The sequence below is a fragment of the Oryza glaberrima genome, chromosome 1, assembly GCF_000147395.1.
Source record: "Oryza glaberrima chromosome 1, OglaRS2, whole genome shotgun sequence".
Classification (NCBI taxonomy): Eukaryota; Viridiplantae; Streptophyta; class Magnoliopsida; order Poales; family Poaceae; genus Oryza; species Oryza glaberrima.
Window position 1 is genome coordinate 18,757,414 of NC_068326.1, and position 71,678 is coordinate 18,829,091.

The window sequence follows — 71,678 nt, forward strand, 5'->3', positions numbered from 1 at the left end:
TAACATTTCGTTGGTCGATCGATCGATGTGCCCTTGGATTGGGAATGCCATGCTTTGTTTCCGCTCAAGAGGACCATCAGCAGCGTGTTAGGTCATTTATGTTTAGATTCTGTGCCCGCACAGAACCATCCGCGTTACATTGCGTTACATTGCGATAGCTGCCCTATAATGCTCGCTCAAAGATAATGTACTTAGCTGATTAAAAAACTTCTTGTTTTATGACTGAATTACATGGGCATATCGATATGATTAATAAATAACATGCATCAGAAGCCTTTGTGCCATGCTCAAACAACATAGGTGTTGGGTCATTTCTGAATTAATCAAGCAAATCTAGACAATTTATTTCCCTAAATGGGCGGCAATGCAACTCTGGTTGCCATATGATATGACAGAAAGGCATATAAACTGTTTTTCTCTCCAAATTTTCCTGCCTGTTTTGCAGTCCAGCCACACGGTTGACCTATGCAATGCACAAAAGTTACTCTTTTTAAATACCACAGAATATGTTTCATATTATAATGTGCCAGGCTTCCAGCTTATAAGATGATAAGCTGGAATGGTCCTTGGATTTGCAAACTTTATATAACAATTTTATAGTAATATAATCTATGAAGTTACAGAATTTATATTCCCCTTGTTTCTCGCTTCAACTATGTCAATTTATAAATACGGATAACAGCTTTTGTGGTTTTTATATATTAAAAGGACCTTTTACATTTTGTGAATTGGTTTCACAATATAAATTGACTCTTCATTTCCTTGTAGGATTTTACAGTGGAGCAGCACAACATAACACCACCAAACGGATGGAAGGCATATTATGCAGCTACAAAAGCCATCATGAACGTGAATACTGAGTTCTATAATATCATCAGGGAAGGGTCTTTGCCAGCAATGAGTCACTTCTGGCTTAACGCAGACTATGTCAAATGCATTCATGCTACCGGAGAACTTTTCACAGGGTATGTGATTAATCTTTAATGTGATTGAGCTAGATCTGTAGCATTTCTCTTCTGAGGAATGTATCTTCTGCTTGTTGCCCATATTGTTTTGGACCAATTCACATGTTTTACAATATGGTGTTAACTTTTTTTGCTGAAAATTTTGAAATGATTGATACACAGTAATCTGAAAAGTTAATTCAATTGCTGTTTTAAGAGATAAAAATATGTCTTGCATGTTTGGAACAATATTTTTTTTAAAAAAATCAGGACTTAAATTAGTTATACAGCTGCAGGTAAAATATTTTTAATAAGCTATCACACGATTATTTTGTTTCTGTGCGAATTCATATCCTAGAAATACTTTCTAAAAGCAAAATAAAGAGAGTAAAATATCACATGACCATGTTATATTGATTGCTATTTTGTATAAAATATCAAAACACATTTTGCATATTTATGAAGCTTGTCACTTTACTCACATACAACATTCATTTCTTTGCATCGTCACTATCCTGTTGTTGTGTTGCCTCATTTGTGTATGCTTTCAATATGTAGCAAATTGTATTAACAACTACAATTGGAAACAAGATCTAACATGGCGGACAACTTATTCCAGATTTCCTTCACTCTGTTTTTATTATCTTCCTGGCAGAAACTTTTCATTTATTCACATCTTCCTTTTAATATCTGTTAAGAATTCAACCTTTTCAGCCTAGTTATGTAAGCTGACAGGCCTATTGAATGTTAACAAGAAATGTGTGTGTGATTTTCATCTGTAGAAGGATTCTTTTTTGTCATGAATGCATGTGTGTTCACATGTTGTCACTGTTCCCCTGCTTATTTTTGGCATGCGATTTTTGAACGTCGCATACAAGTAAATGTTAGTTAGGAAGAATATTCAAAGCAATTATTTTCTTCTATATTTTTTAAAAAGTTGTTGTTGGTCTTTTACTCATGCTTTTACCAGCATTTCTTGTTACCTTTATTTACCATATTGTATTGGGCTGTTCATGACCATTCATTGGTTGCTGTAGAACAGGACCATTGACCGCTTTATTGTCAGAGTATAGAAGTAAATCCATTTTTTGACTTCGATTTAGTGTTATCACCAGAAGGACATCTTCTGTTACGTGCTTTTCTGTTGTTGCTCAACAGCTTAAGTTTCTGGAGGCATCCCCAGTCTTTTCTGTTGTTGTTTAATGCAATTTCTTTTCTTTGGTCTTCATTTTGCCCATCTTTTGGGATGAACATGTCATTTGCACAGGTTTTCTTTCCGACCGTCCTGTAAATTTCTGAAGTTGGTCATATCTAACTAGTCTGTTTTTGACAGATACAACGCAGTGATGGACAGCTGGGGCCTGTTATTCAACTGGGGCCAGGATGGAGGGCAGGGCATTGCTTTCCAGCTACGGGATGTCCGAGCTCGTGTTCTCGGTGAGGTGGCATGGGTTAACATGAAGGCGCATGTTGATGTTGACCCTGGGCCTTTCCATGTTACCAACGTATATGAGTTCCGTAATGGCAGGTGGTATATGGTTCATCACCATAGCTCGCTCATGGCTGACCCTGCTCCACATAATCTGTTTGCTTGAAGTTGAGCACAGAATCATTCGCAGCAAAACTTCATGACAGATTTTTATGTTGCATGCTTCTTTTGCGGTTTAGACTGGTGATAGATTATGAACATATTTGGGGAGAGCTTTATTTCGCAGTTTTCTCCGTTTATTCCTTTATCCTGAATCTCCTGGTTGTTGATATCCCTTCAGTTTTTGTATAAATGTGTCCTAGGAGTGAACTAAATTGGTTAATGAAAAATTATGGTGCTCCATGCGGCTGTGACTGACATCTGGGCAATCCTGAATGTTTGTGTTACCGCTGTTTAACCGCTTGTTCTGTACCTGCTGTTACACTTGCAAATTTATCATTTCCAGCATCTTGATTTGAAGTTTTAACTTTAGTTTTCGTGAAGGATTTGAAGTAAAACATTATGAGACGCCAGTAGGTGATGCCTAAAATTCTGTGGAGAAGCAATAATTTCTGTTGTAGCAGGTCAGTTTGTGTGCGGTTATTTTCACTTCAGAAAGTTGGGCCAGACTGTTGATACCTATAAGCTGCCAGTATATTTCAGTTTCATGGAGTTAGAATAATTCATCAAGCCTGTGAAAGAAGAGCCTTTCCATGGAAAGTGCCAACATTTTGATGATACTCTTATGGGCGGTTGCCCCCGCGCGCGCGAGGAGCAGGGCAGGAGTTAGCAGCGACGTATAAAACAACGAGATAGCCAAAAATAATTAAAAAAATGAGAAAAAGGGTAGGGTTAGGGTTAGGGGAGTTATTGATTGATGATACCAAGACAAATTCCGTTCAAGACAGGCTCATATGTAAAAGTGAAGTACTCGCCTCTGGAGAGACTATGGCTGTTTATTCTGTCAAAAGATTTTACAACAGGAGAAACAGAAAGAGGTCTCAAGAGATTTATACATGGCTGGCCGTCCAGAAGCAAATAACGTGTGTATAAATATTACAACAACAAAGGGGCTAATCCTCTGCAGACTTAAGTCATCATCATCGCACATGTTTCAGAAAAAAAAATACAATGGGACGCATCATCTCTTAGCCCGCGAGATGGGAAACCCCCTCAGAAAATGTTCTAATCGTTCCAAATTCATCAGCACACACCGTTAATTACTTACTACTTGTATTTATGTATTTATGTATGTATATCTCACAACGGATACACGTCGAATCTTTATTACTTGTGTCCTTCACCGGCAGTCCCCTGATATTCTTCAGCAAGCAGCAGCAGGGAAGCAGTAGCCTCAGGCGTCATCCTTGTCTGCAAAGATGTCAAGAAGGGAGAGCGCCTGCAAGAACACACGGCAGCGAAAATCTCAGCTTGCTGGCATCATTCATACTTCATGGTGTCTCATGATCTCACTGTATGTTAATTTGCAGTGAATTCTTCAAGGAGATGTTGTCTGTTGTTATGTTTGGATGAACAAAAGTTACCTCGGCGACGCTGAGCTCCAGCCTGAACTTGGGGCCGTCGTAGTGGTGGAGGATCGGCCGGAAGGCGTCCTCCTCCAGGGGGTCATAGATCTTCCTCGTCGCAACCTTCACCTGATGGCATCAAACAAGAAAAAGAAGCAGATTAAGGACATAGGGTCATCCATCCAAATCAAGTTTATGAGGTTGGTAACCAGCTTCAGAGAGGTAGGTTTGATGATTCAGTCTAAACTAAAGTTCCCAAGGATGGTCGGATCCTTGTGAGATCACTCTCCATTTTCACTTTGGGTTTAGCCTTTGGTGTGAATTGATTGCGACAGTGGTGGAAATTTGCATCCATCCCATGATCCATCGCACTATGAGACGACACGGAAGCAACCAACCGAGAAGATTTTTAGTGTTTGTGATTACTCTGTTGTCTGATGTGGTCGTGTTGTCGGTCTCTTACTGTCCATCCCAACCTTTCTTAGGTGCGGTGGTTAGGCAGTCGCTAGCAATCTTTGCCGACGATCTAGACCGGCATTTATTTGTTTATTTATTTTATTATTGATTAACCATTTCTACTTCGCAAGGACCAATTCTTCTTCCCCCATCAAACCTTGCAACTGATGCATATCACGTCCCCATCTTCATAACTCATATTGATTGATTCTAGACTATGGTGGTAGCACAACTTAATTAAGTTGGGTAAGGATTTTCTTTAAGCATAGATAAATAAATCTAGTAGTACTAATTCCTAAATACACTTAATTACATATTAAAACATGTGGAAGTGCAGAAATTTGAGCGATAACAATCTGATTCATGGGAAGTTGAAGATCAATGGTACCTGTGCAGGGAAGCGCGACTCGCCGGGGCACTTCTTGTCCTCCCACGCCGTCGGATCGATGTTTGTTCCGCCGAAGCTCGCAGCCTGAATGAAAAAGAAATAAGCATGTAATTAGGCAACAATTCACAAAATAAACTCGTAATTAATTAGCGAGTAGGTTAAAAATTATTACCTCGAAGATGCCGTGGAGCTGGTGGGTGGAGTAGTTGTAGAGGAAGAGGGGCAGCCCTGGCCTGATTGCCCTCACTGAATCCCTGTATCTCGATGGAAGCCCTGCATCAAGCACGAGTTGTTCATGAGAAACTTAATTAGTTAATTTTATGGAACATAATTTCTTGGTTCAAGAATAATTAGGGTTCAAGAACCGATTCTTGGATGGTTTTATCATCGAATTATTGTAGGTTGGTTATGCTTACCGAAGAGCTGCCTCTTGAGGTTCTCCTCCATGGTGTCGTTGTTGCAGACGAAGATGTAGCCGCCGATGGCCTCGTCCCGGGGGAGCGCCTCCGACGCCGGCAGCGTCTTGAACCTCTTGTCCGACGCCTGCGCGCCGCTGTCGCTGTTCTTGGCGTGCTTCTTCTTCCCGCCGGCGCCGTCGCCGCCCTTCTTGCCGTAGTACCCGCCACCGCCGTTACTATTGTTGTTGTTGTTGTTGCTCGCCGGCCTCCCGACCGACTTGTTGAAGTAGCTCTTCACGTCGCCGCCGTTGCCGCCGTAGTTGCCGCCGCCGTTGCTGCTGTTGTTGTAACCCCCCATCTTGTTGAACCCGAAGGCGTTGACGTTGTTGTTGTTGATCTTGGCGGCGCCGCCGTAGGACTTGTTGTTGTTGTTGTTGTCGACGGGGAGGTTGACGCTGTTGTAGCGGTCGGCCTTGGTGGCGCCGAAGGCGAGCTTGCCGGAGCCGATGAGGCCCGGGCCATCCAGGTTTCCGGCGACGCCGTTGATGTTGGCGATGGCGTTCTTGGCGGGGGAGGGGGAGGAGAAGTGGTGGTACTCGCCGTCGAAGGCCGGCTCGTTGCGGCGGTCGGAGGGGGAGGACCAGATGGAGTCGCCGAGGGAGAGGCCGGAGAAGCTCGCCGTCTGCAGCCGCAGCTGGTCGCTGAACTGGTAGAACTCGCGGTCGTATCCCTCCATGGCCGCTGCTGCTTTTTTTCTCTTGTTTTCTCGTGTGCTCGTGCTGCTTGGCTAGGGGGCGCGGAATGGGAAAGGAGACGGGGCGGGAGGCGAGTGGTTTTATCGGGGCAGGAGGAGACGGTGCGACGCGGCTCGGCTCGGTTGGTTGGTTGGTGAGTGGTGGTGGTCTCGGGTGGATACGAGTTTTGGTCGTAATTTCGACCGGGACAAGGGCGAAATCACCGTGCGCAAAGCAAAGCGCGACGAGGGAAGCTTCGGCGAAGGTGGCGAAAACGCGTCCGTGCTGCTGCTGATTGTTCACTTCAGTTCAACGGCGTCTTCTTCTGGAAGATGGGATAGGATTACTTACACTAGTCTAGTCTAATGAGAGATTGTGTTAGTGAATACAAGTGACGTGTTCATTGTTGGGCCGCTTTGGAACACGACCGATCAGCAAGAGCCAGCCAGCTGTGATGCATCGAGTCGTGGACGTCACTGCCGTACAGATAACTAAAGGATGCGGGGTACGAGTAGAGAGTACACTATGCTTGGTGTTACCGTCTGAAAAGAAAAGGCTAGGTAGCTGAAACTAATATCCTTTTTTTCGATCTAAAGAAAAAGATAGAGAATAAAATCATGCTCCTTTCTTTTTTACATGGGTGTGACGGGGTTGGCAATTTTTTTCCCCGGCATATTGAATGTTTGAACACATGTACAGATTATTAAATATTGAAAAAAAAACTAACTACACAGTTTGCGTATAAATTGCGAGACGAATTTTTTAAGCCTAATTGCGCCATGATCTGACAATATAGTGCTACAGTAAACATTTACTAACGATGGATTAATTAGGCTTAATAAATCCGTCTCGCAGTTTACCTATTATGTAATTTGTTTTGTTATTAGTCTATGTTTAATACTTTAAATATTTACACGTATATCTGATGTGACCCAATAAACTTTTTTACCGGTGGAACTAAACACAGCCGTAACTCTCAAGCTCCTACACCCGAGCTAAGCTTGCACACATGTACTAAGGACATGTTTGGAGAGCTTCTAGCAAATAGAGAATCTTTTAGAAGTGCAGCTGTCAAACAAACAATCCTAATTTTTAAGTGATCTAAACTTCAGTCCTTTTCCATCACATCAACCTGTCATACACACACAACTTTTCAGTCACATCATCTTTAATTTCAACCAAAATCTAAACTTTGCGTTGAATTAAACACAGCCTTGAATTATGAAAAGTTGTAGCCGTATAATCCAGAAAATAAACTAGAAACCGGAAATCAAGGTTCATATATTTTCATCAGCTATTTCTTAAACTGTCCAAAGAAAACCCTAGTATTATTCTAAGCTCCTTTTTCGTAGTGTCAAAAAATAAGTGGTCGAGTCCCCCGCGTGGTCTAGCACACATGCTGCGATCCAACTCGACGGGCCGTACATGCACGATTGATCCGGAATTCCGGATACACTGCAAACCACCTTGTTTTTTGCAACGAACGCCAGAGTGATTGACACGTACGATGGTCACTCAGATGGAGCAGCACAAGTGGCCAGCGGGCACGTCTCTCGCTGTCTCGCAACGGAGCGCACCATCGGCTGCGCTGCGTGCGTAGTGCGTGTGCGGCGCGTCATCCGTGCCGTGGAGGCGAAAGCGAGTGAGAGCCGAGGGCCCGAGGCACATCAGAGTGCGCGGGGCGGGGTGGGGACTCCGCTCTCTCTATCGGAGGGACGTGCGGGCGGGGACGGACGGACGGAGGGAGGCAAGTGCGATCGCGACGTACGTCGCGCTGCGCCCTGTCCTGTATCTCCCTCATTTTCTACACGCACGTTTTTCAAACTACTAAACGATGTATTTTTTATAAAAAGTTTTTATACGAAAGTTGTTTAAAAAAATCATATTGATCTATTTTTAAATTTTTTTTTACAAATACTTAATTAATCACGTGCTAATGAACTGCTCCGTTTTCCGTACGAGGAGTTTTGTCTCTTCGTTGGATGTTTCATTCCTGTGGCTGATTCATATCCCTTCCGGTTGGGACGATCCAACACAACTGCATTCGAACGACCCGAATCATATGTTGAACTCCTGCTGGGTGGATTTTTATTGACTTGGGGAAATTCGCGCTCTCCACACAAACAACCTGTTATCGTCGTCACGACGATTTTTGTCCGCGAATTCCATTTTCAAAATACAGTAGTAGTAGTAATACACAGATCGATTATAGCCCCCGTAATTACTCTTCGAGGGAACGCGCGTGGCTAGTAACCGGGGAAGGCATCTCCTCCATGACTCGCATTTACTCCAGTGCTAGCTAGCTCTCGAGTGTGAAATCGCCGGATCCGCGTGACCCCGTCCGTCCGTTGGCTGTTTCCTCGCGGCAAAGCCCCGCGTGCGCACGCGTACGTGTCGCGCGCCGCACACGGCCACAACCCCACCCCGCGTCGCGATCGCTCACCCGGCAGCGCGCCGCGCGCGCCCGCCTGCCTTGCCTCTGATCCGCTGATCCGGTGGATCCCTCGTCCTGGGCGCCAGCAGCGGCTGATCCGGTGGACCTCACCGATCGGTCGACCGAACCGCCAAGCCGCGAAGAAGCCGCTGCCCGCGCGTACTGCCCCGCGTACTACGCGGGGGGTGGTGGGTGCAAGCGCAAAAAACGGTGGTGCATCGCATATTCACTTGTCGTGGTGGGGTGGGGGGGAGGGGGGTCACACACACTGGCGGGACTTGTGGCCTTGGCATGGCGTGACACTGTGCTCTCGTATGGGAAGGGAGTCGGCGGAGTGGTGGGCGCACGGGCTATAGGAGGATTTTAGCGTACTCGCTCGCGTGGACGGGGGTCATATGGTATGGCCCGTGGAAACGGAGAGCGAAAGGGAGAGAGTTGCCAGTGGTCGGGTGGGGATGCGTTGATTTGGTTTGCTTTTCTGTTTCTTGCGCGATGATCTGGTTTGCAATTTTCTTTTGGTTGGTTCCCCGTGGAGTACGACAAGTCCAAATACAAAGTCGTTCTGGAAAAATAATCTTGGGAGTAAATTGAAAAGAGTTTTATAAGCGATGTGTTGAGCCATACCCGGACAAAAAGAACGGAACGGAGGAAGCTCCACTAAAATACAGAAAAAAAGACCCGCATGAGAACATATTAGTAGTGTCTTATTCACAAGGAATTCCTATATTTCTAAAGTGGCCCAAACTCTGAATTCTGACCTGTGTGTCACAAGACTCACAAATTAGCTGATAAAAGAATCGGAGCAGCCGAACTTGCTGGTATCTCAAGCCAAACTTCACCGTGCAATTTAGTCAATCAATTAGCCTATCACGGTTGTTCAAAAGGGACAAAATCAATTAGCTACCAGTAAAGCTATTGATAGGAGTAATTTATTAGACTCGCTTCCTCTGCTCATCACCCACACACGACTGTTGAGCACCAACGTTTGGTGACCTTTTCCTATCCTTCACGCTAGATTTTTCTTTTGGCGTTTCTAGAAGCCCCGTCGCTATTGACCGGGTGACACGCGGCGGCAAAGCACGGGCGGTAGTCGGTGGCCGAAGCACCCCAACCTCCAACTAACCGTGCTCACGATCATGTCCACGATATCACTTTGCCTGTGTGGGCTAACCGGCTAAACAAAAAGACCCTTGTCAAAATCAAACAGGAGAAGAATAAAGTGCGAACGAAAAGAATATCGCTAGAAGATCGTCACAAACAGAGACGATCGGGTCGCTGCCGTGATGTTTTCACCCCTGCGAGTGTGATGTAGAGTTTATTGATACTACTTCCATTTTAGTTTAGTTGTCACTTTGACTTTCTCTTTCGAACGTTTAATTATTTGTTTTATTTAAAAAATTAGTATAAATATAAAAAGATAGGTTATACTTAAAGTACTATTGATAACAAAGCAAATCATAAATAAAATAAATAATAATTTCATATTTTTTTAATAAGACGAATGATCAAAAGTTAAAAAAAAACTCAAAGCGATAATTATTTTAGGACGGAGGTAGTATGATCTTACCAAACAGAATAGCATCGATAAAAAGGAGATGGTTAACGATACAACTAATTTGCATGCATATGTTGTGTAGGACCAAATGAAGTAGAGACCTGTTGCAGCCCTTGTAGTTTACGTTTGGTTTCATCTTAGTATAACATAACTATATATCCACGTTGGTGGCAAAACCTGGGTCGTTTGATCTAGCCGCTCGAAGTTATGTCATCTGCGCAAAATACCATATCGTTCCAATCGAGAAACATCTATTGCAGAAAGATCTATCTATGTCCCTATAAAAAAAAAGACATAGACGCATAGTACTTTTGAATAAAAAAACCTCCTCCTCTTTACCATCCGGTCCTCCGACTTCACCTAGCCGTTGGCTGAGTTAGAGAACAATAGCAAGACATAGTACATTTGAATAACAAAAACTTTCAATTTCCTACTTCATTGGCATAGCAATTTACTCTAACAACGTGGATATAGTAAATTTGCTAAGATTTATATGTGGCATGGACATAGTAAATTTTGTAAATCTGCTTTAACATTGACATACATGGCCATCCTTAAGAATTTGAGGCCCCTATAAAAAAACAAATTGATGTCCTATATTTATAAGATGCCAAGAAACAAAATAATAAATTAGTGGTGGTACTCTATGTAAGTTGGAAGAATAATTTTTTAAATTATGGTGTAAAAAATAATTATGCCATTTATTTGTTGATAAGCGGAAAAACAAAATCTTTAATACTTGAAACACATGTCCATATTATCGTCATGAGCCGTAGCTCTTTGAGATGGCCATTAAAATTATCGAACACTTATATGTGTGAAAAAGAAAAAGAAAGTAGAAGAAACACGCTCCAGCCAAATCAATAAATGAGCGAGTATTTTTTTTTAAAAAAATGGAGCTAGAGGCCTTTAAATACATTGGTACATATTGGCATGGATTAAAATGTAAAAAATTATGGGCATGTCTGGTTGTTCACACTGCGTACTACCTCGTCAATAGCACTATCGAACATATGAGATTCATGGTAAATTGTAAAGTGTGACAATGACCATGATTCTCATCATAATATGTTCATGGTCCATATAGTTTGACATGTACCACATATAACATTTGTGACGGCTCATATAAATTTGACATAGAGGTCCTTTAACATTTAACATTTGTGACGGGTTTAACTTTCTCCTTTTCCGTTAGCACAATTTTCAAAATGTTATGGAAGTTTCTACATATAAGTTGTTTTATAAAAATCAAATAAATCCGTTTTTTGAATTTATAATAGTTAATACTTATTTAATCACGTGCTTATGTGGTTTTCCGTTTTATGTATGCGAAAAGCTTTACCTTCTTTTCGAAGCATCGAACGGGGCCTTAATAGGATGATGAGATATGTGAGGAATAAGTTCACTAGAGGTCCCTCAACTTAACATCGAGATTTTTTGAGGTCCCTTAACCACAAAATCAAAAATGTGTACCCCTAAACTCCCTCAAACCGTTCACCGGAGGTCCCTCGACAGCATTATTGCCCGGTTTTGTCGACGTGGCATCCTAGTCAGCAAAAAAAATTTAAAAAATATGTGGGGCCCACATGTCAGCTGCACATTCTCTTTTCTCATGTCTTCTTCAGTGAGGCGGCCGGGCAGATGAGGGCGTGCGACAGGCGGCGGTGCGGGCACAACGGCGCGCAGGGAAGAAGCGGGAGAGGGGAGAGGAGGCGAGCGCGGCGGCGGGCGGCGTGGAGCGAGCGCGCCAGCGGTGGCGGGAGAGGGGGAGAGAGGCGGCTGGGACGGCGGGAGCGGCGGGCAAGACAGCGGGCGAGAGTGGCAGCGGAGCGACGGTGCTCGTCATGCTCTAGCTCTTCACCACCGGCATCTTCGTCGTGTTGGTTGACCTCCATGAGCGCAGTAGGCGGAGCAGCGGTGGGCGGAGGGCGGCGGGCGCTTACGACGGAGCGGGGGGCCTGGTCGACGAGCAGCGGGGGTGGGGGTGGGGGGGGGGGGTGGGGGGCAAGTGTGGCTGCGGAGCGGCGGCAGACGGTCGGCGGCGACCTCTTCGCCGATGCGGCGCGCCACCCCCTCTCCCGCCGGCCTCATCTCCACCCTTGAATACGAGGTTGATGGGCTCCTCGTCGTCGTCGCCGTCCCCGGGTGGGAGTGGCGGCGCGAGGGGCTTGTAATCATCGTCGTCGGGCAGGGCGGCCTTGGCGCCCTTCTTGCCAGAGAGGAGAGAGAGCCGGCCGAGCTTCACTCGTGAGCTTGTCGGCGGCAATGGCGTCCCTCCGCGCGTGAGAGAAGAAAGGCCAAAAGCCCGTGAACGCATGCATGCTAGCTATGGGTTCTCAAGTGAGGGATACATGCATGCAGTAGAGAGAAAAAGACCAAAGCAAAAGCAGCTTGTGATTGATTTGCAGGTTGCACGGGTTGAAAGTGACCAGATCGATCGATCGAATATATATGTATATATTCATGAATGAATGCATATATGCATGTAACTCTAGGCCTCGCCCACGGCGACGATGACGGTGGAGAGCCGACGACGACGGCGGCCACGGCGCGTGGCTGCTCTGCCCGCAGCCTCCGCTCCGCCGCCGGACGGCCGCGCCGCGTAGCCTCGCTCATGGCGACGACGACGGTGGAGAGCCGATGACGAGGGTGGCCACGGCGCGCGGCTGCTCCGCCCGCAGCCTCCACTCCGCCGCCGTGCTCCGCTGCCTCCGCTCCGAGGGACCTCCGGTGAATGGTTTGAGTGAGTTTAGGGTTAAGGGTAAAGATTCTTGGTTTTGTGGTTAAGGGACCTCAGAAAATCTCGCTGTTAAGTTGAGGGACCTCCGGTGAACTTATTCTGATATGTGATGATAGTTGAGCCCGTACATTATTTGAGTTCACTGTATTTTGGTCCAGGAGTAAGGGAGCGCTATCGAGTTGGGGGAATGGGCCAGGCATCAAGAATCCGCCGTGGCCCTCTCCTTGGTGGGACGTCGTGCGTTGTGCAGGCTGGAGCGAGTTACGCACGCGCGCATGGGCTGAACCTTCAGCTGGTTCGCCCGTGAATTAAAAACGGGCCACGCACTTGGGTGAGTTAATTAGCGGATTAGCTGGCCATGAACAATTAGCAGGCCGCGCTTATTAGCTGGGCTTTTTCTGTGAGAATTACTGGCTTGGGTGGCCAGTTCGGTCAGGGCATTTCGGCTGGAGCTGCTGGTGTCTTAAAAAAAAAAAAAGGGAGGGGGGGGGGGGGGGGGGGGGATGGATTATTAGCATCTAATTAATTAAACAATAATTATTATAAATTTTAAAAATATATTCTATTTCATTTAGAAAACACTTTTATATAATTTTTTTGAAAAGAATATAAGTTTGGCATTTTGGTTAGGAAGCGTGTTCACGATAAACGAGAGATAAGCAAAATTCAAACCTAGCCTAGTCTAGTTGAATGTCATATTTAACTGCTAAATTTATATTTATGCGGTTATTATTATCATTTGATTAATTTGATGTAAATTAAAAATGGAACCAACTAGAAATCTTAATTACTGACTAGATTTATCTTAGGAAGAAGTCCAAATACCCCTCCAAACATCAAATGAAAGTGTATCTAGCACCCTGAATTTTGAAACCCAACATTGATCACTCTAAACTTTATAATATCGTTTATATAGCCCAAAAAGGTGGTTTTGTATAGTGGCTTTTTTTTATCTAATTTGTATATAAATTGGACAAGTTTGATCTCATGACATACGCATTGGACATATATATTAAAATCTCCACTTAAATCTTTCTTTTTACCACTTGTGTTAGCTCTCACTTATAAATAAATACCAATATAATAATACTACCATACAAAACCAATTTAGGCTGTGTTCGCATATGCCGGTTCCCATCCAAACAGTCTACACGGAAAACGGAGCGGTCCATTAGCACGTGATTAATTAAGTATTTGCTATTCTTTTTTTAAAAATGGATCAATATGATTTTTTAAGCAACTTTCGTATAGAAACTTTTTATAAAAAAACACACCGTTTAACAGTTTGAAAAGTGTGCGTGCGGAAAACGAAGCAAGGGAGTTGGGAACTTGGAGTTCCGAACACACCCTTAGGAGTAGTATGAATGGTTTTGCAAGATTAGGGGGTTCGATGCTTGGTTTTAAATTTTAGGGTGCTAGATGGACTTTTGTTCAAACTTTTGCTTGGGGTTGGGGGGGGGGGGGGAATATATGAAATTTTTTATTTATCTTAATGGATTATTAAGATTGTTCTTTTTAATGATTCATGGTTGTAAACTTGTTTGTAATCATTTTCCACCACAAGCAATTATGTTCGAGAAAACATTAATTTTCTATTATCCCGTTTTATGTTATAAGACGTTTTGATTTTTTTTTAAAATTAGTTTATAGAAAGACATAAATATTTTCAACACCAAACAATTATATTTTTAAAATATATTCAACTTTAGGTTTAGTGGGTTAATTTGGTGTTAAGTTGCTATATTTCTCTTTAAACTTACTTAAACCTATAAAAGTTTAACTTTGGAAAACATAAAAAAGATTTATAATACGAAACGAAAAATATACTTAATTTTTTCAGATATACTCATGTACTAATTAACTTGCACATTTCCCCCTTTTTGGCCGGCAAAAGCTGGTGATGAGCAAGTAAGAATAACGCGGATGGTGCTGTTCAAAAGCTGAACATATGCGATCATTTCGAATAATTATATCATCCCAAGCAAGCTGGGACCATTTATTTTCCATATAAAATAAAACAACGAAATCTAATTAACACTACTTTGACAGTTGACACTGTCTAGTAGCTAGGCCGGCCAGCTAGTTGTCTCGCTAGTTGCAACAGCTAGCTCGGATGCAGAACAAGCTGAGTTGCCCCGCAAATCTTTCGAAACTTGTAAACTCTATTATCTAATCGCAGTTGCTTCTTAGAATGTGCCATTATGCTTGCTCTGAAAGCTTCTACAACGCACAAATCCTCTCGTATAATACGCTGATCGAGCGGCTTAATTATATTTGTCTCTGGTTTGCTGTGCATTCGAATGATGAAGCTAGGCCGGCCGGGTCAATATGGCAAGCAGGAAGCATGCACCTAGCCTCCCAGTGTATGGGTTAGGAAACAACCAATATGGACGGTTACATGGCTCTTTGAAAAAACTATACATCACTCGACCTATTTCGGGAGGAAAATTAAACAAATTTCTAACTTTATTATGATTTACTCCGTGATTTATATTTTGGCTTTGCATAAATTATTTGACTTATCATTTATGGGTAGAAAGATGAAAGGTGTTTCCTAGCTTAGAAGGATGGTCGGAATGGTGGTGGCCTGGCAGTGGGCTAGTGGCCATGGAGCCTCCTTGGCCGCAGGAGAATAGGAAGGCCGCAGTGGGCTGGTGTTGGCAGTAGGACATGTTGTTGAAATGGGTAGGAGCCGGTGCATCCAAACGGCTAGAACTCCCAAAGACGAAAGATGATAGTGATGTGGTGGCACCGGAGCCAAAGATGGAGGGGTGTGAGGGTTTCCAAACCGCCGGGGCCGGGGTTACCGCGCCCTGGTGGTAAGCACGGATACTGTGCGGTAACCACGATAACCGTGAAAAACCGTACGAAACCGTATAAATTTATTTGACTTTAAGGAGGTTACCGCGGTTTTTCTATTACCGTATCCCCACGGTACGGGCGGTAAATGCGGTAACCGCACGGTTACCGACGGTAATGTAAACCCTGGGTGCGACAACATGGCCTAGCGGGCCTTGTAAGCGTAAGGGCAACGGCCACCAAGTGGAGGGCGATGCAAGAATCGCTTGACAAGGTTAAGGAGGGGGGAGGGGAGGGAGGGGGATACTGGTGGAGAAACCCTTTGTACTCCCGGTTCATAACCCCCCTTTAGTCCCGGTTATCCAACCGGGACTACGAATCCGGGACTAAAGATCGCTATCTTTAGTCCCGGGTGAAATAACCGGGACTAAAGATCGATCTTTACTAAAGATACCTATCTTTAGTCCTAGTTGGACTAAAGAGAGGGTAGCGGCAGTCCCATTAGGTCTCCTTTTCTTTTTTTTCATTATTTTTTAGCCAGAGTTTAATCTATGTATTTTCTCCCAAATCGAGTGGGATGCATATTCCCAAATCAAACCCCAAATCAAAGTAACATCCCAAAACATTCACATCACAAATCTTAAGTTACTTGTACACAAAAAATAAATACATCACAAATCTTAAAAAAATTACACACAAACCAAATACATCACATATTATACATCTCAGATCCATGCAACAAATCACAAAATTATATATCTCAGTGAATCACAAATTGTAAAAAAAAAAGAAAAAAAGAATGAATGCCGGTAGCGCCGCCTGCCGCCGCTCGCTACTCGCCGGGCGTGGCCCCGCCGGCCGCCTACCGCGTGCGGCCCTGCCGGGCGCGGCCCCGCCTAATGCGTGCGGGAAGGGAGGAGGGGGAGGAGGCGACGCTCGCTGGGCATCGGATGGGAAGGGAGGAGGGGGAGGAAAGGGCCGGGATGGGAGGAGGAAGGGGAGGAGGAGAGGGAGATGGATCCGAGGAGAGGAGAGGCCGGTTGTGGGGGTGAGGATAGGGAATAGGGATTATATACTACGCGTGATTTTAGTCCCGGTTGGTAATACCAACCGGGAGTAAAGATCTAGGAGATCTTTAGTCCCGGTTAGTAATACTAACCGGGACTAAAGTGGTGATCTTTAGTCCCGGTTGGTGTCACAAACCGGGACTAAAGATCGTAAAATGACTATGGGGTTTTAAACTGGGACTAAAGGTTCTTTTTATAACCGGGACTACTGTGGTTTTGGGGCGACTGAGCAAAGATCAGTTTTCCAGTAGTGGGAGGAGAGGAGAGAAATCACACAAGTGACGTACAGATATACCAATCTATGTTCCTACCAGGCTACCACGACGTACTCCCTCCGTACTCGTAAAGGAAATCGTTTTGGACAGCGACACGGTCTCCAAAAACACAACTTTGATTTCTTGTTTGTGTAAAAATATTTATTGAAAAGTGATATATGCATACATTTATGAAAATATTTTTCAAGACCAATATATTCATATAATTTTTACATTTTCAAACTCAACAACTTGAGAGTTATTCATAATTTATATTCGAATATATTTTTTACATTTTCAAACTCAACAACTTGAGAGTTATTCATAATTTATATTCCCAAGGTTTGACTTAAACATTGTCCTAACTGACTTCCTTTACTACGGAGGGAGTATGTGTTAACGGTAAGATTTGGATATAAGCATTGGTCAAAACGGACCAACAAGAGGAATTGACGCCGTAAGAAGAATTGGTTCAGTTGGGAAGTGAATCGGGCTGATTAGACTTGTTTTAGATTTAATTTTGGAAATAATTGCTGTAATTAGGCAGGTGTGTAATTTTCGTTTATTTGGAGATAAGTCCACTGCCGATCAAATCGTATTTGAGTCGGGCTTAGTTAGACCAATGGTATAAATATATATGCCCACAAACCTAGCTAGGGAAAAAAAATCAACATATCAATATACAACTTTTGATGCCGTCCAGTAGCACGTAAATATATATAGGGATTTCATATCACGAAATGCCCATACGTACTAGATTGCCAACAAACTACTGTCGATATACCTACTTTTATTTTGGTAGGTTGATACATTGTCATTTTATCACTAGAGTAATACATTATTTTTTTATCATCTCTCTTCAACTTAAATATTTGGGTTTGAATTGGTTGGTGTATTGCGCTGAATACCTATGAAATCTTTGCTGATATATAGCACTTACATATCCATGTCTTTCGGTGTAGCTTATTTCGTTCTAAAATATAAGCACTTCTAACATTATTTTAAGATATTAAAAATCAAAACAAATACTATGATGTTACTCGGAAAATGAGTGGTCGTTGAGAAGTGTAAAGTGATTCGATATAATATTAGGTAAAAGTTTAAATGTGGGTTGGTTGGTGGGGGAAACTAGTATCTAGAAAAAAAATATATTTTGAAACACATTTTAAACGTCGAAAGTATAACACTACTACAAAAATCGTTTTCCCATGCAGCCAAAAATTGTTTTCTTAGACAGGGGAAGGCCCGCCTGTATGCAAAGACTTGTGAAAATAAATTAGTTTCGCGGGCGGTATAGCCACCCGCTTGCGAAAATATTTTGTGCGAACAAAAAAAATCGCCACCACCCCACCCGCACGGCCGCGCCAGCCCTACCCACCTCCGGCCGCGCCGCCACCTCAGCCCTCCCACCTCCAGCCGGATCTAGGGTTACGGTTTTGGGAGGGAGAGGGAGAGGGAGGGGAGGTGAGGGGAGCCCCGTGCCCGCTGTAGGGGTGCTGCTGCCACCCTCTCCCCTCCCCTTTCAAATGGATCTAGGAGGGAGGGAGGGGAGCCGCCGCTGTCACCGCCCTCCCTCTCCCTCTGGCCGAATCTGGGAGGAGGAAAGGGAGCCGTCGCCGTCGCCGCCACCGTCCTCCCCCTCTCCCTTCGACCCGATCTGGGAGGGAGGGAGGGAGGGGAGCCGCCACCGCCGCCGTCCTCCCCCTCCCCCCTTTGGCCAGATCTAGGAGGGAGGGAGGGGAGGGGAGCCGCGTCGAGGTAGATGCTACCGCTGCCACCGCCAGTAGCTGCCGCCACCAATGCCCTCTCCCCTCTCCTCTCCAGCCGGATTTGAGAGTCAAGCGGATCTCTTAAGATACCAGGCGGATCTTTTAAGGGGTCCGCCTACAAAAATACTTTTATTTTTCTAGACGGACCTTTAAAAGGTCCACCTGGAAAATCAATTTACGCATGCGGGATTATATTTATGGTATCTTTAATTATTTTTACAAACGATGATTTTATAGTTTGCTTGAAAAAAATCATAAAAATATGAAAAATCATTTTTCTAGTAGTATAGGCTTGAATCCTGTATGGGCCGAAAAAGTTGCAACGCAAAACGCTAAATTTTAAGTAGAAATATCAATAACATCTTAAGCCTAGCTACATGGTTCAATTCAGTACTACTCTTGCTAAATCACTGTCTCCGCCTTAGTAGCATAGGTGCCTCCTTGAAAAGATTGAAGCACCCACTACTAGAAAAAGCATTTTCGCCGATGTTGGGTATTTATTTTCGCAAGCGGACATAACCCTCGGAGCCAAATAGCCGCCTACAAAAATACAAACCGGGGTAAAGCTGGATGTCCAGCTGCGGAAATCTATTTTCGCAGGCGGACCTCTTAAGTGGTCCGCCTGTGAAAATAAACTTGGAATATAAATAGAGCCAACCTAGGAGCGATTTTTTCTAAGTCCCTTCTCCCTCACTCCCTCACTCCCTCTCTCCCGCGTCCCTCCCCTTCCCCCTCACCTCCACACCTCTCCTCTCCCCTCCCCTCCCCTCTCCTCTCCTCGGCCAGAGGCGGCGGTAGCTCCCGGCTCCCGGCGGCAGCGGATCCCGTCGACCGGCAGCGGGGCGGCGCGGGGCGTCCGGTGGCGGGTCCCCTCCCTCCCTCCCTCCTAGATCTAGCCGGAGGGGGGAGGGGGGAGGCTGGCGGTCGGCCGCGAAGGGCGGACTTGCATCGCGCGCGGGGCGGCCAGCGGCGGCTCCCCTCCCTTCCTCCCTCGCAGATCTGGCCAGAGGAGGGAGGGGGAGGCCGGCGGCCGGTGGCGAAGGGCGGACTGGCGGCGGCGCGGCGCGGGGCATCCGGCGGCGGCTCCCCTCCCCCCTCCCTCCCAGATCTGGGCGGATGAGTGAGGGGGGAGGCCGGCGGCCAGCGGCGAAGGGCGGACCGGCGGTGGGGCGTGGCGTCGCGCGCGGGGCGGACCGGCCGGCGGCGGCTCCTCTCCCTCCCTCCCTCCCAGATCTGGCCGGAGGGGATGGGGGGAGGCCGGTGGCCGGTGGGGCGGACGGCGCTCGGGGTGCATCCGTGCGACGGCGACGTCCATGCGAAAATTTGTAATGCGTTTGATTTGGTTGTGAATGATTTGGTTTGATCTCTGATGCTTTTGTGTATTTGATTTGGTTTGATGGTGAATCTGGATTGGGGAATGGGAGGAGAATGGGTAGCTGCTGCTACCGGCCGAAACGGCGGTGGGCGGTGGCTGCCTATTTTTTTAATGCTGGGAGCTATTTTCGTGGGTGGACCAGTTGTCCGTCTATGAAAATCAACCATTTTCACAGTTGTTCATTTGCAGGTGGACCAGTTCTCCGCCTGTAAAAACCTGTTTAGTCCGTCTGAAAAAAATACGTTTTCTAGTAGTGACCTGTATATATAAATTTTAGAGCTCCAGGAGAAAAGATTGATCAATCGTCAAAACTAAACTACATATTGGCAATGCTGGAGCAATCAACAACTGACAAATGCAGCCGATGATGAGCTCTAAAACTAAAAGCTTGTTCGTCCTGGCAACGCTGTAAAGTTGATGCAGCTGGGGACGATCGATGTATGCATGTGCCCCTCACCTTTTTCCAACGAACTACAGCTGCTTCAAGAACTCGAGAGTGCTGTAAGAGAGGGAAAAAAAACAATTAATGGCCGTGGCCCATATCAGGGTACGTACCGGCCGGTTTGTGCTCCTCAATCAATGAAAACGTATTGCTAATTGTTTAATTTTATGCAAGAGAGATGTGACAGATACGTCCAATGTGTTGGGATCTCAATTTGCGTCGTTCGCACTCGAGCAAACACGCACTTTTTCACAGTAGGAATGCAGTTTTGTAGTTAGACAAAGTAATTATATTCACGAAAAATTATAACCCACTAATTCTAAAGCTCAACATACAAACATGTCACCTCATCATCTACTAGCAATAATTACATACAAAACTTATGCAAGCATGTAACATCATCTATAATTCATTGAATTCTACGAATCAACATCCAATCATCTTCTTTCACATTATTTTTTACAATATTTTTAACATATATATCCATCATTTTTATGATCCTTAACATATATTCATCCATATAATCAAAGTGAGGGATATCTCATCTACAATCTTAATTATTCAAAGTCTACTAAATGTATTTATCTTTGAACATAGTTTATCAAACCAGTTTTATTTGTTGTTAATAACTAATATATTTTTTTACTTTAGCTCGATTATTAAAAAATATTAAAAGTTAAATAGGAATTTCTATAGTAAAGCGCGGAAAATCACCTAATAAATGTATATATGCATGTCTGGTTGATTAATGAAAGCATTATTGTTTCGAGGCCTCGGTCTGCATGCATAACGGTGATTGAGTTTGCAATGCATTAATTTAAACGGAGGATATATTTTTTATTGGAGCATGTCCAATAGCTAATTTGTTTTTACTAACTTGCTTTGTGTCTCACGTACGAATTAATGTGTGTTTTGGAGTTGATAATTAAGAGGAGAGAAATATTTTTTTTAAAAAAGGGTAAGAGTGAACATATTTAGTACTTTTACTATATCTTCTGCTACCTCCGTTTTACAATGTAAGTCATTCTACTTTTCAGATGTTAATGAATCTAAACAGCTAGAATGACTTAATTACATTGTGAAACGAAGGGAGTAGTATTCTATACAGTTTTTCTAGAAACTAGGAAGGTAGCCCGCGCATTCGCGCGGATGTGTCGTATGCTAAGTTTAAGATAGAGTAAAATACACCAGCGGTCCTTAAACTTGTCAGGAGGTTTCACTTAGATCTACGAACTTTCAAAGTGCACATTAAGGTCCCTAAACTTGGTTTATTGTATCATTCCGGTCTAAAGCCGCATTTGACTATGGTCTTGCCTACGTGGCACGCCACGTGGACAATGACATGGAATTTTTTTTATTTTTTTCTCTTTCTCCTTCTTTTTTCTCTTTCTTCCTTCTTTTTTCTCGGTGGTGAGAGGCGGCACAAGGGGAAGAGTTGTCACAGTGGTGAAAAAAGAAGGAAGAAGGGAGAAAAAAAATAAAAAAATTACATGTCATCGTTCACGTGGCGTGCCACGTAGGCAAGACCACGATCAAACGCGGCTTTGGACTGGGATGATACAATAAACCAAGTTTAGAGATCTCGATGTGCTCTTTGCAAGTTCGTGGATCTAAGTGAAACCTCCCGACAAGTTTAAGAACCGCCGGTGCATTTTACTCTTTAAGATATTTATAAGAGTGAAATATTAAACAGAGAACATCTACCATGATTTCTCCATAAATTGTTTTCATCGGCATTAATTGCTTTTATAATTTTCTAACCTATTAGTTTTATATTGTATCATATTTAAATAATATCTCTCAGCAATTATTTATAATCTTCTTTATCATTTGAAATTAAGGTAGACTTATTTTTTTTAGAAAACATGTCAACTAAAGTAAAAATAAGGTGTTTTTGAAATTGCATATCTATTATCATAGTTCATTAAAGGATTAATTAGGTGGAAGATGAAACTCCACTAAATGTTTGGGTTTATATAGTCTAATATGATTGATGTAGTTTGAGAGGCGATCATATATGAACATTTTATGTAGAGCGGGTGATAGGCTTTATGCAGCCTACCATGAATACGATAACAACAACATATAATTGTGCAGTAATATTTTGAAAATATCATGTGCCATGAATACATTCTTATTTTTTTATGTAAGATAGATCTAACGATTATAACTAATAGTTTACTGGTTTAAAAGGCATAGGAGTATTGCAGAAATGTAGTTTAAAAATTATGGTTGTTTTAACATCCAACATTATTGTGAAGTGAGCGCACCTCATCTGGTTAGGTTTCTTGTGGTGGAACTTGCCCACCCAGGTTCATGTCCTAGATTTGACATGGGTATTGGCATTTACGACTAATTATTCTTTCAGTGGTAGGTGACGTACCCATCAACAGCGAGACGTCGTGGTAACTTCTTCAATCTCAAAATATGCCGGCTCATTCTTTTAGAGGTACTAAAGGGGTAGGGTGCGTGCAGGTTGTGTTTCTAAAAGATTTCCAATATTATTGATTGTGGTAACTTCTTTAATCTCAAAATGTGCCGGCTCATTCTTTTAGAGGTACTAAAGGGGTAGAGTGCGTGCAGGCTGTGTTTCTAAAAGATTTCCAATATTATTGATTGTTTCTGTTTTAGTTTTGTAGCTAAGAGAGAGGGAAGGGACGCTAAAATCAATTTGATTTTTTTCTTAAAAATGTATGGATTAGTGAACAGCTAGTCCATAGACTATATATAATCCGAAGTAATGAAGTTTTTTAATAATATAGTTAACTTGGTTCTTTAATTTTAAATTTTATAGTAAATAATCTAATTTATCTCTACTTAGGCTACATTCGATCTCATTGGTTGAGCTTACGTAGGGCACACAAAACAATATAGGTCATTAACGCATGATTAATTAAGTATTGAATATTACAAAAATGAAAATAGTTTTTTTATAAAAAAATGTATAGAATGTATTTGCACAACATGCACAATTTAGTAGTTTGGAGAACATGCTCAAGATAAATGAGGGAGCCAATCTGATAAGCACTTTACAACTCAACCTAAATTTGTTACTTATGTACTTAAAAAATAAAAATATGTACAAAACAAAAGCGTATATTGAGTCATTAACGGCTAAAATTCTGACCGTGTTTAGCGAGAAAAACATGCGACATATTTTTAGAAAATACATTTTTTATTGTGTTTTTAACAATGCCCTGAGTAATATTTTAATTACTCATTATTTCATCTTGAACTATCAATATAGGCCCATTGATGAAAATAAATTCTATCTATACTCAACAATAATAGTGTGAAACGATACATTTATTTGATATTTATATTATATTATAGATCTACTTTTGGATGTGTATGTTTGTGAAATAATATATTTTTCTTAAACTACCACATTCACCAAATATATGACGTTGGTCATCAATATATAAAAAATAATAAAACAAAGGAAGCATAACAGAAAATCCAGATTAAAGAGCGTTGTTTTCTTTCGGTAGTTTCACTAAATATTTAACGTTGGCCGTCATAAAAAAATACAGCGGAAGTGAAAATCCAAGTTTAAAGAAAGCGATATATATTTTTTTAATTTCCAGAAGTACGTACGTATACAGTATTTTTTTTTTGCCGTATATCGTTTCTTCTTTTCTCGGTCATGGTTGTTAATTTGTACGTACGTATGCCTTCTCAGCCTTTTCTGGTCAATTTTTTATGGAAAGTATTACTCGGTAAATTAGGAGGGATAGATTACTATTTATAAATAGATCTAATCTAATGGTGTAAACTAATGGGCCACCAACTTAAAATGAAAATCGAGGGCTAGATTTTCTTTCTTTTTTTTCAGAATTTTTAAGTTTTTTTTCTATTTTATTATAGCGCTATGTGGCAGCTTGAGAGCGTTTTTAGAGCACCATGTGGCAGCATGAGAGCGTTTGTAGGAAGTTTAATGGAATTTTAGTATATAATAGATATAGTGTCATAGTTATGGATACCACATACCTAATAGTAGTTGACTAAACTCGGCAAGGTCCACCACATACCAAGTCTTGTACGGAATCATACCTCGTATATAGAAGGAGTTCTGGATAACGAAGGACAAATAAAGTTCTATATGGAAACGACAAGTACTACTCGGATTGTATCCATATTAGTTTCCCTAGTTTTACTTGAACAAGAGCCACAAGATCAACATAGATCAATACAAGCCAAGACATGCCGCCGGATATCAACATCAGAGATTAGCCTAGACATACTCCATCCGATTTTTTATCTTGCCGAGTGCGGATTCGAGGAGGAAGACTACCCTGTCGTCGACTACGAGTTGGTCATCCATACCGCCAAGTCGACCACAGCTAGATAGGTTGTTCCAATTATTGTATTATGTGGTTTTCTATATCAATCCCATATAAATAGGATGTAGGGCTATTACCTGTCGGATAAGTGGCCCGAACCTGTATAAAAATCCCTGTCTCCAACTCTTTTACCTCAATCTCGCATATACCCTGGTACCAACGATCCCCATACCATCCAAATACCATAGTCGCGATCTCAAACTTCAACATATAGCACCGTCTTTTTTTACTTAATACTAGTCTTTTTTTTTCTTATATGATTGCTACCTCTTCTTTATATATAAATATACTCCTATCTCTTATATCCCCTCTTTCAAATGGGTAATCAGTTGATTTTTTTATACTAGTTCTTTTATATAGTGTATTAGAAAAAGAATATAGCTTAACTATTCAAATTTACAGCATAAGTTTTGAATGTTACAATATAATTGTAGTGTAAATGTATATCATTTTCAATGAAATATTGAATTTTTTTTAGAAAATATAGTGCCATAAATATAGCTAAGTACTTTAGTTCTACTACTGCCAACGTAATTAACAGTAGAAATAATATAATCCATTCATTTACAAACTGAAAAAAAGGTGTTTATCAAGGGCAATGCTTATTTTTAACTCTTGAACTATTTTTTAAATCCATTTTTATCATAATCCTTTCTAACTCTAATTTTTGTCCTGAACCCAAAAAAAACCACTTTCTTTTCATCCTCGGCTTTCAAAACCGGATGAACACCACTCTTAAAACTACCAGATTCTACGGTGGTTTTAATTTATTCCAATGATGGTAGATAATGGCTGGTCGTATTGATCAATTTGGTTTAGTTACTCTATCAAGTTGATTATTAGTTGCATATCCATTTGTTATATAGATTATTATAATCGAAATCAATCAATCCGGCCAACATCTACAACCAACATGTATACACCATTCTTTCGTTGTACCCATTTCTAACTATTCTAATACCTTTTTACCCAAAAATAAAAGGATATACCTCCCTCACTCCTACTTCCTCCATCCCTAAATATTTAACGCTGTTGACTTTTTTAAACATATTTAACCGTTCATCTTATCCAACAAATTTAAGTAATTATTAATTCTTTTCCTATCATATGATTCATTGTTAAATATACTATTACCACTCAAGTTTTTTTAATAATATTCACAAAAGTTTTTGAATAATATGAGTGGTCAAACATGTTTAAAAAAGTCAACAGCATCAAATATTTAGAGACAGAGGGAGTATTTTCTAAAAAAGATCCCTAGCAATAATAATCACATTACATGTTGCATATTCATATACTCCCTCTGTTGACAAATATATAAGCGTATTTTGTGTCGTTATGATAAGCCAACCATGGCTTTACTAATAATCACTAATGTGATAGTACAAAAGTATTACATAAGTGAAGTACTTTTGGATATGAATCTAACACCAAATCTTGTGTCAGAAAAATTATGTCCCACTCTACTAATTGTTGGTCAAAACCTTATTCTAAACAAACAACAAAATATGTCCTACATTTTTCAATAGAGAATATAAGAGGGAGAGTTTATATGTATATATATACTACTGAAATTGCATAGGAGACAAATATCTGAGAATCGCCAATACAGAAGTATGATTTTGGGAGCAAGCTGAACGTGGATGGTACATGCTACCGGTGCTCTTGAGAAAGTAGCACTACCAGTCATGGAGAGGATATCGGACTTGTTCGGATCCTTCGAGCTATTAAATACCCCTCCGAAATCTTGATATTTAGAAGTATGAAACGTAGATTACCGATAAAACCGATTCCATAATACTTATGCTATTTTGCGAGACGAATCTAATGGTGTATATTAATCCATGATTAGCGGCTGCTTACTGTAGCATCACTGTAGCAAATCATGGATTAATATACCTCGTTAGATTCGTGTCGCAAAATAGACTAGGTGTTATGAAATAAGTTTTGTCAGAAATCTACGTTTAATACTCCTAAATAATAAGACTCCGGAGGGCTATTTAATAGCCCTCCGAATCCAAACAGGACCATCGTTGATATCGTTGCGGTTGCGAATGGACCGGAGACCGCATCCTTCACCACTTTTTACCGGAGAAAGGATCAAAAAGGGTTGTGCCCTTTTGGGAGACCCTACATGGCTACTGCATCATCAGTCATCACCACAAGCAGCAAAGCAGGAAAGGAAACTACGGCTGCACCAGGAGGCAGAAAGGAGGTCCTTCCATGGCAGTGGCAGTGGTAGATACAGCCGGTTTTGACCTGTGAGCCTGTGACAGAGAGGAGCAAAAGAGACCCGCAAGTCCCTACTGCCAACAAAGGGACATGAAGGGCTATTTAGACGCCAAAATAAACCTTACCAAGTTTTGAAATTGCTAAAATTTGGCAATTTGACAATATTACCAAAATTTTAGCAGGGTTTCTTATATATTTATCAAAGTTTGGCAATAATCTAAATGAATGCATATATTTGGCAACTCTACCAAAAAATGGTATGGTTTGAAATGGCATCAATTTGAAGTATTATAGAACAAAAAAGTATTCTCTCCGTCCTATTTTAATTATAGTTTTGGGTTTATGTGTTCAATAGTTGATTTTTCATTTATTTGAAAACTTTAAAAAATAAGTCATGCATAAAACACTATTCATGTTTTATCGTCTACTCCCTCCGTTTCATAATATAAGGGATTTTGAGTTTTTACTTGTGTTGTTTGACCACTTGTCTTATTCAAAAAATTTTAGAATTATTATTATTATTTTTGACCTACTTTATTATCCCAAGTACTTTAAGCACAACTTTTCGTTTTTTATATTTACACAATTTTTTTAAGTACTAACATAATTTTTTTTAAAATAAGACGATAAGTCAAACATTGGATACAGAAATCCAAAACTGCACTTAAAATAGGACGAGGGAGTAGTATTACTTCGGTTACTTGCCGATAACTTAATCTTTTGAAAACCTTATTTTTATAAATAAATAGTGACCTACTTTTGGTGCCCATGGCACGGACCTTATAACGAAATAAATTAAAATGGTAATAGAGTTATCTAGTATGGAATAGAGTGTGGTGGTAACTGGTAAACATACGCAAACCTAAGCTAGAGAACCGGGTTTGAACCCCACTGAAGGCTGTGTGGGGCGATGCGTTCGGACGAAAAAAAAAAAGGGTGGAGAGAGTGGGAATCAAACACAATATCTTTGGATTGGAGAGGAGTCCATTTTCTACTACAGTAGGCTACTTGATTCTTTATGAGAAGAAGTAGCTTTGAAACTTTTTAACAAGTATAAAACTCAACGTCATGAGTCTCAGCGCTAAGGGTGAGAGGTCATTGCCAAGGCTCATGGCACCGAGGTTTTGGTCTATTTTTACAATAAGTTTTTAGCACTGTCTATTCTTTAAATAATTTTTCTAAAAGGATTAAACTATCAAAATTTCGGTAGTCATTCATGTTGTGCACTTGTGCTCCATAGCACCCTATGCTAACTCATAGTCATATTTATAGATATCAGAATCTGAAGTCTAGCGAATGGATCCAAACTCCTCCACTACACCAATAATATCATCTGATAGAGAGGCATAGATTTGCAATACAAGCTAGTAATAAATTGGATTAACAATATAAATAATTTCTCATGACAAAGTTAGTTCTTAAATTCACCTATGATGTACACACATCCTACCTACGCCTGTCTCACGATCCGATGACGGAACGCTACTACACTGATCTCATTGCCCTTCTCCAACATAACAATGTCGTCATCTTCATCACCTATCTCCAATATAGCAGCATAACCATCTATACCTATTGAACTTTCTCCATTCTTTTCTCGCATACCCTCTCCAAGGCCCCCCCCCCCCCCCCCCCCCACCTTGTATAAATCGCATTTGCTAGAGTTCATTGCGAGCTCAGAACATATAAAGGGAATGTTACTAGAGCATAAATTAGTACAAGTCGTATTTTACGCAAAATTTTGACGAGATACTACGAATTTGTATGATTTTACCTGAAAAATCAAATCACTATACTTCCCTTGATTCAAATATTTCTCAGTCACACTTATAGCAACCATACCATAACTTGCCCAAACTTAGTTATGATAATAAGGTTTGATATAAAACAAAGAGTAAAGTGCATGGGCAGCCCCTAAACTTGTATGGCTCTATCATCTAGGTCCCCAAACTTAGAAAATATATTTTTGGGTCCCTAAACTCGCTTAGCTGTATATCACCTGTCCAAATCGCATTTGACCCAGTCTGCTTGCCGATGTGGACTACCAGCGTGGAGGGGCAAGGACAACTGGGGTGTCAAATATACAAAGAAGTGGACAGTCGAATCCCCTGTACCCATTTTACACCCCAGTGGTCCCCGCCCCTCCACATTGGCAATCCATGTCGGTGAGTGGATCAGGTCAAATACTATTTGGACATGTGATGTACCGTTAAACGAGTCTAGGGAAAAAATGTGTTTTCTAAGTTTAAGAACCTAGATGATATAATCGTTTAAGTTTAGAGACCGTCCATGCACTCTGCTCTGAAACAAACAACCCCTGTACTCCAGAAGACAGCACGGAGCGAAAGACCACAGAGGATCCATCCGTTCCGTTGTGATACCCATGCTGTTATCCGGTTCACAAGCAAGCCCACATCTGCTCCTTCCATTTGTACCCACGTCTGCTGTCCATTGACCGGTTGACCGCCCTGACTGCCCCGTACCAGCGACAGCTTTTCCCTTCCATTTCTTTTCTCCTTTCTCTCTCTATACTCCACTCATGTGCTGTACTACACTGACACTCCCCTACAGCTGCAGCTGCCTCCCCTTTCTCCTCCCACTTCGCCCGCCGCCATGCGCCATGCACTCCGGCCAATGATTCCACCTGAAAGCCGCCATTGCCGCCGCTCTCCTCCTCTCCTCTCCCTTTCCTGAGGTAGACAGTTTGCCAGTCAGATAGTAGTAGGTATTGACAAGAGTTGTCTCCTACTACTCCTACTGTACTTCTTGGCTTTCTGGTGGTGACCCGCGATCGATCGATGTCCATGTCCATGTCCACAGCTACTACCACTCCAGCAGTGCTCCGCCTGTCGACGGACATGGCGATGTCCGAGTGCGCGGCGACGATGCCGGCGACGACGGCGCACCACCACCACCACCACGCCGTTGCGTACTTCGGTCTTTCTTGCGCTCTCGCCGTGCTGCATCGTCGCTCGGGTGGTGGTGGTGGTGGGTGTGATCTTGGCGCCGGGCCGCGGCGGTGCCGGTGGTCGCGGCGGAGAGAGCTCGCGCTGCGGGAGAGGGTCGGGGAGCTGGAGAGGGAGGTGGAGGAGCTCCGGCGGAGGAGGGGGGAGGATGCTAGGGCCAACGAGAAGGTGGCCGGCATATTCGCGGCGCACGAGCAGCGGTGGTTCGCGGAGCGGAAGGGGCTGCGGCGGCAGGTGCACGCCGTCGTCGCCGCGGCGCGGGCGCGGGAGGCGGCGCACGGCGAGGCCGTGGCGGAGCTGACGAGGCAGCTCGAGGAGCAGGAGCAGCGCGCGGCGGAGGCCGCGGAGCAGGAAGCGGGGCGGCGGGAGGAGGCCGAGGGGAAGCTGCGTGCGGCGGAGGAGGCGGCGGAGCGCGCCGGGAAGGAGGCCCAGGAGCACGCCGCCGAGCTGCGGAAGCACAGGGCGGCGCTCGCGGAGCTCGCGACCGCGCGGCGGGAGCTGGAGGCGGAGCTTGCCCGCGCGGCGCGGCGCGGGGACGCGGCGGAGGCGGAGCTCGGGGAGGCCCTCGAGCGCCGCGACGAGGCCGCGTCGACGGCGGCGGAGCTCTCCGCGGAGTGCGCGCGCCTGCGGCGCGACGCGGAGCACAAGGACAAGATCCTCTCCGCGATGCTGCGCAAGTCCAAGATCGACATGGAGGACAGGGAGATGCTGGTGCGCGAGGTGAAGATGTGCAAGGCCAGGCGGAAGCAGGCGGAGCTGGAGGCCGACCGGTGGCGGAAGATGTGGGAGTCCCGCCATCGCCGCGGTTCCAGGTCGTCGGCGAGGTGCGCCGCCGCGGCGGACCACCCTGGCTGCTCCGACAAGCTGACATCCCCCGACGGCGCCGTGGCGCCGTGCGCGCACGACACCAAGATACTCTTCGTGGACCGCGTCGAGGACGCCGACGCCGCCAAGAAATGCCGGCACACGGCGGCGCCGCCGCCGCCGACGACGAAGGATCCCACCACCGTCGAATGCGTCGACCGTTATCCCAGCCACGTCGACGACAAGCCTGGTACGTTTGCTCTTTCCAGCATTAAGTACACAAACATGTCAGAATTCAATTCCAAAAGTTCGATTTCGTTGCGTTCCAGTAATAAATGAACACCACGAACATGTTCGCGAATTTGATTTTTCGTCAAGAATTTGAGAAACACGACACGTTTTTCTTACGAGTTTGTATGATTTTTTTGCAGTGGTGGAGGAGTACCAGGATTTGCAGGAGTGGTTCAAGATGGAGACGGAGAAGTACACGAGCATGATCCGGCGCCGGCACAGCGCGGAGGTGGAGGCGTTCACGGAGCAGCTCCGGCTCAAGGACGAGAAGCTGGAGGCGTTCCGGTGGCGCGCGGCGAGCATGGACGCCGAGGCGTCGCGGCTCCGGTCCAGGCTCCAGGAGCTCGAGGCGCGGCTGTCGGAGCAGGAGCAGCGCCGCGCCGCGCTGGAGGCGCTGCTCATCGCTAGGGACGACGAGAACCGGTCGCTCATGGAGCGGCTCGCCGCGTCGGACGACCAGGGACGTGCCCTCGACGTCGTCGTCGTCGACGGCGGCGGCGGCGGTTGCGAGCATCGCGCTCCGCGCTCGCCGGAGGGCGCTGAGGCTGCGGATGCTCGTCTCGCGGTCGCGGAGATCAAATCGCTCGAGCCGGTTTCGCCGGGTGGGGACACGAACAAGGTGTTCGACATGGAAGAAACAGAGGCGCGCGACGTCGAGATCTCGGTTCAGAACGACGTGTCCGCCGCGGTGTCGCCGGACGAGCTTCAGCTGGTCGAACACGACGACCACCGGGCGATCGCGCCGGCGCGAAACTCGTACACATGCGAGATCGAGGAGGAAGAAGACGAGGAGAAGGAACTGCCCTCCTCCTCCTCCTCCTCCTCGCTCGCGCTCGTGGTCGCGGCGCCGCCGGAGCAGAGGACCACGGCTTCCAAGATGGACATCCAAGCGCTCGCCGTGTCGTACAAGATCAAGAGGCTGAAGCAGCAGCTGCTCGTCCTCGAGAATCTGGCCGCCGCAGCAGCCGGAGGCAAGGACACGGTGACCACCGCAACAAATCCGTCAACCAACACCGCCGCCGCCACAGCCGGCGGCGGCGGCGGCGGCGGCAGGCAGCAGTATCCGAGGAGCTACCAGATGATGGTGTCCTTCCTGAGCAAGCACGTCAAGAGGTACCAGTCCCTCGAGGACAAGATCGACGACCTCTGCACAAGAATGGTACTACGTGTTTGTAATTGTATCCAAGTTCTTGGACATCGTGTTCGCGACGGCGCGGAGCGCCATTGACGTTCTGATCTCGTGCTCGTGCAGGAGGAGAGCAAGCGTGGCGGCGGGCGGGAGCGGCATCATCGGCGGCGGCGGCAGCGGCGGGAGAGCGAGGAGGACGGGAGCGGCGACCGGGAGCAGAGCGCGGCGCTGGCGCGGTTCTTGGAGGAGACGTTCCAGCTGCAGCGGTACATGGTGGCGACGGGGCAGAAGCTGCTGGAGATGCAGTCCAGGATCGCGCCGAGCCTGGAACGCGCCGCCGGCAATGGCGGCGGCAACGACGGCGTGGACATGGGGAGGTTCATGGACGTGGTGGGCGCGCTGCTGCGGGACGTGCAGAGGGGGCTGGAGGTGCGGATCGCGAGGATCATCGGAGACCTCGAGGGCACGCTCACCTTCCATGGCATCCTCCACACCACCTTCTGAAAATTCTGAAATTCTTCTGACATGGGACGCCTACACTTAACTTCTTTCCTTGTTCGATCTGAAACTATAAGGGAGTTACACTGTGACTTTACACTTGAATTGCATAGGGGTATAATAAACTACGATCAATATTTCCTATCAACTCGAGCTAAGATAGAGCTTTTCTCTTAAGCTCGAATAGCTCGCGAGCCTAAGGAATGTAGCTCGACAGTTTTTACAGTTATCTCTATTGCTATTTTAGGACGGATAGAATGTAGCTTGATATGAACGTAGCTCGAATCCATCCTATAAAGATAGCTGTATTTTAGGACGGATGAAAGTACTAGAAAAAAACAGACTCAAATTTCCTTTGACCATATATATTTTTAAGTATCAAATGAGGGTGTCCAATAAATTGAGGCACTCACAACTCAAGAACTATGATAATTTCTTCTAATTATACCATTTATGTCCTCGAGGAACTTGCCGGCAACTTAAATGGTTGAAATTTTCTATAATTCGGGTAATTAGAATCCATCTCGCTTCTTTATGATGGAGAATACTAAGACTCCAAGAGGGCAGCCAGTTTCTGTTACAATGAACAAGATGGGCTAAAGGGTATTTTTGAGGGTCCAAAAGTTCTTACGCCAGAACAAGAATAATGAATTCAGCCATGTGCTTTTGGGCCACAGTTGAATGGCATTTTGATATAGAAAGGTCTCTGTCTCTTCAGAATGTGGACGGCTTGTAACTGTTCACGCTTCATGAGCATCACAGAATGATCAGAATCTAAACTCAGAAATAGATCGCTGAATCCAGCCAAAGGAAGTTGCTGATCCTGTAATTGCAGTGGTAATTACGGCCTTAATTAAACGACCTGAAATTGAATGATTGGACGAATGGCTACTGGACACTGCCTAAGGGACTTGTTAGATATTAGATATTGTGGCAAATGCCACACAAGAAGAAAAAATGATTTACATATCTATTTCTAGGGGTGGAAACGAGCCGAGCCAAGGCTTGGTTTGCAGTGGCTCACAACAAACAAGGGTTGACATGACTCGGTTAGGTTAGGGAAACAAGCTAAAACTTGAGCCTAGCTCGGCTTGTTTCCTGGCTTGAGCCAGCTTGAGTGGGCTTGCAAGTCTTCCTGTTGAAACACATCTTCATATATATTTTATAAACATTAAAAAAAAAGGCAAGAACAAATCACTTCAACATGTAAAATTTAAATAAGTTTATACATTCAATTCCTTTCCTTGAAATCTTAATGATAAGTTTCAAGTTGACAAATAATAACTACATAAAAATAAAATAATCTATATAAACACATGATGGCTTAGGCTCACGAGCCAGCTCGTGCTCGGCTCATTTTAGCAGTGAGCTGAAAAGGAAGATTGGGCTTGGCTAGTTTGGCTTACGAGCCAAGCCAACCAAGCTCGAGCCAAGCCCGAGCTTTTTTTTTTCCACTTCTATCTATTTTGTGATTGAGGTTAATACGCTAAGTAATTTTTTTTCAAAAAAATTGACAGATGTAAATATAGTATAATCATAGTGTAATTATATTATAATTTGCATGTAACTATCATATAAATTGCATATAACTACTATGTAATTTTAAACTGTTCGATTTGCTTTAAAATTCATGCAAGGAAGGTAGAAAAAAATCACAACCCACGCACATGTGAGGGGATTCGGTACCATTACCTCCGTTTTCATAGTATGATCGCTCTCTAACGGACATCACAAACACTGAACAAAATCATGTACAGTCTTGCAAAGATCAGGCCAAGCAAAAGGTTGCTTCACTCGTTGATAAGTGACCTGAATTCTGGAGTGTCCACCCAAAATAGAAGCATGTAAATTGGCTAGAATACGCCGTTGTAACGCTGTATTGTTTCCCACCCAAACTCGGCTTTTGAAATACAGAATTCCATCTTGCAATTCATAATGCGTGACAGGAGAATGACCAGGCTCAAAGGAAGCCAAAAATCTTTTGTGTTTTAGCATCCGCAGGATAACCCTGGAGTACATCCTATAACCAAGCAGGGAAACAAACCGACAAAGCACAAGGAACTCAGCGACACAGCGTCAGCTGCTCCATTTTCCAGACCCCGTTTATAAACAATGCGATAACACAATTCCAACAATTTGGTCAATGCCTTTTGTTGCCAAGGAGTAGACAACCTTTGATTCTCCAAGAAAGACAGACTTATATGATACTCCCTCCGTTTCAAAATATTTGACACCGTTGACTTTTTAGTACGTGTTTGACTATTCGTCTTATTCAAATAATTATTTATTCTTTTCATGTCATTTGATTCATTGTTAAATATACTTTTATGTACACATATAGTTTTACATATTTCATAATTTTTTTAATAAGACGAACGGTTAAACATGTGCTAAAAAGTCAACGGTGCCAAACATTTTGAAACGGAGGGAGTATGATCTAATCACAAATTCATCATGCTGGAGATAGGAGCGTCAGTGTTCCACTACCAGAATAATTGCTAAACTTTCCTTCACACATGTAAACAGAGATTGCATTCTAGGCCTCAAAGCTTTACTCAGAAAAGCTAAAGGATGATGATGTTGCATCGAAACAGCGCCAATTCCCTGATCAGAGGCGTCTGTTCAACCACAAACGGTTTCTGAAAATTTGGCATTGCCAAAATAGGAACAGAGATCAAAGCGTCTTTCATTGTTGCAAAAGCTTCCTGATGAGTAACAGACCAAACAAACTGTTGGCCCTTTTTGAGCAGAGTTGTCAGAGGTTTACTGATAATACTGAAATGACGCACAAATTTGCGGTAATAACCCGCCAAACCCAAGAAACTTCGAACTTCTTTCACTTAAACATGAGTTGGCCATTCTTTAACAACTTGTATCTTCTCAGGATAAGTTGGAAACCCTTCAGCACTAATAATGTGACCAAGATAAGCCAAGCTAGGCTAAGCAAAAGAACACTTTGACAGTTTCACTTGTAACTGATTCTTCAGTAATATCTTATATAGTATTAGGATATGTCACATTTATCTAAAATATAGTATTAGGATATATCACATTCATCTAAAATATCTTATATTTTGAGACGGAAGGAGTGCTAAACAATTTGTATGCTGGTCATTGTCTTATTCGTTTCATACTATATATACTTTCGAGGAAAAAAAATTACAGTTCAAACCCCCTAGCTAGAAAACAATTCAGAGCTATGCCCCTAGCCCGCATGTCAGCCACGCTTAAATTCTTTTATCACCCCTCTCGATCTCCTCTTTCTCCCATCTTCCTTTTACTTTCCTCCCCAATAATATCATTTTCTAAACTGGGTTAATTAGATTATGCAATTGCAAATTTGCTTATTCAGAAAAACACCATTACAATTCGTCTATTCCTAGTCATGCCATTAAAATTTTACAAATTTAGAACCGTGCCACTGCCGTCACGTTTTCCATCCAACTCCATTTTTCCATCTTCTTCCTTCTTTCTTCTTTCCATCCTCGCCGCTGCACACGACGGCCGTCTGCGCCCACATCCCCCTCCGCGGCGCCGCCTCCGCTGCACCGAGCACAAATCCCGCATTGCTAGGGTTTGCCGCCCTCCTCCCTCCCAATAGGGTCAATGTGGGGAGGCCTTCCTTGTCGTGCGCCTCTTCGACGATGTTACCGCCACCGATGACCACAACCCGACGCGCCCCTACGCCGAGCTATGGATGGGCACGTACCCTTCTGCGCCCTCCTCCCTCCTCGCCACTGCCAGTGACGATGGTGGCCTTCTTAATTAGGGACTGGCTGGCATGCAACCCCGCCGCGCTCGGCCCCGCGTGGGTGCAGAGGGACTCAAAGTCCTGGTCGAAGAAGGACTTCTCGGAGAGCATGAGCGAGTTGAGGAACTGGCAGTTGGCGAGTTCGCTCGGGAGCGAGCCCAATACCTGGTTCAGTTGGACGACAAACGGAATCTAGCAGCAGAGCGTGGGCGGGATTGGGTCCCTGAGCGTGTTCCTCGCTTGATGTCGCCGACACCCACCTGTTTCACTATCGCTCGTCATTTCCGTCTGCTCACCGCTGAGCTTGTCACCGTCTCCAAGGCTGCGCATGGACCCACCGTAGATCACCACGACACGGCCCTGCCGCCGCCGCCTTCTCCGCCGTTGGCGCCACCGCCGGGCCATGCGTTACCGTCGGACCTGCCGTCCCCGCGGTCGCACCCTGTCATCGGCGTTGCTGCTCGGCGCTCCGCCATACTTGTCGAGGGGTTGCTGGGATTGGGGGATTTGTGGGGATTTGGGGCTATGGTTGAAAGAGGATTGGTATGGGTATTTTAGTCCATACAGAAATACATAATACAAAAAAATGATTCAAAACATGTGTCAAGTGTAAAGGATGCTATGTATCCAATTTTAAAAAAAGTTGTAGTGGTAAAGTTATAAATAGATGAGTAGTAATGGTATTTTTCAAAACTAGCAAATTTATGATGGCATGGATCCAATTAACCCTTAAAATTATCAAGTGCATTAGTACAATAGATGCATAATCACGTTACACTAAATATATTTCCAGAATATTACAGCATTAAGAGCTGAGTATCTCATGGATAAAATGAAAATTAAACACACCAGTTGATCTCATTACATTCAATATTAGAATAAAAGGAACATATGGCCATCGTATCATAGTTTTATTTTTTAGCAAGAGGAAACTTCAATTTTTTTTACACAATAGATTGAAATATCTGAAGAAATCGAAGTATAACTCTCACTTGCTCAAAACATGAAAACTAAATCAGTTGCTCATGGTCAGGACTTTATTTGCACAAAATTCTGGATCAAACCTAATGTGACGATAAAAAACCATGTTTCCTTCCATTTACTGCTGTGACTGGATTTTTATTACTAAACATGATAGGCCACACAAGACTGAATCCATACTTCCATATGCATTTCCGCCTTTTCATTAATTAATTTACAATTTGGAAATTGGAACTGGGGAGGTGAAGACGACGTGGATGAGGTCGCCTGTAGGCCGCTCGTGGAGGGATAGTCACCGCCGAGGACACGCCTCTAAAGGAAATTAAAACCTGAGATTGAGAAAAAAAAGAAACTTGATCAGAGCTATATATTCTATATAGCTGATGCTCATTAGCAATTATTATAAGCTAAAACTCAACACGCGAGTATATCGCATCATCACCCACTAACAATTATTATTCTAAGCATTTTAAATCTCATGCAAAGATGAATAATCATCTAGAATATAATATTATAGAGAAAACATACAAATATGTTAATCATTTTTCTCATATTATTTTTACAATATTTTAACATTTATTATTTCTATAATGTTTAATGTATATTCATCCGTACGCTATGTAATAAAGCACGGAGTATCACCTAGTTATCCTGAATTTTAACTTCACCTAACACATCAGAGCACTAGCTAGATTTGAGAATATGAAACCCGTGTTTGTTAATGATTCTGAGACATAATCAATAGGTTCATCCGGCAAAGTCAAAGCTTTCAGTGCTTAATTAAGTACTAATAGTGATACAATCAAGAATAATGTTACACGCTTCGAATTATTGGTGGAAAAACTTTTCTTTACCCAATAGACTTCAATTAAATATTTCAGTAGTACTTCCTCCATCCCATAATATAAGACGCGCACGTATTTCAAGATTTAACATTTAAAATATTTGACTAACACTTAGTATAATATGAAATGAATTTTATTTGTTAAAAGTTATATTATTAGACTAAGATTTAAATTTACTTTCATATGATTATAATTTTGTTACTACAAACCTTATAGTATATGAAAAAAATATAAGATAAAGATTAGTTTTGGAGATAGTGCCAATTTTAACCGCGCCTTATAATATAGGATAGAGGGAGTACTCTTCAAGCAATGCAAGGATAATGATGAGGACATCCCAGCCATATGTAATCCGCGGCCCTTGGTTACACCGGATGCACCAGTTACGCCGGTTACGCCACAGGTTATACCAAGTCCAACTTGGTTTACACATGAAAAGAAAAGTGTAGGATCAATCACATATAACCAAATTGGTACTGACCAGTTATGCGCAGTCATCCTAAAAAACTCCAACAAGAAGTGAATTTCCTCTCTAAATCTTATTAATTTCGATATTGATGAAAATTATATACTGCCCAAGTCGTGTACTCTACTCCTACTCAGGTTTACACATGAGGCTACTCCACTGGGTTACATGGATGACACGGAGGGTTACATGAAGAGCACCAAAACTGTTGTACAAGATGAGAAGAGTCACACGTGCAAGACTTGAGGTTACACTTCAAGAGCCTCAAATTCAAGCGCAAGTATGTACCAATCTACCACGTTCTAGGGTGCATATTATACATGGTTGAAAAGCTTATCAAGTTTTATTTTCCAACGCAATAAACGAAGCATCACTTGGACTTACCAGTAAGGAGTTATGACTCAATTACTGAAGACTGCGCAAAAGGCGAGAAGATGCCTGAGAACTGAAAGGACACTTCTTGAATGCTTCATTAGTTGGCCTTTTACCTCTCAACGTGGTCACTTCAGTTCATACCCATATAGTAGGGTTTTTCCTAATATAAATATCACATGCATGCTACTGTGCAAAGCATTTGAATCATATGATGAGTTAAAAATATGTATGACTTTGTAGGCGAGCTGCTGAATGCTTGCACACCCTTGTTCTTCCATTTTCTTCGTGGACTTGTGAAAAGATCCATCAGGGATCCCCTAATTCGTGCTCTTGTTTTCTAGGCCTTTTGTGTGTATTAGTCTCGGATTGTGTTTCTGCGGTCGTTTGGGGATCAAGATAAACTCTTTAAGGTTTCGGTGCCCCTCTCCCCATCACTTGATCACATCCAACCTTGATTAGATATTAAGCTAGTTATCTATTGTTATCAGCAAGTTATCCTTTCTCGGTGAACCTGATGTCAGAAAGATCGAGATACCTCTTGCGGTACCTATCAAATATATGTATTTGATATAACTTTTTTTTTTGTGTTTGTGTATTTCAAAGTCGTGATCGTAGTACTTGTGTTTTCAAAATATATAATTACAACTTGTAGAAGTGATGCCCTATCTAATTAATGGAGAAGGGTTGCCGGTACAAACAATTTTAATTCATAGAGTAAGTAGCTAGTGCGTGTTGGGAACTCCTTAGTGGTTTGTACTCCACTAGCTAGCACAATATCTATCTATTGGCCTAACAACACTGCTAATCAATCTTAGCTGACGGGATTGATATGCATGGTCAATTACTTGTGAAATTGGTGCAAATAGATCATTCCCACGAAATCCGTCGAAATCGACTGCACCGATAAAGATTCCAGGGCTTGCAATGGTGGTTGTGATGCTAACTAGACGAATGAAGTTTAGATCGGGACTGACTAGCTAGTCCATGCATGGACTTCATTCATTTTTGCACCTATACATGTTCTCTGTAAACAAGTTAATTACTACAGTTTGTACGTTTTGGCTACACGTTTGTGCAGTGGCGTTACTGTGTTGTTCTTCGCAGGGTCTTTTAGGACCCTAAGTAGATTATCTAATTCTAACTAATTTATATCAGTCAAAAATTAGATAACGTACTTATAGGATCCCGAGTAATTTTTTTTCTGGTTCGCCACTACGTTTGTGAATGAAATTGGCTCACTGCGGGCTTTCGGATAAGTTGGCGCCCACATAATTGAACATGCATGCATGCATGTGTCCTACCAGAGCAACCACATATGTATGTGAAAATCGGTATTTTGTTTCAAATGGGAAGAACAACCGCATGCGAAAATAGGAATTTTGCACGTGGGCGCATGTTATACCACCCGTCTAATAAAAATAGCGAAAAAAATAAAAATTCAAACATAAATAATCTGGAAACCCTAGCTAGCTCCATTCCCAACAAAAAAAAAAAATCATCGCCGCCGCTCCTGAAGTCACCGCTGTAGTCCATCGTTGCCTCCCAGCCCCGCCACCCACCAGAAGCCACCGAATCCACCGCGGATCTCCTCGCCGTCGGATCTATCATCATCAGCGGAGGCCAGCGATGACGGTTCACCACTCCTGAGGAAGGTGGTTGTGGAGCCGACGGTCCCTGCAACGTCGTTGCCTGAAGCCGCCGGATCCATTGTCGCCGGCGTTGTCTCCACCGTTAGATCCACCGTCCAAGAGGTCCGCGGTGGCTCGATACCCCTTCCATCACTGCTGTAGTCGCCATTGCTCTCAAAGTCTGCTGCACCGCCGAACTTTCCATTGTTGTTGTGGCTGCCGCTGCTCTTGAAGCCCGTTGTCGTCATTCGGAGAGGCAAAAGGCCGGCCAAGAGTGGGAGATCGAGGGAGAGAGGAGTCGAAGTGGGAGAGAGGTGAGGATAAGTATTTAGTGGTGTGCGATGAAAAATATACTATTACTCCTTTTGAACATCGTAGGCGGGCCTCTTAAGAAACCCGCCTACGAAATTACGCCTGTTTTTGCAAACGGGCCTTTATTGGTACCTCTAAACCTTTTTTTAGGCAGATAGTCTTTTAGTACATCCGCCTGTAAAATTAAATAGGGTGTTTGAAAAAAATAATGTTTGTAGTAATGACCATGTATGCATCAAGGAGAATGTCACATGCTTGGAATTATCGGTGGAAAAACTTGTGTTTACGAAATAGACCTCGATTAAATCTGACAATGTAGTATAATTCAGTAGTAGTAGTCTTCAAGCAATGCAAGGAGGATATGTTTTTTGTTTGGGGTTTGTGTAGTTCAAAATGATGATCGATCGTACTACTTGTATATATCGTCTTGAAAATAATTACAACTTGGATAAGTGAGATGACACACTATGGGTGGTACCAGTGGCATATGTGTCAAAGGTACCAGTACTGGCATATGTGAAAGAGGCGAGAGGCATTAATTAGTAACGTAAGCTAGTGCGAGACCCTCTGCTATCTTCAGTTCTTCACACATGCTGCAGATGGCAATATGAACCTAACCACCTGTGCTAGCTAAACTGCTAACGGATGAGGGGTCCCGGGATTATTTACGTTGGGAACTCCTTATAGTCCCTACTCCACAAACACTAGCTAGCACATTAATTAGTTAATCTATGTATAGTAATGGCCTGCTGATCACTCTGCTAATCATATCTTAGCTAGTGGACGGGATTGATAATGATCGATATACGTATATGATATGCATGGTCAATTACTACTTGTCGAAATTAATTAAGGTGCAAATCAAATAGATCGAATTCCAGTTGTGATGGAATATGGATATATATATGCAAACTAGACGAAGTTTGTTATTAGATGGAGACAATTAAGCTAATAATAAGCTAGTCCGATCCATACAAGGACTTAATTTTTGCACGCGCGTGCGTCATGCGGTGCATGCATGGGTCGTAGTTCTATGTAAACAAGTTACTAGTAGTTTGTACGTTTTGGCTAGCTACTAGTACGTATGTTTGCATTGTGAACATGCATGTACTGTACCCAGTATACCTGTACGTGCGCTCGATCCCATGGCCTATAAAAGGGCCATGCATATATCTGAGATGGAAAAGAAGCAAGCACTGCAGCGAGCCGAAGAAGCTTAGCTTTAAGCAGCAGCTAGCAATGGCAGCAGCAAGGGCGTGCTTGGTGGTGGCGCTCCTCCTCCTGGTGGCTCTCTTCTCGCCATCGGAAGCTACTTCGTCTACTTCTTTGCGGCGGCGGCAGGTGCGGAGCCTCCTCAAGCGCCTCAACAAGCCTCCCCTCGCAACCTTTCAGGTACGTACCTTTGGCATTTCACATCTAGTTGCATGCAAACTAGCTAATTATATACTACGACTTATTACATATATGATCATAAATTAACCGGCATGCAGAGCCTAGATGGAGATATCATAGACTGTGTGCACATCTCCAATCAACCTGCATTCGACCATCCTCTTCTCAAGGACCATACAATCCAGGTGAATTAACTTCATATATAATTCCACTCTACACCATCAATATAATGCATGCATGATATCTTCACGTATGAATAATATAATGCATGCATGATATCTTTATGAACGAATAATGTATATGTGTGGCGGTTTCAGATGCGACCTTCTATCGAACCAAGTGGCCTATATGGAGAAGCAACACGTCCATTCACCCAAACATGGAATCAGAATGGTGAAAAGTGCCCTGACAACACCATACCGATCCGAAGGACCAAGGAGGAGGATGTCATGAGGGCCACCTCTGTTACAACGTTTGGCAAGAAGACGCACGGCGGGAGCCCTCACCCTCACTCTCACTTGGGTGGTGTCACGGACGGCCACCACGTATAGTACCACCCTCAGATCATATTACAATTAACTTGTCTTCCTCGATTTTGGATTATTATTATTATTATTATTATTATTATTATTATTATTATTATTATTATTATTATTATTATTATTATTATTATTATTGTAGTTTTCAAAATAAATTTTCTTATTTAATATTCCATTGAGCAGTATGGTGTAGCATATGCGACTGGGGATGCCAACTACTACGGAACCAAAGTGACCATCAATGTGTGGCAACCAACGATTGCAACATCCGGTGATTTCAGCTTGTCCCAGCTATGGATCACAGCGGGCTCCTATGAAAATAAGGACCTTAATACCATTGAAGCAGGATGGCAGGTACGTGACACCTAAAGAGCAAGATCAATACAAGAGCTAGTTACCTTCAAAATATTTCCATGTCATCAAGAGCTAACATAGAGCCAACTAGTACAATAGTTACACATAAACATACACACATCATTAATATACGACCAACCTCTTATACACACTAATGTCTAACTTGAAGTTTGTGGTACAACTGATTGTAACTTTGTAGCTCGCTTTTGTTCTTTCTCGCCTCTCATCTCTCCTTCACACAAGTATAAATATGATGTGGTAATTTTTAAAGCCTGCTTATGTCACTTATATATTGTGCTCGCTCTAAGTAGTTCTATTAAATCCTATTTGCATGTCTTACAGTTTTCATGCATGGTACATATACTAGACTAGGTTCTCAATCCATTCATGCAAGCTCTTGTCTTTGTGCTTGCCCTGACATCCATGTTATCTACAGATAGCATCGAAGATAATTTTCTACAGATTTCATGATCAATTTTTATATATATAAGGATGCCACAATTAATATAACTACATAATCTTGATAAGTGACCAGTCTTATGGATATCTATCTACTAATAACATCATAGTTTGTTGTACAAGTCCTAAGCATTAATTTTGCAATGATTGTGCATTCTCTTACGATGATGTCTCTAAGCTATCTATATTAATGTTTCAGGTGTACCCAGCTATGTACGGGGATGATAAAACTAGACTCTTCATCTATTGGACTGTAAGATATACGAACATAACACATATATGTATATTCCTTTACTATTAGTAACAATTAATATTTCGTCCCTGTTCTATTACGGTGGGGAATTAATTGATAGCACAAAGGTACTAATGGAATATATATTGTAGCGTGATGCATATAACACAACGGGATGTTACAATCTAGCATGCTCAGGGTTCATCCAGACAAACCCGCAGTTCGTCATCGGTGGCAGCTTATCCCCTGTCTCCATCTATGGCAGCACACAATATGAGTATGATTATTTAGTTTGGAAGGTAAACAGTAAACAAAAATTAAACTCTTTATCATTCAAAGCATATATACAAAATCAAATTCTTCAAGAATAGGCACGGAGAATCTGTGCCATCTAGCCACTCATCTTGTCCTTCCTCTCGTAAATGATGAATGAATGAATACAATTTGCAGGACCCAGCGGGGGGCAACTGGTGGTTGCAACTGCAAGGCAATTATGTGGGCTACTGGCCATCATCCATCTTTACCCTCCTGCAGACAGGCGTTGCCGATACTGTGGAGTGGGGTGGGGAGGTGTATTCTCCTCAAATTACCGCACCCATGGGCAGTGGACATTTCCCTGAGGAAGGGTTCGGCAAGGCCACCTACAGTAGAGCAATCCAAGTTGTTGATTCCTCCAACCATCTCAAACCACCAAATGGTGTGGGCTTGATAGCCCCGCTGCCCAATTGCTATAACATCATGACTGGTTCCTCCAGTACCACTAGCTGGGGCACTTACATCTACTATGGTGGACCTGGGTGCCCTCAAAACTCCCAAATTGAAGTGATGTAGAGAGAGATCGAGCTCACGATCAAACTACGTACATCACATTAATAATTTACATGTAGTACTACATGATCAACATCGCTCGCTCGCCCAATAATATAGTATTGCTGGCTAGGGTCTATACTAGCTAATATTACATGCCGCATGTCCAAGCTCTGATTGCTAGTACGTATGTATATGTATACATTTGCATGTATTGGTAAGAGGTTTGAACCAAGCTAGCAACCAAGCTAGCATTACAAGCTGGCAATAAATGTATTGTGACAGTTTACTGGAAGTTATGTTATGGAATATACTTATTTAATCATTAGTTATTACAAGCACTACAGATCGAGGGGCCTTAAAGAAAGTGATCGATAACCCTATACATTTCCTCATAAGCCCAGCAGAAGCAATTTGTCTGATGATCTAACCTCTTTTCACACAATACTGGAGAAAGGACATTCCATCCAGCAAATAGATATATGATGGGCACCGGACCCGTTCGCTTGAGACCAGTGATGATAAGATAAAATTGTACAGTTTAATTCGTGCAATAACAAAATGGTTGGAAACACAAGTAATTTCACAAATGGGATCAAAGCAACAAGCTCACCCCAACCATGCTAGTGGTATAAAATTCATAGCAAAACTGTGCAAGCATGCATCAACTCATGAAGATACGTACCATGTGAGTTGCACTCGAAACTGTTAAACTGCAGATAGAATTATGACGCAACATGCGGTGTGTCAATATAGTGAACTTGGTAGCAGATAGCATATCAGAATTACCTGTACAAATGAATACATCCCTGCTCAAAAGCACTGGATACACACAATGATTTTTTTTGACACATGATCAACTCTGTTGCAAAGGCCAAAGGGAGATAATATATACTGTACAGTTTTATCACTGTCAGGTGGAGAGATCAACAAGCCATGGTCAAAAATGAACAATGGGGAGTTCGAGATGGATCTCCCCTGCGTATACTTAGAATACAGCCCGTGTTTGCAAGTTCAGCTTCTTCGTGCATGAAATCACTCCACCATAGCCACTAGGTAAATATCAGTGACAATTGCTCATTTGACCCTGTTATGGAGGCTAACTACTAATCTGACCCTATGTTTTCAACTTTGCTCATTTGACCCTACTTTTCAAAATTGGAACTATCGTCTAAGCCTATTTTCACTACACTGGTAGGGTTTATTTAGGAAACAAAAAAAATCATTTTATAATTTGAACTGACTAAAATACCCCTGAGTACCAAATCAATCAACCCAAATTTATCACCCCGTGGTCCACTCATCCCCGGCCTTCTTGTCGGCGAGGCGGCGGGTGGCGGTGAGTGATGGGAGGTGCAACGGCGACAAGTGGAGAGGGCTTTGGTGGCGACGGAGCGCAGGAGCTGGAATGGTGGCACGTGGGTGCTGCAGCGGCCACATGCGTGAGAGGCAGAGGCATGCGGGAAAAAAATCTGATGTGAGATTACAAACTGATTATTTTAATCGTAAAAATCTAAGCAAATCATTGATCTGTCCTGTTGGGATTGTGTGGCACAATGGAACAATGGTTCTATTTTTCTCCCTATTTTGTTAACCGATGCAAGACCAGGTACAATAAGTCCATATTAATAGATAATAGTGGTCTCCACGTCAGATTAGTGCTTATTAGGTGGAAGGGAGAGAACACAAGGTGAGGGAAAAGCTGGCGACTAATTTATCGCCGGGCGGTATACTCGTCACGATGCAAGGTGCGCGCGCTGTGGGCCCAACTTTCGTCCTCCTTGCCTCAGTCCAAGAAAAATAGCACCCATGGAGATGCATGATTTGTGCTTGCCGATAGGATGAGGGGCTCTTGACGCTTGGGCACGCGACCTGCGTGGCAACAGGCCGGAGAGAAGGTCAGGATATATGCTAGATCTGTCCATGGCCATAGAGGACTAGGAGAGACCAAGAGAGGATATAGTTTGGGTTGAGCAGTTGAGTTTAAGGTGTTATGATCTTGGTGCCATAGATTCCATCCACTAAACAGTTGTGCGCCAGACGAGCGAGCTCAACGCCGGTCGCCGGAGGACTAGCTCGGCTCCAACCAAGTCCAGTGACCTTTTCATTCTACCCCTGAGCTACATCACGAGCATCTGATATTCTATTTTTTTTCCATCTTTCTCTACAAAAATCAGATAGCTCGAGTGGAGTAGTAGCTAGTATATATGTACCGTACGTATATATTACTACCTCTGTTTCAGGTTATAAGACTTTCTAGCATTGCCCGCATTCATATATATGTTAATGTAACATATATATGAATGCGGGCAATGCTAGAAAGTCTTATAATATGAAACGGAGGAAGTACTCTCTACTGCTTTCTTCCTTTCAGCTTGCATGGTCACTTGATGGTCACTGGGCTGATGTATAGTGGAAAATGGATGTAGCTCATATATTTGTTCATCTTGGTAGCTATGGATGAGCTCAGATGCTAGCTCGGGGAGGACATGCGATAACAGGGGAAATGGAGAGAGAGGATAAAAGGGAAATCTTTTGTAACTCTCAGTTGCTCAAACATGAAAACTACTAAATATTTGTCCAGACCACCTCCTCAAGGTCAGTACTTTAATTGCACAAATTGTGAATCAAACCTATTGTGACGGTAAAAAACCATGTTTCCTTCCATTAACTGCTGTGACAGGATTTTTATTACTAATTAAACTTGATAGGGCACACAAGATTGAATCCACACTTCCATGTCTACCTTTTTCATTTACAATTTTGAAAATGGAATTGGGGAGGTGAAGACGAAGTGGATGAGGACGTCGGTAGGCCAATTGTGGAGGATAGTCGCTGCCTAGGACAGGAAGAGGATTTTGATCCCTCGAGGGGATATCTCCTTGTTGTTTGCATACCACTCAAATGGTTACAAAAAAATTCAACTTCTACATCTCGCAACGAAAAAAACTAATTTGACTCTGAATATATGTTAACTAGCTGCGGTTTAATTTGTTTTTTTTTCGTTACGAGATGTACAAGTTGAATTTGAACTTGCATGTTTGCGGAGTGTTATATCACATGTTAATACACCATTTCAATTTTTTTCAATTTTTTTCATAACCATTTGAGTGGCATGCAAAGAACGAGGGGATATCCCCTCGAGGGATTAAAATAGTTTCCCGCCTAGGACATGCCTCTAACTCCACCTAACACATCAGAGGGCTAGCTATCTGGATTTGAGAATATGAAACCCCTGTTTGTTAAAGATTCTGGACATTGTCAATAGGTTCATTTGCTAAGGTCAAAGCTTTTACTGCTTAATTAAGTACTAATAGTGATACCATCAAGAAGAATGTCACACGCTTCAAATTATTTGTGAAACAACTTTTCTTTACCCAATAGACCTCAACTAAATTGACAATATAGTATATTTCAGTAGTACTCTTCAAGAAATGCAAGCATATTGATGAGGACATCCCAGCCATATGTAATCCACGGTCCTTGGTTACACCGGATGCATCAGTTACCGCCACATATTACAAGAAGTCGAACATCGTTTACACATTAAAAAACAAGTGCAGGACCAGCCACAAGTAACCAAGCTGATAAGCGCACATGCTTATGAAGTACTGGTTATGCGCAGTCGTGCTAAGAAACTCCAACAAGAGGTGAATGCTTTCCTCTCTAGGTCAAATTTCAAATATTGATGAGAATTATATACTACCTAAGTCGTGTACTCTACTCTTACTCAGGTTTACACATGAGGCTACTCCATTGGGTCAGATGGAGGACATGGAGTGTTACACGAAGAACACCAAAACTATTGTTCAAGATGAGGAGAGTTACACACGCAAGACTCGGGGTTACACTTTAAGAGCCTTAAATTCAAGCGCAAGTCTGTACCAATCTATCATGTTCCAGGGTGCAAATGGAGAAGCTTAATTATCAAGCGCAAGCCTCAAATATACATGGTTGGAAAGCTTATCAAGTCTACTTTTCAAAGCAACAAATGGAGCATCATTTGGAATTCGCAAAAAGGAGTTATGACCCAATTACTGAAGACGCGCATAAGGCGAGAAGACATGCGAGAACCGAAGGACACTTCTTGAATGCTTCACCAGTTGGCCTTTTACCTCCAAACGTGGTGACTTCAGTTCATACCTATCTAGAAGGGTTGTTCTTAATATAAGTATCATCTATATATGCTACTGTATAAAGCATTTAAATCATATGATGAATTAAAAATCTATATGGTTTTATAGCCGAGTTGTTCAGTGCCTTAGAAATTAACCCTTGTTCTTCCTTGTTCTTCGTGAACTTGTGAAGAGATCCTTCTAGGATCCTCTAATTCGTGCTCTTGGCTTTCCGGTCTTTTCTGTGCATTAGTCCTGCATTGTGTTTGTGCGGTCGTTCAGACATTGAGATGAACTCTTCAAGGTCCGGTGCCTTTCTCCCCATCGTTGGGTCATATTGAACCTTGGTCAGGTATAAAGCTACTTCCTCCGTTTCACAATATAAGTCTTTCTAGCATTTCTTCATATTGATGTTAATGAATCAAGATAGATATATATGTCTAGATTTATTAACATCAATATGACTATGGGAAATGGTAGAATGACTTACATTCTGAAACGGAGGGAGTAGTTATCTATTGTTCTGTTGAAATTATAAACACATAATGATTTAATTTATTCCATAAATAAATCATGACATTGCAGATGTAAACTAGCATGAACGCATCATTAGATCTACACATGTAAACTAAGTAGTAAAACATGAACAGATCAAATATGCGCAACATGTCGAACACATACCGAGGTGGCGGAAAGACCGGTTGCTCGGCAGGAACTACTTGCGGTTGCGGGCGTCGACGAAGGCGCGCAGTACGCGAGCGGAGAGGAAGACGAGCCATCGCGGACGAACAGGGAGCAGTCGCGCGAAGCGCTTCCCAAATACCTTATTGCTGCCTTCTCCCTGTTCAGGACATCGAAGGCAGAGGTTTCGGAGACCTGCTCTCCCGATCGCCGATGCACGTCGGTAAGCGGGATGGAGTAGTCTACGAGCGACGGCGCAGTACAGAGTAGGAGGCAAACCCTAGATTGATTTCGCGTGTGTTGTGTGAAGACGGCGGCTCGGTATATATAGAGATAGGTTGCTTGATCAGGGCGCCCGCACGATCTCCACTCCGCGTAACCGAACCGGATAAGTCGCGTGTAACTTATCCGGACTCCATGCCGTTTTCACGCACTGGATTTTTTGGAATGTTTCCAAAACAAAACAAATCCGAATTTCCCGCAGCAAAACAAAACTGCAAAATGAGGCTACATCTGTGCAAGGGTGAAGAGCCAATTTTGCGGACCATTCGACGCGTTCGTAATGTTTCCAAAACAAAACAAATCCGAATTTCCCACAACAAAACAAAACTGCAAAAGGAGGCTACATCTGCACAAGGGTGAAGAGTCAATTTTGCGGACCATTCGACGCGTTCGTCGTGCACGCGCGCCACCTGCCAGGCGAGTGAGCGCACGCTCGTGTTCCCCCTCTTCTCTCCACCACACATGCTTCAAGTGGCTAGGAGAGCATCCTCCCTTTTAAGGAGATCCCCCTCTCCTAGAATAAGCAAGGTGGTACTAAACTCCACATGCATGCCATCCCATGAGGTGGGCTTTTGTGATTTTCTAAAGAATTAATCTTGGAATGGGCCTTAGCCCATCTATTAATTCCAACATGTTCTCAGTAAGTTATCCTTCCTTTGTGAACCTACTGTAATAGAGATTGAGATATATTTTAGCGATTCATATCGATGGCCTATATGATATATTTTGGTTTGTATTTGTGCATTCCAAAATGGTGATCGTAGTTCTTATGTTTTCAAAATATATAATTACAACTTGTATAAGTGATGCTGGCACACTATGGGCGGTATGAGCTGGACCTGTCCTATCTAATGGAAAATGGTTGCCGGTACAAATAATTTTAATTCATAGAGTAAGTAGTTAGTGCGTGTTGGGAAACTCGTTAGTACTTAGTACTCCACTAGCTAGCACAATATTTATCTAATGACCTGCTAACACACTGCTAATCAATCTTAGCTGACGGGATTGGTATGCATGGTCAACTACTAGTACTAATTGTGAAATTGGTGCAAATAGAAGGGAATAAAACGAATTACCCACTAAACTATTATGATCAATCGAATTACTCCCCTAAACTCGAATACTATATATTTTACACTCTCAACTATTCAAATTGGATAAATAACCCTCCCCCCTCCCCCCCCTCTGACTCATTCAAGAGTAATTTTGATCCCATATGTAGCAGTCCAGTCAGTATTATTTAAAAAAACAAGGTGAGATCCCCATATCACATTTTAGTCTCTACCCTCTCTATCTCTGTCCTCCCAACTCTCTCTCCCTCTCTTACTCAACCCCACCTCCTCTCTCTCTTCTCCCACCCCTTGCTGCAGTGTGCGGTGCCAGTCGGCCCATCGAGCTCACCGGCCGGGCAGGTCCGCCAATGCCCTGTTGCTCTTAAGAGACGGGCCTTTACTGGATACCTCCTAAATCTTTTTTATAGGCGGATCGTCTTTTAGTCCACCCGTAAAATTAAAGGGGTTGTCCGGAATAGTCATATTTGTAGTAGTGATCATCCATGCATTAACGAGAATGTCATATGCTTGGAATTATTGGTGGAAAAACTTTTGTTTATGTAGTAGACCTCGATTAAATATGACAATATAAGTATATTTCAGTAGTAGTAGTCTTCAAGCAATGCAAGGAGGATATGTTTTTTGTTTGTGTTTGTGTATTTCAGAATGGTGATCGTAGTCGTACTTTGCATATATACATTGAAAATAATTACAACTTGGAGAAGTGATGACATACTATGGGTGGTAGCTAGGTGCGGTCTGAAGAGGGGGAGATGTCAAAGGTACCAGTGGCATGTCAAAGAGGCTAGAGGCATTAATTAGTAACGAATCATGCTCGCCTTGCCGCATATATATGCTTGCCGGTTATTTTCAACCACCTTAATTACCGTGCTAGCTAAACTGCTAAGTCATTATTCGATTGAGAAGATTGAACAAGATTAAAGGGGATTGAGAGGGGATTGAGGAGAAATAATTTCACACCACAGTAGGGTGTAAATTAAATCTTCTTTAATTCCTTTCTCTATGAATTAACCGAACAGGGCCTAACGGAGGAGGGGTGTCGGGATTCGTAAATTAGGTACGTTGGGAACTCCTTTACTCCACACTAGCACATTAATTAATTTATGTGATGACCTGCTGAACTCTGCTAATCATATCTTAGCTAGCTGACGGGATTAATTGATATACGTATATGATATGCATGGTCAATTACTACTTGTCGAAATTAATTAAGGTGAAAATTAATCAAATAGAATTCCCGCCCTCGAAATCGACTGCACCGCCATCAAGATTCCAGTTGTGATGCAAACTAGACGAAGTTTAATTAGATCGAGACTTTATTTTCGCAATGGTATGTACGTAGTTCTGTGTAAACAACTTACTAGCTAGCTAGTACTCCCTCCGTATTTTAATGTATGACACCGTTAACTTTTTGACCAACGTTTGACCATTCGTTTTATTCAAAATTTTTGTGCAAATATGAAAATATTTATATCATACTTAAAGAACATTTGATGACGAATCAAGTCACAATAAAATAAATGATAATTACATATTTTTTTTAATAAAACGAATGGTCAAATGTTAGAAAAAAAAGTCAACGGCGTCATGTATGGAGGTAATAGCAGTTTGTACGTTTTTGCTACGTTAATTTGCGAATTAAACATGCATGCATGTACATATTGTGTACGTACGTCTCTCTCAGCCAGCCGTTCGGCCTCTCCGTCATATCATATCGCGCGCGGCCGGCCTATAAAAGGGCATCTATCTGAGATCGAAGAAGCAAGCATCAGCTGCAAGCACTGCAGCGAGCGAGATCGAAGAAACTTAGCTTTAAGCAGCAGATACCAATGGCAGCAGCGAGGACGTGGAGGCGCGGTGGAGCGTGCTTGGTGGTGGTGGCGCTCCTCCTCCTGGTGGCTCTCTTCTCGCCATCGGAAGCTACTTCGTCTACTTCTTTGGGGCGGCGACAGGTGCGGAGCCTCCTCAAGCGCCTCAACAAGCCTCCTCTCGCAACCTTTCAGGTACCTACGAATATGTATATTTCATTTTGCATTTCACATATAGAGTGAGTATTTCGTGTGGAATACAATAGACCTACATATGCGATTTCTCATCTAGTTGAAAACTATACTAATTAATACTGATTATATATGATAAATAATTAACCGCAGAGCCCAGATGGAGATACTATAGACTGTGTGCACATCTCCAGACAGCCTGCATTCGATCATCCTCTCCTCAAGAACCATACAATCCAGGTGAATTATATTATATATATATTGCCCGCCCTAACTGCATACATAATTTCACTCTACACCACTAATATAGTGGATGCACGATATCTCCACGTACGAATAATGTCGGTTTCAGATGCGACCTTCTATCCTGCCAAGTGGCATGTATGATGAAGCAGCACATCCATTCACCCAAACATGGAATCAGAATGGCGAAAAGTGTCCTGACAACACCATACCAATACGAAGGACCAAGGAGGAGGATGTCATGAGGGCCACCTCCGTTACAACATTTGGCAAGAAGACGCACAACGGGAGCCCTCACTCTCACTTGGCTGGTGTCACAGATGGCCACCACGTATAGTACCACCCTCAGCTCATATATATTACAACTAGCTTATTTATCTTCCTTGATTTATTATTATTATTATTATTATTATTATTATTATTATTATTATTATTTTCAAAATAAATTTTCTTATTTAATCTCCCAATAAACAGTACGGTGTAGCATATGCAACTGGGGATGCCAAGTACTACGGAACCAAAGTGACCATCAATGTGTGGAAACCAAAGATTGCGACATCCAGGGATTTCAGCCTGGCCCAGCTATGGATCACAGCGGGCTCCTATGCTAACAAGGACCTTAATACCATTGAAGCGGGATGGCAGGTACGTGTGATCTTAAAAGCAAGATCAATAGAAGAGCTAGTTGCTAGCTTCAAAATCTTTCCATCTCGATCAAGAGCCAACATAGAGCCAAGTTGTACAATAGTTACACATAAACATATACTACACAATTAACATATAGCTCATCTCTTCTACGCATACAATATCTAGCTTGGAGTCTATGCTGCAGCTGACCACAAATTTATAGCCTGCTTTTCTTCTCTCACCTCCACATAAGCATAAATGTGATGTGGCAATTTTTGAAGCCTGCTTATGTCACTTATTTTACTCGCTCTAAGTGCATCAGAGAGGAGTAACAGTAACAGTATCCTTTCCATCGCACACCACTAAGTACTTATCCTCACCTCTCTCCCACTTCAACTCCTCTCTTCATCGATCTCCCACTCTTGTCCAACCTCCTTGCCTCTCCGAGTGATGACAATGGGCTTCAAGAGTGGCAGCAGCCACAACAACGGTGGAAAGCAATGAAGATAACTTTCATGATTAATGTGACTACATAATCTCAATAAGTGGCAAGTGTTATGGATATCTATATGCTAATAACATACAATATGTTGTACGAGTCCTATGCATTAATTTTGCAATGGTTGTGCATTCTCTTACGGTGATGGCTCTAAGTTATCTACATTAATGTTTCAGGTGTACCCAGCTATGTATGGGGATGACAAAACTAGACTCTTCATCTACTAGACTGTAAGATATATAAACATCACATATATTCCTTTTTACAATTAATATTTCACCCCGGTTCTATTACAATGGGGAATTAATTAATGGAATAAATGTACTAATTAATTTCATTGATGTGGAATATATATTGTAGCGTGATGCATATAACAGAACAGGATGTTACAATCTAGCGTGCTCAGGGTTCATCCAGACAAACCCACAGTTCGTCATCGGTGGTAGCATATCCCCTGTCTCTATCTATGGTGGCACACAATATGTCTATGATTATTTAGTTTGGAAGGTAAAACGTACACATAGATTAAGCTCTTCAACATTCAAAGCATATATACAGAATCAAATTCTTCATGAATGGGCACGGAGAATTTGTGTCATCTAGCTACTTCTTGTTCTGCCTCAATGCACCTTTAGTTCAAACTTGAGTTGAAGCCACAACTAACTGTTGCTCTAGCTTACTCCCTCTGTCCCTAAAAAAAAAGCCATCCTAGACAAGGATGGGACACTACATTGTACAACGAATCTGAACATGCGCTCATGTCCAGATTCGTTGTACTATGTAGTATCCTTATCCTTGCCTAGGTTGGGTTTTTTTATGATGGAGGGAGTAAGCTAGAGCCACACAGTTGTCACTATGCACGCACGTAATAGATTAAGATTTGATGCAAATGCAGGACCGTTAAGTTAGCCATTTGAAGAAATGTTCAGATGTATAATCTTAATATATAATCAGTTTCTGCGAGGAAATATTTATATATACTGCTGCTAGGAAAATTATTCTTGTTATCCCCTTGCGTAAATAACAATATTAATATAATATATATCTTGCTCCTGTATATACTATATATATAATATATATATAATATAATTTTACTGAAGAACTTAAAAATGTATGCGACACCATTTGAGCCGATCATACGACACCATTTGATTCTGTGTTAGCTAGCTTCTGGAGATAACTGAATAAGTCTGTGGTTGTGTGTCTTGGACATGATTCGGCAGGTGTAATTCTTTGTTTAGTTTTCTTGTTTCTTGCCCCTATCTAATCTGTTGGAAAAGTTTGTCCATGCACCCTATAAATAAATAATCTTAATTAAACTAACTGACTATATTAATTCCCTGATCATATATATATATAGATATAATCTTAATTGCCGACTTAAATCATCTCAGTAAGTAAATTAATTAATTCGCAGGACCCAACAAGGGGTAATTGGTGGTTGCAAGTGCAAGGCAAATATGTGGGCTACTGGCCATCGTCCATCTTAACCCGCTTGCGGACAGGCGTTGCTGACACCGTGGAATGGGGCGGGGAGGTGTATTCGCCTCGAATTACGACACCCATGGGCAGTGGACATTTCCCTAAGGAAGGGTTCGGCAAGGCCACCTACAGCAGAGCAATCCAAGTTGTTGATTCCTCCAACCATCTCAAACCACCAAAAGGTGTGGGCTTGATAGCTCCGCTGCCCAATTACTATAACGTTATCGCTGGTTCGTCCAGTACCACCAGCTGGGGCACTTACATCTACTATGGTGGACCTGGATGTCCTCGAAACTCTCAAATTGAAGTGATGTAGAGAGAGATCAATCGAGCTCACCATCAAATTACATCCATCTCCTTAATATTTGCATGTACTACTACACGATCAACATGCATGTCGCTCTCGTTTATGCATGATGCATTACTAGTGTAATAAAGTATTGTTAGCTAGGGTCTATACTAGCTAATAGTACATGCATGTCACATTTCAAGCGTCTGATTGCTATTATATACGTATACATCTACATGCATTGGTAAGAGGTTTGGAAGCTACCAAAATAAGCTGGCAATAAATGTATTGTTATAGTTTACTGGATGTTATTTTGAATACAATAATTATTTCCTCCGTCTCAAAGTATAAGGTCTATATTTTTCTTACACGGTCTGTAATGGCATACTTTGATTATTAATTTATTTAATCTTATGTTCCCAACTACTACCACCGTTCTAATATAAGTACAGTTGTGGTTTTCCGTGTCTAACGTTTGACCGTCCGTCTTATTTAAAAAATATTTATGACAAGTATTTTTATTGTTATTAGATGATAAAACATGAGTAGTACTTGTTGTGTGACTATTTTTTTAATTTTTCATAATTTTTTTCAAATAAGATGGACGGTCAAACGTTAGACATGAAAACTCGCAAGTTGAGGCTTATGCATAAATGGCTTGGCTTGACTCTGTTTCCTAGAGCCGATGTGGATTATTCGTGAAGGTGAACTGATACTCTTATATGCCATGGTAAAGAAAATTAAAGTTTCACCTGTGTAATGCATGATCCATCTATGGTTAGAAAATTTCAAGTTGACCGGACCAATTTTGTGTATTTTAATATCCACGTGGAGAGCGACGAGAGCTAGATAGCAAATTACTAGGATGGGCTCCTCTTTTAGTAGGATTATCTTGATTTTTCGCCCTACTTCGCGAATGACTTCGGCTGGTGGTAGTGGTACTTTCATGTTCGTATCACTTGATAAAGTCGGTGGTGATGAATCTGGTATGGATGACGATGTGTCTGGACAAAATGAGCTAGCAGGAAGAAGCCCTGTAGACAACACCAAAAGTAAGATGAAAATGGGACAACCGGTTCATTGGCATCTTACAACTTTTCAATGGAACCATGAAAAAAAATACGTTTGATCCAAAAACCTGGAAAGCTAGACAACCTCTCATCATGCAATGACAATTAATATTGATCTAATTGTTAGCTAGATATGTGTCCATTTGACTTTGGGAAATGGAGAATTAATTGTTTATCTTCCCGTATGGAACCTTTGTATTTTGTTGGGCTCCCTGCATTTAGCTGATTAAAATTTCCTAAAGTTAAGAGGTTTATCGTGACTCATGGATATAGGGATAAGGGGTTCATTTCTCTAGAAAGAGATGTGGTACCAGTAGGACTTGTTGTAGTGGTTTTAAGAGAGAGGTGGTAATTTTGGTAAATACATGCACTGATCATGTGTTACGACCTCACGTGATTACTCTAAGGAAAACCACTTTAACTGCTAGTTCGGGGAAAAGGAACTCAACGCATATTTATAATGAAAACATGCAAAGTGCAGTACCGTTGATCGCAGCAGCCTAGAACCTCTTTCTCATGATTCTCACAAACATGAATAGATCATTACTGCAGTTTAGATCCTTCACCAAATCTTCGGAATCTTTCAGAAATGGAGTACATTCAAGTACTATTATCAACACAAAAGAAGGCATTAACAACAATACTTTCACCAAAGACTATAATAATATGAATTAGGCAGTAGTATAATTCTATGGATATTACACAGTTATAACTCACGGTTGCATCTACCTTTGTTGAGCTTTATGCAAAACGAATATTCATTGTCAGGGTTTTGAATGTCAATTTTGCTGAAGATGAATTTCACCCCTTGCAAAAAGGTAATTGTAACTTTGTCAGCAGAGATAACACTGAGCTAATTTAATTGGCAATATCACTAAAACTTTCATTACCTTCACCACCAACAACTTGAACTTCGAAGACGTCGACGTGGCTCACATGGAGAGTGTGTGTGACCTTTAGCCATATGTACTCTCCATGGATTAATGCTCACTCAGTGCCATTCAAACTCAAAATTGATTCCGGATAGATGTGCATTAGCCATCCCATGCCATATGTTTAAGAAGGCAACCTATGGTGGCAAAATGCATTCCGATGCGTTCAACATGGAGTATGATTACAAAATGCGTGGCCAGTAACTTACGCTGGCAAGTAGATTTTTGTGGTGCAGAGTTGTATTAAAGTCTAGCTCATCTAATACCCAAGTTTGGCATGAATTATTCATAGCTTACTCTAGAATTGGATCACTCATGTTATGGAGCTGTTAACATCAAAATTTGGTAAGCTCCGAAGTCATCATCGGCTTAGAGTCACTATCGACTTCAGCGTCTTGGAATCGACCGATGGGAATTATCAAGTCGCCAATAGTTGGATTCTTGGTAGATTCGGTTAAGGAAATTAATCGAATAAAGGAAGATTATCCAACGGAGACTGAGTTCAAGGAGGATGCGGCATGGCAATTTATCAACTAATTAGGAAGAGTCTATTAGTTTTCTGTTATCTTTAGGAACGTGTGTTTAGTGTCCGATAAGGACTTTATATTTTCCTTTTATCTTTAGGAAAGTTTATTTCTTGTTCAAGAAGGACTACTATCTACCCATGAGTACAAATATGTACACCCGAGGTATTGTAAACTATATCTCGATCAATAAAACTACTCTCGGCACATCGCCACCCTCTTTTTCGAGGTCTTTTTACTTATCACCGGCGGAACTTGGTACCTGACATGGGGCTGCGTCGACTTCGATCTCCGACGAATGGGTAAGTCCTACATTCCGTCAGCCCTGGCAATCGTATCGGTTACATTGGTGTTGTTCAAGGCGGTGCATCATTTTGACCTCTTGGATCGCTCTGGTTCAGTTGATATATTTGCCTACATGTTTATCATATATCTTAGTTAATCTAGCTTAGCATCTTAATTTGATCATATCGGCTGAGATTCATTTTAGAGTTTATGCTGATATTGGCTAAATTATCTTGCTAGATTAGATTAACTAAGATATCCACCACCCTAAAAATCAATCAAAGGCTTGATTGTCTAGATATTGTGTTTCTTTTCATACTTTTCACTGCATCAACCCTAGTCATGCTTAGAACCATAATCCCTAGCCTGCTTTTTGATCGGGGTTTCAGCGATGAGTTATCTGAATGTCGTATCGGCTTATAACGATTACATACAAGTTGGATTTAGCCAATGATAACAATTGTTTTATTGTTTATCTAATTATTTGTATTTAATGACATCGGACCTCCAGCCCGTGTGTGTTTTAACCATCGGATCACTTATCCTATCACATCATTAGCCGATTGGTTTCTATTGGATTATATTGTTGTTTTATTATCGTCAGTCGATTGCCTTTGTATCATTATCTACATTGGACATATAGCCGATTGCCCAAAACCCAATCAACATCAGCTAGTATCGGCATAGGCTGGAATTACAATATCGGCTTATCAGCCGATCGGCTCTATGATCTTCAATTTATATATCTTGTCAGTTGCAGGATCAAACTGAATAGCACGCGTGCATCTCATCAATATTTTGGACCTGCACTGGAGCTAAGCAGACTTCCCAGGTCGTTGTGTTCGTCGCCTTAGTTCGTGCCAACAAAGATCCGACACCATCGGGTCCGTGCCAGCAAAGATCTGATACCATTGGCCGAGTGCGGAATTTTCGTCAACATCAGCATGTTTTAGGTACGAACCATGAGCGAATTAGCAAACCACATTTGCTAATTTCCCCTGGACATAGCCATAAGGAGATAATCTAGGAATACCCAGTTTGAGTACAGTGTCCCGAAACCACCCACGATCGTTCAGGATTTCGATCGCGCACAGATTGATAAACAGAACTGCTTTCGATATATATACCCAAGTTTTTTTTATAGAAATCATTACATAAAAGTAAACTGGAACAGGTTTTAGGGATCGACATGCCAAACATTCTCCCTACAAACACATGTAAGTTACATTGTAATTACATGCAAGTTACACTGTAATTATATCATAATTATACTATATTTACATCTCTCAATTTTTTTAATTAAAATTTAACGAGAAATGTAAAGCTAATCCCGTTAATACGACATTGAAAAAGAACGGAGACGGTGGCGGAAGTCACCAATTTTCGGCTGAAATTATCAGGGCCTAGAAGTTAGAAAAACTAACTGGGCCAAAAGATTTTGGGCCGCTCTTTGTTGGACGAGACATAGCGTTTCTTTTTTTCTCATCGTGTGCTTCCGCTTGGCTTATCAGTAGCAGCCATAATCCAATTCTACAGTTGACTTTTTTTTTGGGTCTATCGAAAAATTTGACGACAGAATTTTAGGTAAAAAAAAATCAAATGTAATTATAGTATAAATATACAGTGTAATTACATATATATATAAGTGGTGTAATTAATACACATGTAGTTTTGGAACTTACATATATGTAGTTTTGAAACTTACAAGTGTAATTTAAAGACTTGCATTATAAATATACTAAAATTACATATGTAATTTAAGGACTTGTAATATAAATACACGCTGACTATGTTTTTATGAAAAATATGGCGACACATCTATAGCATTTTTTTTTATTTATCGATGTCTCCTTAACACTTAAACCGTCAAAATAAATTACTCCCTCCGTCCCTAAATGTTTGACGCCGTTGACTTTTTAAAATATATTTGACCGTTCGTCTTATTCAAAAACTTTTGTGAAATATGTAAAACTATATGCATACATAAAAGTATATTTAACAATGAATCAAATGATAGGAAAAGAATTAATAATTACTTAAATATTTTGAATAAGATAAATGGTCAAACATGTTTAAAAAAGTCAACAGCATCAAACATTTAGGGACGGAGGGAGTATTTTTAGTTGTTGGTTTATTTTCTATGGCTTCTCCCAGCCGTCTCTAAACCGATCAAAGAATTTCTCTCTGACAATTTATACGCTGGCCTAAGCATAACAGCTCTACTGGTCATGTATCATATTTTTCCTTTTAGTTTTTATACAGTATTGCAGTTTTTGATAGGTAGCATGTGTATTTTTCATAGTTGGTAGTACCTCACATCATAAATTACACCACTTTCATTATCGAAAAGTAAACCATACTTCTTTTTTTTTTCGGGGGCAAACATATATCCGCACGCATTACACATACGGCTACATATATCCACGCGAATGCGTCCTATTATTACATTTTCCATCAGCCAAAATTTACATTAGGTGCATGCAAACAGTAACCTGCTGGTATTAGTCGTACCTAAACGAGACAAATTTCGTTGAAATTGACGAGCCGGCCGGCCGCATGATATCGATCACGCAAGTCCCACAAAACTTACTTTAACCCTTGGCAGTTGGTACCGAGTCACTGACTGACTGAAATACTGGCAGTGGCAAACTGACGTTTTGGCAACGGCAACGAATATATCCGAGAGAGAAAGGGTCAGCCTTGGCTAATCAAAACGGTTGGAAAACGAATGGGATAATATGGAGAGATCTCGACAGGACGCGAAAAGCAGGGCCCCCGTACGTCATCCTGGGACGAAAAATTCTCCCATGGCAGGCCTGAGTTTAGTTTTAAAAACATCACATAAAAAAAATTTTATATGCATGAAACATTAAATATAGATTAAAAACTAATTGCATAGATAGGGGAGAAATCACGAGACGATCCTTTTAAACCTAATTAGTCTATGATTAACCATAAGTGTTACAGTAACCCACATGTGCTAATGATGGATTTATTAGTCTTTAAAGATTCGTCTCGTGGTTTCCAGGCAAGTTATGAATTAGTTTTTTCATTCGTGTTCAAAAACTTCTTTCAACATCGGTCAAACATTCGACGTGACATCTAAAAATTTTCTTTTCGCGAACTTAAACAGCCCCGTTAACAAGGCAGCATGGGCTTAGCGTATGAAAGAGCATCGCGTTTGGTGGTCGCCCATCACGTTGTACGCTCAACAGCTCAAGAAGAGTGGCGGATCTGTGGGGGGTGGTTGATTCACAACAAGCTTGTCCATTTCATTCTAGACTCCAATACTGATTCGTCTCTCCGAACGGAACAACGCTATCTGTCACTGTATAGGAGGATCACCAGCTTGTCGTTATGAGATTTTTACAGTATAATAATACAGTTTTAGTACTATTATATAGTAATATTCTTTTTATGGAATTTAATTTGTAATAATGGTAAAAAAAATATAATAGTTGAATACTTGAATCAAAATCTGACATAGATAAATGGATTCATAGGTACGGTGAATCATCTCAGACGGTATTGATAGGAACGACCAGAATTAATTAGTACTCATATTGTCCTTTCATGCTAAAATATAAGATATTAAAGTAAACTAGAATACATCTTATCTTACTATTACAAATTTAAATAGTCTTAGTACTAGAATTTATAGTATTAGGATGGGTTTCATTCAATAATAACTTATGTTTTGGGCCGAAAGAAGTAGTAAGGATCAAAATACTACACGATCGTCTGCATACAGTTATGGATAGCCAAATGGTACATCCCAGTCATTTCCTATCATTATCGGAAGAGAATTGACATATCGATCCGTATCTTTTTTTAAATGCTCTTGCGGATCTTTGAATTTTATACGTGAATTCAGAAAAAAGTTAAAAGAAATAACATAACGTAAATAGGAACCTGTAATAATTAAACAGAGTAGAATTGCTGGATCTATATCATTGCGGGCAAATCAAGTGGCTTATATGTTTGGGAGTCAACAACAAGGGTCCAGCTAGACTGGTAGTCTAGAGCGCATATCCGTAGTGTGTGTGACGCGACTATGTAAACCCAACAAACCATGGACGTCGATGACGACGAGGTGGAACGACTGATGCTTATGCTCACGCTCAGAAATAGTCGGAAACAATATCATCTCTTCGAAAATAATTCTTTGACTATTTAATGGTGATTGTAATATGGTGTTAAAATAAATTAGAAAATTAAAATAAAATTATGCATCAGTATAATTAAAAACGTTCAGCAAAGTAAACATAACTTAATTAGTTTGGTGTCTTGCGGTGAAACAAGTCTATCTAGTTTCAAATTCTAAGCTTAACATGGAGGGAGTGTATCCTATGCACACAGGCCCTCGCATGTACACACCGTGTACACCAACTAAAAATTATCACAAAAAATTCTAGAAAAATTCATACATGTACTTTCAATAGTATTACATCTACGTGTAAAGTCGCATCTTCAAATTCATTCTACATAGAGAATAACAAAAAAGATAAAATTCTGACAAAATTGCAACCTTAAAACTGTCAGATTTTTTGTTTTTTTGTTACGGCTAAAATATAATGAATTTGACGTTAAGATTTTAACCCTAGGTGTAATACAATTGAAAGTATGTGTATGATTTTTTCTAGATTTTTTGGTGACATTTTTTAGTTGGTGTGCACGTGTGTACACGTGAGGGCCTGTGTGCATAGGATATGTTGCCTAACATGGATGCTCGTATTTACAACTATTTATTTTTTAGTGGTAAGCGACGTATCTATCAATAATATTTATGCTCTTATCGTTATTACGACCCTCCAGGGTTGTAATCTTGTAATTTTTTTTCTACTCTATCAGTAGAACTTCGCACCGTCTCGTACGAGTCGTTAAAAAAAATAATATTTATGCTCTTAATAGTAGGCGACGTACCTTAGTGAGGTGCTCGTAGTGACTTCGTCAATATCAAAATATATCAGTCCAGTCTTTTAAAATCATGTGTTGTCCTGCGTTTTTTTACTGTGCTTCTTAAAAAAAAAAGAAGAACAAGACCAAGAACAAACGTTCGAAAATGGTATCACTTATACGTTAGACGCTGCTCCGTCGTCGGTAGAGAGTTTGCATGACCGACCTGTAGCGAGAGCAAAGCTAGAGCAGTTACGCGCCGTGCCTACCCGTGTATCACCGCGATGAGGTACAGTACGTACCTCGCTACCGACCGACCGACCGACCGCCGCGCGCGTACTGGCGACACACACATACGCGCGGCGACAGCACGCACGGGGCACCGCCACCGCGACGCGACGCGCGCGGGGGGAAAGCTACCGTACGCGTACGCGCCCGTCCCTTCCCTCGCCGGTCCGCATGCCGCTGTCGCGTTGAAACCTTCAAACGCCGCCCTCTCCAACTCCAACAGTGGAGCGCGCACGCACGCACGCTGGCTCTGCTCTGTGCCGTGCGCATCATTCCATCGGTTTCTCCACCCAGCCCGGCCCAACCCCAAGTCCCCAACCCCCGCTCGTGGTTGGAAATTTTGGACTCCCACGACGTCGCGGTCACGCACGACTCCCATTTATCACGGTCACGCGAGCCCCCCTTCACACGCGCTACACGCTCCTCCTCCCACTCCCCGCTCCCCCGCACCATTCGTCTCGTGCAAGTGCAACCAGCCACTTGCGTGATGATATATTGACTGCTCCATCTCTCGTCTCGCGCTTCACTCCACATCTGTTTCCATCGCGAGCCACAGAGAGAGGGGGAAAGAGTGTGAGTGTGAGATCACAACTACTGTAGTGTTTGTGTGTGCGTGGGATGATGGGGACGGAGGCTACGGCGACGACGACGGTGAGCGGCGGCAGTGGTAGGGCGGCGCCGGCAGCGCTGTGCCTGCAGGCGGCGCGCGGCGCGTGGTCGCGGACGAGCAAGGTGCTCGACGTCGACGCCGCGTCGCCCACGGCGGCGCCGTCGCTCGGGTCCTCCGTCGGCGTGCCGTTCCTCTGGGAGGAGGCGCCCGGGAGGCCTAAGGTGGTGGTGGTCGCGCCAGAACACTTCGCGCCGCCGCGGCCGCTCGCTCCGGCTGCCGACGAGAGGGCACCTGTTTCTCACGGCGGCGAGGCTGCGCCTGCGAGCGGTGGTGACCGCCGCGACGGTGACAAGGCGCGACACGTCGTCGTGCCGCTCAAGCTGCCGCCTCGGTTGCAGGCTGCAGCGGCAGCCGCGGCGGCGGCGGATTCGTCGCTCTCCCCCAACACCGTGCTGCACGGCCCCTACGGTGGAAACAAGCCGCCGAGGCCGCTGACGAGGAGCGGGAGCACGGCGAGCCACCGGAGGAAGCCAAGCGCCGTCGGGGTGAGCCTCTGGAGGAAGGCCACGGCGGCGGCGAGAGGCAAGAAACACGACTACGACGCGGCGGCTCTGGACGCGTCGTGCCGTTCTCCGGCGTCGTCGTCCTCCTCCTCGTCATCCTCGTTGTCCTCGTCGATGTCCTACTTCGCCGACGACGACCACCGGAGGAAGGCTGACGGGCACGGCGACCCGGAGCCGGAGGCCGACGGCGAGGAGTGCGGCGCCAAGAGCACGGTGAGGATCACGCGGTTCAAGAGGAACAAGAGCCTCCCGAGCGTGAACACTTCGCACCTGTGGGTACGTGCGGTTTCCCGCCTTCCTCTGCTTTTTCTCTATGCGTTTGCTCTGTTTCCCGCAACTGAACTTGAACTCGATGTCCGAATGCGATTTTTTTTTACTCTGTTCTTCATATTACAGATTTTAACATGGAACTCCAAAAAATATTTCTGAGAAAAAATATTCTATTGTATGTGTTGTAATATTACTAGTTTATACTATTTCGTTCTAAAATATTCTAAAATATAAGAGATTTTGTCTACACATTTTGTATTGCTAATTTTTTTTTATATTTTAAGACTCATTTAGTTATTACTATCGATTGGTTTCTAGAGAGTTTTTTTTTTTAAAACAAAATATGGGGTCAACAAGACATAACTTGTGCTGATTATCAATCAATAATTTTTTTTTGCGGGAGATTATCAATCAATAATTAAAAAACGATTTTCTTTAGTAGGGATTTTTGTGATCGACAAATCTTATGTGTTATTTTTTATATGATTCTTTGGGGTTAACAATGGACAGCACACATATATCATGTTTATAAGCACTAGAGATCTGAAAACCTGGATAGTTGTCTAAACTCTAAACTCTAAACAAGCACACTTCACACATCTTGCATTTTTTTTGGCAGTCTTGTACACATCCATTAATTTTATCTAGTGATATAGCTGGCGCAGAATATGTTAGTAATCTTGGCGACTAATCCAAAGTTGAACTTTGAGCAGGCAAGCATCCGCAGAAGCGTCAAACAGATTACTCCATGGAGCTAGAAATCCTGCAAACTCCCACGGTACAGTGTCACAAACTGTACCCAGACATGCAGATCAGGAATGCTACATCTGCAAAATGTTGAGCTCTGGAAATCACAAGGACATCCGGATGACAAAGCATTCGCTGCTCAGTGTAAAAGAAGAATTTTAGTCTGTAAATCTGTAATGCAAGGATAAAGGGTTAAGTTGCGAAAAAAAAAGAGAAAAAGGTCATGTACTGAGTGAAAGAATTTAGAGAGTTAGATGAACCCTCCGCTTGTTGCTTCGGGAATTTCTTTGTGTACCCTTTGTAAATACCCCGGGATGCTCAGGAAAACAAAATGTAATAAACCAAACATTGGCTTGGCAAAGTCATTTGATCCCCTTGGAAGTAATATAAAGGGTTTATGACTGCAAAACTCATCATACACTCTGAATTCGTCGAATGGAAACTTGATTGCTTGATAGCATGAATAGAGATGGGCATAACTGGAAAAGTTCAATTTACAGGGATTATTTCATCCATGACATGATGACAATGAGCTTAAGCTTCATTAATCAGGACACAAGCTTGTTGGGCATTTTTAAGCCTCAGGCAGAAGCAAGAAACTGAATCCGGCAAAACTTGTTTGGCACATAAATATGCAGATATATTAGGTCGCCTGTTTTTAACATATAAAACATTGAATCTAATAAAATGTTGGCACCTCCCGGCATTGTCAAGCAAGAACATTGATTGTCTTGAGTATTTATGCCAACTAGTTTGTACACATGAAAAATGAATTATGGAAAATTTTAGCTCAGGAACAAGAATTCATGCAAGGCCATGAGAAATGAATAGCTGAGCCCACCTGAAAAGCTATATGCTCTTTCATATCTAGGACACTGAGAGTAAGTCCATATGAACAAACATCACACATTCTTTAATAATATTACTTTACATGGTATTCTACATACACATTGGTTGAGTACAAACACAGATTCAGTATGACAAAACTCCATTGTACATAAGACAAAATACACTATAGTGTTCATCGCTCGACAAGATTAGGACACGCTTGGCCTGATAACCAGGGTACCAGACATCAATAGTACAGGTCTGCATCAATTTCAGTAGCCATACATTGATTTCACAGCTACTACTATCTAGCAGTGAACATGCCATAAAACAAACCTCCAGGCATCAATGTTCAGAGCTAGCATAGCATAGAAGTGCCTGCGCAATACATGAATATGTACCATACCTGACCCACAAAAGTTCAGATCCAGCCACTATATATGGGCTGCTAGTTCACCTGTAGTTAGAAAAATTTTAGTTGCGCTATAGGATGATGCCTCACGTGGCACAAAGAAACCTCATGCAGCAGGAAAAGAAGAACAGGGAAAACTAAGACATCGACTCAAAATTTGTATTTACCGAATCAAGCAGCTATCTGAACCATCCAAAAGGTTTAACAATGGTTGAATGTAGGTCGACATAGTGAAATTTTACATGGTGTGTTAAGTGTATCTTAAGCAATTGGTTGAACGTTCACTCCGCTCTAGCAGACCTACATTACATATGGTTGAATATAGCTAGGTCGACATAGTGAAATTTTACAAAATGCCTGAATGTAAGGTTTAACAATGAATAAGAAGATTCGGAAAATTAATCTCCATTGTTGTGGACTTGGGAATCACTAAAGTAAGTAGTTGTGCAATTTTTCAAAATTCCAATTGCTTAGTTGAAATATCAATCCTCTCCATTTTCATTATATAGTGGTTGACAAAATTTGCAAGTGATTGACAGGTGGGCCTACTTCCCATCCTTGATTTTTCTTTTCTATGTTCCAAACATGCGTTTCCTATATTTTCTATTCCTCTTTTTTGCCATTATATCCTAATTTTACACATATGCCATTCTGTGTTTCTATAATTCCTGTGTTCCTAATTTTATAATTCATTTAGCTCTTAACCCTGACTTTGGAGGAATGAAATTTCAAGTTCCCAAGGTGTTGGGATGAAAAACAAAACTTGACTCGAGGAGATAATAGTAATCGTACTTACTGATTGGTTCCTGGTCGCCAATTTACTGTAACTTGCTGTGCTGCTCGTTAAGCTTCTTCTATTCTTATTGTTCTAAGCTTTCCAACCTCATCCTCTGAGCCGTTGCCAAGTCCACTAGTTGTGATCGCTTGCTCCCGGCCATCATCGACTACGTTTGCCACCTTCCTCCACGCCAATATTTTGATTTCCAAATCTTCCCTATGTTCTCCCCCTAGCTCATTCAACATGGACTCAGGATCTTCTAGTAATGCCTTTTTGGTGATAATTGGCTCACACAGCAACTTCGCAACCTACACCATACATCACTCAATATATAGGAACCATATCTACATTAATAAAAGCAAACATACAATATGAAAGAAGGCTGAAAATTAACCTTCTGGAGTACTTCAAGATCAAGCTTGGAATCAAGATAGACGGCACCAACAATGGCCTCAACAATATCAGCAAGCACCCTTGGACCCTCAATGGGGTCACCACTATATGGGCCTTCAACTGACTTGGTAAAACGGCTGACCTGCATCACAAATGCTATAGTCAGTAAGAGCATACGGCATACCAATCATCAAAGTGCACGGTACGGTTGGTCTGAATCTGTCCTCGATTGGGTTTTGTTTTATAAAACAACCATATTTAAAAAAATAAATAGTTTTCACTTACAACTTTATGGACTTTGTGGTTGAAATTTTTTTATTATTTCTCATTTGAGATCATACCCAAATATTCGTTTGAATATATATTTAACTGAAAAAATAATAAATTGTTTGATACTCCAGCTATCAGCTATGAGTGTGAGGTGGGATTGTGCTAGTCTGCTACACTTAGGTAAAATAGATGACTTGGGTAAAATTCTTTTTCAGGCGGTGGCTAAACGCGTGCGAAAATGGCTTTCCACCGCCTGTAAATTAAAACATTTTTTTAGCGGTAAACGAAGGTGGTCGGTATTCAGTTGTTCCATAATAATACCTTAGTTCACCTTTGTATATAGTACTACTCCTTTGAGTTGCTAAGTTTAGTTACATCCCAAAGTCGAATATTATTGATCGGAGCGAGTTTGCATCTCATGCAAAGAGTTGTTAACTGGCCAAATAAAATTATGGATCGATCTACAACATATTATTTTGAGCTTATGATTAATGTTTATTTAAGCATATCAAATGCTTAGCACACAATATGAGTATCCAATTACGATTTGTTTGGCAAGAGAAGGGAAGAGGAATGGGAGTCTTAATGAGGGAGTTGATGGTGGGATTGGTTATGGGAGTTACATTTTTAGTCCTCATCCGTTGTTTGGTTTCACATCGAATTCTCTCCAAGTCTCACGAATTAACAGGCCTCCCCCAGGTAAGAGATTGGTGGGAATTAGACCTCTTAATTCCCCATCCCAAACCCCCCTGTAATTCCTAAGTCTTCCAACCAAACTACAGACTTAAATTCCTAGATATCATAAACTCCCATTCTCCATCACAAACACCCTCCAACCAAACAGGTCATTAAAGCTTTCTTAATTTCAGGGTATTATTCATGGGGAAGGTTTTGAATGTATATATGAAATTTAAGATTATGAAGAGAAAACCTAAATCTTACATCCCGATGTGTCGTTAAAGGCTCTAACGATGATAACAGTGTGAATCTACCATCCCAACTTATCACATCGTAAATTTTGCAAATGAACTTAATAATAAAATACAATTATATCCACATATAAAATTAAATAAAAGTGAATATTATCCATAGAAAAAGAAAAGATAACATGCACATTTTATAAACAACTAGGAAGAAGCCAGCGCATATGCACGTGCTTCTTATCTATTTTCTTATTATAACCCTGTAAAATAGCTCATGGACTTTCATTACAAATTATCTTGCTATAAGTGGAGGAAAGAAAAGAGAACGGAGTTGACAAGAAAGAAAAGAGAACATAGTTGAATGTTCCGAACGACAAAAACACCTACAAAATTGCCTTGCTATAAGTGTTGGAAAAAGAGAAAGGACTTAAATCTTCCGAACGATAAAAATGCCTATTGGATTCAGTCATAAATCACTACCAGTACTGTTCCCTACTTCCCTCAAAATATAACGTGTATTAGCTTTTCAATGTCTTTAACAATATAGTTGACTTATTTTTTATAATATGTTATAGAAAAAGTGAATTTCACATCACATAAAAGTGCTTTCAGATATAAACATAATAATATGGAATACATGATACTAAACATATATATTAGTTTAGTCATTAGTCAAAACTTATGAATGCCGATTTTGCTAAAAGTACGAGTGCCTTATATTTATTTTGACAAATGGAGTACTTATTATTATTATTATTATTATTATTATTATTATTATTACTATTATTATTATTATTATCTTGAAAGTTAGGCACCTTTTGATAGAGGAAATTGCAGTTATACCACCGAAATAAACCTAATACAAGATAATGTATTAAAAAAATCATCTTTGCTCCAAACTTGGCAATATGTTTTCATGTATCATTTTGTCTAAATCTATGTAGAAGTATTGTAAAAATACCACTCCTGCCTCTTAGCAGGATAATACTGTTAAAATCAAACATGATCATGCACCGTGAAACCCTGGTTCGAGCATTGACATGCTTCTTGAGACCCACACTCATGTGCCCACTTAAGCTCCACGTAGGTACAGAACCCATTAGGCCCCTTACATTGACTTGCTTCAATATTCTCATATGACGTGAAGTCCTAGTTCTACTACGAAAACCATCTTTCGTGGCGGCTATTTTAGGTTTTCGCTAGCGGAATTTGGAGCTGCCACAAAACAAAGGGCAGTGAATATCAATATCCTCGCTGGCAGTCGTCTTAAGCTAGCCGCCAGCAAAGATCCATTTTTGCTGGCGGCTGTATTACAAACACGGATGACGTACAGAGTATTGGCAAAAACATTTTCAATTTTTATAATAGTAGAGATATATATACTAAGTGTTAATTAACTAGAAAATATGAGAAGTTAGTTAGAAAATATGAGAGATTACGGACGGTGAAGGGAGTACAGGGTACGTACTACGCACATCTATTGATGGCCATAAGGCCTGAGGCCCGATGGCCCGGCCCAAGCACTGCATGGCCCGACAGTTGGGCCGTGCCTGGCCGATGCCTTTGCATGGTGGGCTGGCCCGGTACTGCACGGTCGAAGAAGAAAAATAGTAGAAATATCCAAAATAGACTTAATCAGCCATATAAGACATGGTTCAAAGAGAAGAGGAATACAAAACATACTTACTTCGGCCATATATAACACAGCCCAAAGAGTTGAGAGAGAAAATAGACTTATTAAGCACGATGGACTGTCGTGCCTTCGGGCTGGCCTGGCACGGCCCGAGTCATATTGGGCCGTGCTTGGGCCGTGAGTATAGCCCATTGGCTGGCACGGGACGGCCC

At 42.1% G+C, this 71,678-nt stretch overlaps 6 protein-coding genes and 1 pseudogene across 6 annotated transcripts in view; 5 read left to right on the forward strand and 2 right to left on the reverse strand.

Moving 5' to 3' along the window:
* The window catches only part of LOC127771987 (F-box protein SKIP8), a 3,431-nt gene extending 641 nt beyond the window's left edge, over positions 1-2,790 (forward strand). The window contains exons 2-3 of the mRNA XM_052297957.1: positions 769-965; positions 2,278-2,790. Of these exons, the coding sequence (XP_052153917.1) occupies positions 769-965; positions 2,278-2,539 (459 nt within the window). The 3' untranslated portion in view covers positions 2,540-2,790. The remainder of the gene's footprint in view (positions 1-768; positions 966-2,277) is intronic.
* A 537-nt stretch (positions 2,791-3,327) lies between these two features.
* On the reverse strand, positions 3,328-5,998 carry LOC127771979 (B2 protein-like). Its single transcript, XM_052297945.1, has 5 exons — positions 5,199-5,998; positions 4,955-5,055; positions 4,783-4,866; positions 3,957-4,067; positions 3,328-3,811 (listed from the first exon to the last, which is right to left on the reverse strand). Exons 1-5 carry the CDS (start codon positions 5,914-5,916, stop codon positions 3,767-3,769), a joined length of 1,059 nt encoding a protein of 352 aa, XP_052153905.1. The 5' UTR covers positions 5,917-5,998; the 3' UTR covers positions 3,328-3,766.
* Positions 5,999-29,335: 23,337 nt separating this feature from the next.
* LOC127766917 (uncharacterized) lies at positions 29,336-32,861 on the forward strand. The gene is made up of 3 exons (XM_052292097.1): positions 29,336-30,944; positions 31,126-32,144; positions 32,238-32,861. Exons 1-3 carry the CDS (start codon positions 29,723-29,725, stop codon positions 32,616-32,618), a joined length of 2,622 nt encoding a protein of 873 aa, XP_052148057.1. The 5' UTR covers positions 29,336-29,722; the 3' UTR covers positions 32,619-32,861.
* A 9,298-nt stretch (positions 32,862-42,159) lies between these two features.
* On the forward strand, positions 42,160-45,085 carry LOC127767192 (uncharacterized). Its single transcript, XM_052292450.1, has 7 exons — positions 42,160-42,362; positions 42,461-42,547; positions 42,680-42,907; positions 43,085-43,255; positions 43,914-43,967; positions 44,099-44,245; positions 44,397-45,085. The coding sequence occupies exons 1-7, from the start codon at positions 42,210-42,212 to the stop codon at positions 44,775-44,777; spliced, it is 1,221 nt and encodes a 406-aa protein (XP_052148410.1). The 5' UTR covers positions 42,160-42,209; the 3' UTR covers positions 44,778-45,085.
* A 7,648-nt stretch (positions 45,086-52,733) lies between these two features.
* On the forward strand, positions 52,734-56,071 carry LOC127767198 (uncharacterized; annotated as a pseudogene).
* An 8,384-nt stretch (positions 56,072-64,455) lies between these two features.
* Positions 64,456-66,590, forward strand: LOC127757596 (uncharacterized). Its single transcript, XM_052283495.1, has 2 exons — positions 64,456-65,488; positions 66,196-66,590. The coding sequence occupies exons 1-2, from the start codon at positions 64,658-64,660 to the stop codon at positions 66,238-66,240; spliced, it is 876 nt and encodes a 291-aa protein (XP_052139455.1). The 5' UTR covers positions 64,456-64,657; the 3' UTR covers positions 66,241-66,590.
* Positions 66,591-67,119: 529 nt separating this feature from the next.
* The window catches only part of LOC127758667 (ribonuclease 3-like protein 1), a 5,533-nt gene continuing 974 nt past the window's right edge, over positions 67,120-71,678 (reverse strand). The window contains exons 2-4 of the mRNA XM_052283964.1: positions 68,642-68,782; positions 68,266-68,555; positions 67,120-67,514 (exon numbers count right to left, since the gene is read on the reverse strand). Coding sequence (XP_052139924.1) covers positions 68,313-68,555; positions 68,642-68,782 — 384 coding nt within the window. The 3' untranslated portion in view covers positions 67,120-67,514; positions 68,266-68,312. The remainder of the gene's footprint in view (positions 67,515-68,265; positions 68,556-68,641; positions 68,783-71,678) is intronic.

Coding starts and splice junctions, on each gene's coding strand:
- LOC127767192 (XM_052292450.1), top strand. CDS start 42,210: ATGGCAGCAGCAAGGGCGTGCTTGGTGGTGGCGCTCCTCCTCCTGGTG. Junction 42,548..42,679: donor TCAAGGACCATACAATCCAG/GTGAATTAACTT, acceptor TGGCGGTTTCAG/ATGCGACCTTCTATCGAACC. Junction 43,968..44,098: donor GACTCTTCATCTATTGGACT/GTAAGATATACG, acceptor TATATATTGTAG/CGTGATGCATATAACACAAC.
- LOC127771979 (XM_052297945.1), bottom strand. CDS start 5,916: ATGGAGGGATACGACCGCGAGTTCTACCAGTTCAGCGACCAGCTGCGG. Junction 5,056..5,198: donor CCTCAAGAGGCAGCTCTTCG/GTAAGCATAACC, acceptor TGCTTGATGCAG/GGCTTCCATCGAGATACAGG. Junction 4,867..4,954: donor AGCTCCACGGCATCTTCGAG/GTAATAATTTTT, acceptor TTTTTCATTCAG/GCTGCGAGCTTCGGCGGAAC.
- LOC127766917 (XM_052292097.1), top strand. CDS start 29,723: ATGTCCATGTCCATGTCCACAGCTACTACCACTCCAGCAGTGCTCCGC. Junction 30,945..31,125: donor CCACGTCGACGACAAGCCTG/GTACGTTTGCTC, acceptor ATTTTTTTGCAG/TGGTGGAGGAGTACCAGGAT. Junction 32,145..32,237: donor ACGACCTCTGCACAAGAATG/GTACTACGTGTT, acceptor GTGCTCGTGCAG/GAGGAGAGCAAGCGTGGCGG.
- LOC127757596 (XM_052283495.1), top strand. CDS start 64,658: ATGATGGGGACGGAGGCTACGGCGACGACGACGGTGAGCGGCGGCAGT. Junction 65,489..66,195: donor TGAACACTTCGCACCTGTGG/GTACGTGCGGTT, acceptor AACTTTGAGCAG/GCAAGCATCCGCAGAAGCGT.